At 43.6% G+C, this 72,089-nt stretch overlaps 1 protein-coding gene across 5 annotated transcripts; it reads left to right on the top strand.

Moving 5' to 3' along the window:
- The first annotated feature begins 49,181 nt into the window (after positions 1-49,181).
- Positions 49,182-71,385, top strand: Eno4 (enolase 4). Of its 5 annotated transcripts, none has more exons than XM_090345784.1 (14): positions 49,182-49,415; positions 52,808-52,936; positions 54,370-54,560; positions 56,137-56,282; positions 58,163-58,332; positions 58,418-58,510; positions 60,004-60,057; positions 61,528-61,584; positions 62,566-62,733; positions 65,312-65,437; positions 66,777-66,972; positions 68,484-68,551; positions 69,067-69,184; positions 71,119-71,385. In XM_090345784.1, exons 1-14 carry the CDS (start codon positions 49,251-49,253, stop codon positions 71,259-71,261), a joined length of 1,824 nt encoding a protein of 607 aa, XP_090201910.1. In that variant the 5' UTR covers positions 49,182-49,250; the 3' UTR covers positions 71,262-71,385. The 5 variants fall into 5 exon arrangements, with proteins under 5 accessions (XP_090201910.1, XP_090201907.1, XP_090201911.1 ...); XM_090345781.1 differs by having other exon boundaries at positions 58,418-58,549; XM_090345785.1 differs by lacking the exon at positions 60,004-60,057 and having other exon boundaries at positions 58,418-58,549.
- The last annotated feature ends 704 nt before the right edge of the window (positions 71,386-72,089 follow it).

Genomic DNA, 72,089 nt, shown 5'->3' with positions numbered 1-72,089 from the left:
CTACCCTAGAGTGTCCCTTGGGACCCGAGACCTGGTTCCCAGGTCCCTGTCCTCAGTGGCCACTCTGCCCTTCCCTGTCTTGGTATCTCTGTGCCCCTTTCCTGAGCCTCTGGTGGAACACAGGAAAGTGTAGTGGGTGGACAACTAGTAGGACTTTCTCCAGCTTATCTCCTCAGATGCCTTCCTCAGCCTGATGTCCCTCAGAGTGATTACAGTCTCGCTTCCTCAGCTCTTGGCCAAATCCCAGGCAGAGGTTTAGGATCCAGTCAGCCAGCATTGACTCTTCAAAGTTAGAGGGAAGCTGTAGAAGTTAGAATTATTGTCTATCTCATGACAAGGCCCAGCTTTCAATGCTATTTTTTTTTGCCAAGCAAAGCAACAGTAAAAGTCTAATTTGATTGTCAAAGCTAAGTAATACATTTCTTCTTATTCTAGTAGAAACCCACCAATTCCCTGAAGGACATAAGCCATTGATATAAAGGATGTCAGACAGCATTAAAATGTAAGGACAAATAAAACTACATTTAAAAAAAATGTTACCTTTGCATGTGATGTGGACAAATAAAACTACATTTAAAAATTTTGTTATCTTTGCATATGATGTTCAGACTCTACACACTGGTTTAGCCCAGGCTTCATGTAATCTGATTTACATAGAAGTATGGACATTATTTATAAGTGGATGGCTTCTGCACTGATATCTTTAAAAGACTGATGCAAATATGACAATTTAGGAATGCTTCATCATAGAAATTGCTTAATGCTGTACAAGGAACCTGGACCAGGTTCAAGAATGGAAGAGACTGACAACTTGGACTTGGTTCAAGTTTGCTTTTAATTTGATTTACTCCTGAAGCATCAAAGAAGGAGTGCAAAGATTAAATTGGAGCTAAGAAAGCCTCTGGGAGAGGCTGTGGCCCTAATGAATCCCACTGAGTTTGTTCCTTGACTCCGTATGTAGCTAGAAATTCACTCCTTTTGTCCTAAGCCTTATCATGACTCCATTTCTTCCTCTCATGACCTTTCTACAGTCAACCTAGGTATGGCCGGCCACACTAACAAGTAACAAAACATAATCTAATTAAGAAAAGGAGTCATTTAAACAAGTACCTAGAGGAATAATTGTGGTTGGCTTCTTTATAAAATCTGTAATTCCTCTTCCCTCCCCGTCTAATGTCTCCATCTCATACACATTTCCAAGGAGCCTAGTGTCTAGGTTTTGTCTGGCCCAGCATAGGAAGTTTCCACAGGGTGGGGCATGGATGAGTGCTGGGACGTGGCTAATAAATGGCTATCTTTCTTGGTTCATTTCCACATGCTATTTGCAGACATATTCGCATAGGAATACTATTCTCACCACGGCCGATTATAAGCCATGGTGATGTCACAGAACAGGAACTGGGAAGACATAGAATGCATGATTAATGCTATGTAATGCACCATTATAGTGTTATTTCAAACATTTACTATAATGGACATTAATAACCTCCGGTGCATAGATAAAATGTACAAAGTTAATTAGTGCGGAGTTTTTTTTGGTACCACATTTGTTTTTTAATGTGTTCAATTGTAATTCCCTACCACATAATTTTTTGTAATGGTAGTATTCAAGAACCAGATCACAAAATTCCTACAAATTTAACTATCAGCTTTTGGGAGCTGCTTTATGTGGCTTCAATACATGACAAAGAGTGTTGTCAAGTATTTTCAGAGGAGGTTAGGAGAGGAAGGAAAGCATAAACCTTGCTTCCAGACACAAGATGACATTTCCAAGCAATATAGTCTTTAAATGTACACATTTCACCAATTTCGTGGAGATTTTGTGTCTCTCAAATGCACAATGCTGCCCAGTGCAGTTCACACACAAGATGGGGAGCACTGACAACTGGTACTACAACCTCAAGATGGCACTGTAACAGCAGCCATGAGTAAAGGCTCAGAGAAGATGGGGGTTCTCCTTATCGAGCTCAGTGTCCTTCAGAAGCCAGTTTACAAGAGGCCATACTAAGGCTGGACATTTGTGTTGTCCTGACAACACGTCAACACGTCTCATAATACAAGCCTGACTTCCTCACAAAGGCTCTGCCAGAGTCTAGAAGGGTCCATTTGCTCTTGAGTGGCAACTATATTGAATTGTGATGCTGGTTGGTTCTTCAAGGGAGGCACCAACACATCCTTCTTACATTCTCATATCCCTCCCTCACAGGGCATGGCTCCAAAGCCCGCCAGGATTCCACAGCACATATTTCTGTTGCAGCATCACAGATCAGATTGTGGGGGCACTTGGGATGGAGATTGCTTAGAAACAGTTGCCATGGCAATCTGCCAACACTAAAGATCCAGCAAAAATGAGCCCTGAACCAAGTCTGGGTACCCAAGCCAAACACAGCAGTCTGAGGGAGTCAGACAAATCCCCACTGAGACACTGGGGCAGGTCAAGAGTCAGGTGAATCTCGAGGGACAGAGATAATTGCACTGACAGAAATGGGGTTGTGAAGGTGGGGTGCCTCAAGACACTCAGAATCTCATCCTCAGAATGACATCCCAGCTCAGCTAGCCTTTGGTGTGGCCATATGGCTCACTGTTTGCCTAATGAGCCATCAGGAGAAATGACAGGCAGTGTGTGGCTGCCATGTTCTTGCTCCCCTGCCAGGAGCTGGGCAAGGCTCTGGGCAGAGGCGGCCCCGTGAGCCTCCATCACCAACTGAAGATGACCCGAAGCTGATTTGCAGCCAGCTCCTGGTAAAATCTGGGGGTTGCCTCCCCTTGGCCTTCCCCAGACAGCACTGAGACAGATTAGTGAGTGTGAGCAATGTTTGACAGTGAAACAGCATGGTATGATGGGGACAGCATGCACAGAGCCCAACATGGAACCCAGAAAATGGGAAGAGGAGATAGCCAGGAAAGACAGAAAAATGGGGGTGATGACAGATTCTAAAAGACTTTTTACAGCTGGGAGCGTGGCCTAGTGCTTGCCTAGCACTCTAGCATGCATGAAGACCTGGGTTTGATTCCTTGGTACCACATACACAGAAAAGGCTAGGGCTGGAGCTCATGTGATAGAGCTCTAGCCTTGAGAAACCTCAAGGACAGTACCCAAGCCCTGAGTTCAAGCCCCAGGACTGACCAAAAAAAGGTGAGGGGGGGCTTTGTAGAGAATTCTGCATTCTCATAGCCTGACACATCCTCCATATAGACCATACTCTTGAGGGGGTGGGCTGCAATAGTCCATTCTTCCAGAACAGGAGAGGTATTACTCTGCCCCAGAGGACCTTAGATCTATTGAGACAAGGTAGACAAAAGGCTGAATGCCTATTAGAGACTACTAATCAGACCAGAGCAAACCATTTCAGCACCAACCCATTTTCATCCAGAGCTGTGCTATGGGTCATCCAGGTGCACTGTCCAGTATGGACAGCTAAGAAGAGCGGTACTTATCCACACATCTTCCAAACACAGTCATAACTAGTTTCCTCCGTCTTCCTCCAGACCCTGGGCTGCCTGAGTCCAGCGGCCTTCTAGATGGAGAAGCATGCTCGCCTGGGAGACTGTGGTCTGAGGACACCTAGGGAACTCTCCTCAGAACCAGGTTTTTATGCTAGCACTGGGGCTTCAACTCAGGGCCCCACACTCTTACTTGTCTTTTTCTGCTCAAGACAGGTGGCTCTCTCACTCGGGCCACTGTTCCATTTTCCAGAACAATGTTTTTATTGTTTTTTTTTAACTGTATTTTTTTTGTCTTTTCTTTTTTGGCACTGGGGATTGAACCCAGGACGTTGCACTTCCTAGGCAAGCTCTTTGCCACTGAGCTACATCCCAGCCCCAGAACAATGTTTTTAAATGATTGAAATGTGTCACAGAGTTGCCAAGTGTTCATTAATCAGCTACTTTTTATTAGATTGCAGTAAGTGACTCTTCGTTAACTCATCATATGCCTAAAATCTAGAAGTCTTCACCAGCCTAGATTTCGGAGCAGACACCTCACAGTATCCACATAAAAGCAATGTAGGTAAAAAGCCCCAAGGGGTTCTGGGGTCCTCACGAAACAGGTCTGGGGACACAAGGGCGGAGACAGCTTCAAGTGAGTCGGCTGCTTTGGAGCGGAGAGCATGGTAGAGTGCCTGCCTAGCATGCACTAAGGCCCGGGTTCGATTCCTCGGTACCTTACCACATACACAGAGAAAGTCAAGCAATGCTGTGGTTCAAGCAGTGGAGCGCTGTCCTTGAAAAAACCCAAGGACAGTGCCCAGGCCCTGAGCCCCAGAACTGGCAAAAAGAAAAACAACGCAGGGTTCACCACGAGAGGACTCCGGTTGGGAGAAAGGGCTCATTCCATTGCAGGTGACAAGGGATGAGTATCCCAGATGAGTAGAGATACCTACAGCAGTCTCAAGGAGGCACTGCATCCAGTACACTTTGGGAGAGCGCTACCCAGGGCCTGTTGCCCCGCTTCCCTGCCTGAGGCAGGCAGACAACCGTGCCCTAACCACGACCAGGAGAACCTGGAGCCATGGAGAGCCCTGCAGACGGGATTTAAGGGGGAATATTTCAGAGTTTGGGGGGTGTCCTGAAAACACTCACTGCGCCCCATCTCTGAGCCCGCTTTGAGCCCCTGCCTATCGTTTCCAACTCCTTTCCCCCCCCACCATTCCTCCCCTTCCCTCCTCATTGTCTCCATGGCTCTTCCCGAGCTTCCTCGGCCATGCAGGTGCTGGCAGGTACCCACTGCACACCCAGCTCTTTCCTGGCCCCAGGGAGGTGGCTTGGGCTCTGCTGCCTAACTGTACCCTGCTTGTTATATACTCTCTTTGTGTCTCCGTCTTATCTCACTGTCTCTGTTTCTGTCTTTTTCACACCACACACACACACACACACAGCTGCCCTCTGAGCATTATCACCACTTTCTACCCCCCCCCCACCGGCATGGTACCAACCATCCACTGGTCATTCTGGCCAGAACCCAGTGTCCACTTGACCCTCCACCACCCCTGCAATCCCACTGCCCCCACCCCCACCTCCTAAAGCCCCTTCTCCTGCCCCTCTCATCACTGTGAACTGCAATCTGGGACCAAGGTCTTGGCCAGGCCCTGCCTGAGGGGCAAATAGCTATCCCCTGCCTCTTTCCTTTTGTGGCCCACAGTCCCTATGGGCCCAGTTCCAAGCCTCTGCCTGCGTGAACATTCCAAGTCCAGGCAGCCCCGAGGTCTTCCTGCAGGACTGGCAGCAGAGAGGCCCTTGGCCATTCTGCTGTTGGTGGGGGCTCTGAGAAAAGACTTCTGCAGATGTCATCAGTGGGAGCTCCAGGTAAGGGCCAGGTCCCAGCTGGCTCCCGGTATAATGAGGGAAAGGGCCAGGGAGACACACTGGGGCATGGTCTTTAACCTGGGCTCAGGGCCCCAGGGGGGCAGTGACTGTGATCTTATAGGCTCCGGTCTGTGGTCCAAGCAAATCTCAAAGAAACAAGGTTCACCTTTATAATTAAAGAAATATAAATTGAAATCAAATCTTTCATTCATCTTGATGGCATTTATTTGTGCCATGCCATGAGGCTCTCCTGGGAAAACCTGTCAATGCTACAACTGCTTTCTCCTCCTCCTCCTCCTCCTCCTACTACTACACACACACACACACACACACACACACACACACACACACACACACCCCAGCTTGGCTTTGAGCTGTCTGAGAGACCAAGATGACACACAGGTTAGTGTTTTTAGAATGCTCCCACGTGTCCTCCACCACATTCCACTTGAGAACTAGTAGCCTGTCACAACTGGCAAAGGGTAAAAATTTTGATGGCATCCCATGCATTCCAGGCAGGAGTATGAACTGCTTTAAAAGTTCTGTGGAAGAACTGGGAGTCTGGCCTAGTGGTAGGGTGCTTGCCTAGCACGCCTGAAGACCAGGGTTCAATTCCACATACATAGAAAAAGCCAGAAGCGGCACTGTGGCTCAAGTGGTAGAGCTCTAGCTTTGAGAAAGCCCAGGGACAGTGTACGATGCTTCCTCACCACACACCCCTACCAGCATACACTGCCTCACCTCGGGCTCAAAGACCACAGAGCTAAGTGACCTTGAACCTGTGGATCCAGGAGCCAAAACAAACCTTTCCTTCTACCTAGATCCTCAGGTATTTTGTCACCATGATAGGAAACTGATGAGTACAAACAGCAAAGCTGAAAGGGTCACCAGCAATTTCACCCCTAAGAACTCTCTGCTTCTGTGTTTAAAGCTATGTCCATAAGACCTTCACTGCCCACCCACTGCTCCTAATGAGGAATTAGGAAGAGGCCCAAAGCTCCCAGCAGGATGTGGCTGAATCAAGCATGGTGCATCCCCATCATAGAATACTCTGCCACCAGTAAAAAAGCACCTACAGATAGCACGCATGTGGAAGAGCTCCAGTGTCCCCCATGAGCACAAATGAGGATCCACGACCTGTGTGCTCTGGGCATATCTGTGCATGCCAGAACCTGAATATACTTCTGGCAACTCTAAATAGCGATCCGCTTTGGGGAGAAAACCTGGGAAAAATGGGAGACTTGGTTTCTACAGGCTTCTCCCTTGTATATTGTTTGAATCTGTCATGAATATGGATTACTTAAAAAAGTGCAAAGGAGGAACTGGAGTGAGGGGAAGGCTAGGAAACTTGGCACTAAGATGGGGAGAGCCAGCTCTCAGAGGGGGTGTAGCCTGGAGTTTGGAGGGCTTTGGTGCTGAGGGCACCCCCCAGACCTAGTGCATTTTAAGACATACTTTAATGCTATGTTGAAAAAGCGGTCATAAGAAAAATACGTGTCAAAGTGAAAACTAAGGAAGTGGTGCTGTGGCTCAAGTGGTAGCATGCTAGCCTTGAGCTGAAGAGCTCAGGAACAATGCCCAGGCCCAGGGTTCAAGCCCCACGACTGACAAAAATAAAAGTGAAAACTAAGAGCTGGCAGACATCATTGTTATTTTGGCTCAACTGACCCAAGATCACCTTGCCACATTTTAGACCCAGAGGAACTGCTAGCAGGAAGTGAGGAATGCACAACGTCTTACACCGCCCTCTGGTGGAGGTACCTGTGAACTGCAAGTAGTCCACAATGAAACCACCGCCCGTATGTTCAGAACCAGGGAAGAAAAAAACAATCCAATTTAATTCTGAGGGGAAAAGAAGCACTCAGAAAGAGAAGGGAGAATGTGCATGTAAAGTCCTCATCTTAAATGTGGTTCATGAGCTTTCTCCCAACTAGATCTTTTGTCAAAATAAAACACCTTGGGCTCTTTTCCTTCAGAATACATATTTATGCAACACACACACACACACACACACACCTACAAAGTGTTGAAGAGATGTGCACTTACCCCACTGTGATGGCGTAGTATGCTGGTGACTGTCTCTATAAGTAAGTGTGCATAGAGGTCCATGTGAGCTTATTGCAGGGGAACTTGTATTATTTTTCAGTCTGTTTTTTTTTTCCTCTGCCTCCATACTCTGGAGATCTACAGAACTAAACCCGTACTAGCTCATGTTTTTGAATGTCGCGTTACAGATATGTTTTTGAAAACACACCCATGGAGGAGAGAACCGACTCAATAGTTGTGAGTGGGCTCTCGGAGGCCCGCTGGGATCCCAACCCCTAATGGAAATGGTCTGGAAGCCATGGTTGGGGGTTGTGCTGGCCCCACAACCGGCTCCTCAGGAACCAAAGGGAGCACTCAGCTCTCCTCAAAACTCACAGTGCTTATGCTCCAGACAGAACTCAGTCCTGCCTGGGCAAGAGATGTGGAGAATGGAAAAGAAAATGTGTGCAAAGAAAGGAAAAAGTCCACAGTGACGGCTGGTGACACACTGCACGTTTCTAGGTGAGGTGAGGGTCTCCCACTGGCCGTGGCACCTCTGGAGGTGCCATATCCCCAGAGAATGGGTCAGCTCTTCCACACCAGGGGGTCCCTTACTGTTTACTTCCGTTTCTGAGGACACCCCCATACCTGCTGCCATCCTTGCCCGCTCATCTCTCCCCATGGCAGCTGGGAATCTTGCCCAACAGGTGCTGTTCACCCTGTGGGGCTCTGCTGCACCCTGGAAACCAATCCTGAGTCCTGCCATGGCCTGTGGGCTGCATAGGCCGGCCTGCTTGCTGATCCCAGTCCTCCAAGTATACTCCTGCCCCAGGGCCTTTACACTTGCTCCTCCCGCTGCCTGAAACACTAGCCATCTAAATAGTCACAAGCTTCCTACTCTCTCTGTCCAGATTCTCACCTCCAAGAATTCCTCCCCCAATAAGGCTTTTCTACCACCTTGCTAGGAGGGTCCCCTCCACTCCCTGGCAGCGCTGATCTCTGTGGCCCAGAGACAGCATTCCATTTCTATGTGTGTGCCTTTCATGTCCCTCCCGCCCTAAGGTATGAAGTCCAGGAGGGGAGGAGGCTGTGTTGTTGTGTAGAGACCACAGGACTAGGACGGGGCCTGCATGTGGGGCATGTCTCTCAATTCCTGCAGGCTGATGAAAACATCTTTTCCATACATGCAGGTGAATCAAAAAAAAAAAAAAGATGTGACAGAGCTGAGTGAATGCAATAATCTGGGCAAAAATTGCAAATCAATTCTTATTCAGGGGGTTAAAAAAAAAAAGTACCTTTCTTCCAAACAGCAGTAGCACATCTCCCCGCCATACTTAACTTCTTCAGAGAAAAGCAGAAAGGTTAATACAGGCCCATCACCACCAAGGAGCCAATTAGCACAATGTGATTCTAAAGAAGAATAGAAGTTAATTGCTTAGAGTCCACATGTCTCAAACGCCTAGTGCTCTATCATTATTTTTTAGCTACATATTATCTCATTCCATACACTTAAGTATTCCACCTTATTACTAATTAGTAATTCCTTATCCTCAAAATTTCCCTGATTCAGGCTGTCACCAAAGGCCTTCCTCCACTCCCATTCCCCCAAGATGTAACAAAATTATTGCGAGCAGCTGGCACCCCATCTCTGCCCCTCCTGCTGGGACCAGCATCCCCGAGGTCCACGTCTCCTTTTCCTGGGCAAGGGATTCCCTGGCTCCTCTTCCCTCTCAGCCTCCTGCATCCTCCCCTTTGTCACAGCCACTGCTCTGAGCTCATCCATCAGTGGGGCAAACAGTTCAAATGCTTCCTGCACCTGCCTTGGTCTGGGGAAAGATCACACATTGGTGCGACGGGAATGGCAGCTGACCCAGCAGACAGCAGCATAATTATAACAGTAACCAGGACGAGAACCAGGGCTGCACATACTTTTGGAACATTTCCAGGTCCTGACATGGTGCCAATAATGAGCTCTCTGTGTGGGATTTTGTCCTTATGAAACTACGTGTGTGTGTGTATGTGTGTGTGTGTGTGTGTGTGTGTGTGTGCGCACACACGTCCTGAATACCAGGCACTCGGGGGCAACCCGGCACCTAGGCCTTGATCTGCAGCTACACAGCTCAGGATTCTCCTTCTCGTCCCTTAATGGAGGCCACCGACCTCGCAGGGTTTGCGTTAGAGGGTTTTTTTTTTTTACTCGAATATTGGATAGAGACAAGTGAGAAGGAATCAAATGCACAGAATTTAAATAAATATGGTAAGCAATTAACAATATCCTGTAGAGTCGCAGAAAAATAAACATTTAAACAACACTAAGGCAAATCAGGGGAAGGAGAGTAGAGTTAAAATGTTCTGAAGAGCCTAGTACTGGTGGTTCACGCCTGTAAGCCTAGATACTCAGGAGGCTGAGATCTGAGGATCATAGTTCAAAGCTAGCCTACGCAGGAAAGTCCATGAGACTCTTACCTCAAATTAAGCACCAGAAAAGTCTAAGTGGTATCATGGCTTAAAGTGGGAGAGCACTAGCGTTGAGTAATAGCCCAGGAATAGCAGCTACACCCTGAGTTCAAGCCCCACAACCAACAAAAAAAATAATGTTCTGAGGCCCTTGTACCCTATGGAAGGAAGTTAAAGGTACTGCTTCTCCTTACACTTTGATAAACCAAATTAATATTGTAATTTCCACTGAAATCATGGGAACAGAGAACTTCCAACCTACAAAAGGGAGGAAAATGAAATGAGAAGAAGTAATCCAAAAGATAATGAGAGAAAAACAGAAATGGCTGTTGGAATGGTCCAAGTGGTAGAAAGCTTGCTACCAAGCATTAGCCACTGAGTTGAAACTTCAGTATTTAGGAAAAAAAGCTACCGGATGAAATGAGTTACAAAAGAAATTAGTCTTAATTGCTTACACTTTTTTTTAAGAAGAAGAAAGTGGAAGGTTTAATGAGCTAAGTCTTCATTTTATGTGTCAGATAAAGAAAAGCAAATGAGGTAGAGTGCTAGCCTTGAGTTGAAGAGCTCAGGGATAGCACCCAGGCCCAGAGTTCAAGCCCCGTGACTGACCAAAAAAACAAAACAAAAAAAAAAAAACCAACAACAACTAGACAAAAAGGATTGGAGGCCTGCTTCAAGGAGTAGAGTACCTGCCTAGCAAGTATCGGCTCTGCAGTTCAAATTCCAGTAACTTGCACACACACAACTTCTCTCCTTCAGTATTTGTCACACTTATTTCAATTAAGTTTTCCCCTTAAAAAATAATAAAGAAAAGCAAACTAAATGTCAAGTTTCTTGGAAGTACACTTTTATGGAGCTCACTTTCCAATCCCTAAAAGCAACCCCCACTGCCAGCCCTGCGGGATCTAGGCCCCGCTGTAGACCACTTCACCAAACACAAAAAGCTGCCGGCTGCCTGAAGATGGCTCAGTGATACTCCAGCACGAAGCTACTTAATAACATCGTAACAATAGATTCCTCCTACTTAAGACAGGTAATGCTAGTTTCCTGTTTCGAGTAGTGAAATGAGATTTCCCTTTCACACATATTTAGTATGAGAATGAAATTTAAAAGAAAATAATTCCATCAACAGTGACCTGGTCATTGGTCTAGAATGGAAATGGTAATGTTTTGTCTCATAGCACAGTTACATAGTCCAGGTCCATTATACACAGCAGACAAGCAAACTTCATGAATTAGTATTTGGCTTCTAAAGCATCACAACCTTCCCTGATACTTAATAAGAACTCAATGGATACTCATTGTTATTGTTATAATGACTAACAGGACTTGAATAACTTAGCTTTGGGAACCACAATTCTAAAAATATACTTGAGAGCACTGACAATCTCAAGGCAATGGAGGAACAGGGCAGGGGATCGTCGTATCCCCCTCTTCCTCCCCATCCCGTTTCCCCAGACACTGCACCCACGCCTGCTGCTGTCTCTGTCCCCATCCTACCTAGCCCAACACAGATGAACTCATTTACACCTTGGGGCACAGTGCAGGGATGAGGGGGCAAAGACCTCAAACACTCAAATGCCCAGCCATGGCCTCTGGAGTTGCTTGCTGAGGGGCGGGCATGGCGGCTAGCCCTGACATGTCTTCTGGAGTGAGCCCCGAGGCCAGCCTGCCTTCTCGGAAAGAAAATGGGATCTCTAAGCTTCTAAGCACAGCTCCGTGCTGGAGCAACTGGCTTGACTATGATGGGGTGTTTGAGACCCTCTGACATCAGGGGAACGTCCATCTGTCACTTTCAAAAAGCCTTCAGCCTCAGTTATCCTCCTCCTTCAAGGGCAGTGAGCAGACAGAAGTTCCTGGAACTGTCCTTTTCTTTTCCCTGCTTGAGATAGCACTTCTTGAGGTCCTCTCAAGAAACTTAACAGGTGAAATCTATGGTGTGTGGAGGTGGGGCAGGGCTCATCCCCACCCAGCCGCTGGCCCAGGGTACCAACCTTCTGCAGCCACCAGGGGGAGCCACAGCTTTCTCTATGGAATACCAGAATGCTAGAATGCTGAGGCCTGAAATTCTGGTCCTTTGCTAAGGAGGGCAGCTCCTAGGACACTACCAGTTTCAGAAAGCCACAGTGTGTGTGTGTGTGTGTGTGTGTGTGTGTGTGTGTGTGTGTGTGTGTATCCTACTTCCTTGGTGAGTACACAGGCAGAAGGACAGACAGGTCCTGGCTGAAGGCCGCTTTCTCTTTTGGGACTCTCAGGTCATTGTAGGACAGCACTCAGGGACTGTGCTCCAGGTTGTTGTAGCTCAGGGACAATGCCCAGGGGATCCACTGCCTGGCTGCTGGGGACAAGAGGACCAAGAACCAGGAGTCAGACCTTTAGGTTTCTAGTGGTTATTTGCCAACTGTCTGCTGTGAACAAGGATGCCACTCACTCCCAGAGTTCCTCACAGGACAGACAGACAGACATGCAATGAAAACACAACAGAAACACACCACCCGATAGAGGCCTGTGGGGGGTAATCTGTCCCATGCCCTTTCAGGACAGGTGATTGAGGCTTCCACGGTACCAGGGGGGACAACTGGCTTTACCAGAAGTTCAAACGGGGCACTTGCGGCAAAGACACTGGTAGAAACATTCAGAGGAAGGAGTTTGGATTGGAAGAGAAGCCTGGAAAGGACTGAGGCTGGACTGTATGACAGAAGGATTAGGCTCTGTTGCTATGGTGACAAGGGTGCCCTTTGGCAGAGGAGACATTCACAGGCTACTGTCCCCAGCACCAGTGGTGGAGGGGATGACAAACACAGAGGCAAACAGAAACAGAAACAAAGCAGGAGGCGAGGCACTCACTGGTGTCTCGTGTCTATAATCCTAGCTATTTAAGAGGCTGAGATCTGAGGATCACGGCTTGAAGCCAGCCCAGGCAGAAACATCCATGAGACTTTATCTCCAATGAACCACCAGAAAACTAGAAGTAAAGCTGTGGCTCATAATGATAGAGTACTAGTGCAAAAAAACCCCAGGGACAGTGCCCAGGCCCTGAGTTCAAGCCCCACAACTGACCAAAACTCAAAAATAAATAAATAAATAAAAGGGTTAGGTGGCCACTGTGACCTTGTAGAGGCCCTCTAAGCTGATGTGAGCACCAAGGTGACCAACTCTGTGGTTTTCCTGAGATGGAAGACTCCTAGGCCACGAGGCTTTCAGCTCTATCAACCAGGGAAGTCTTAGGCCAGGTGAGCCAAGCTGGCCTGCTGACTTGGACACTGGTGTGACCGAGGTCCCTCCTTCAACCACTGATGACTTGACCTTTCTCATTCGATCCCAGTCTCTTCCAGCTGTTGTACTGTGAGCTTCAGAAGCACAGCAGCATCTTTACACAGAGTCCCACTCAGCATGGAGAGTAAAAGTGCAGCCACCCAGGCCAAAGCAGACCCTGCCCACCACTGCAGACCCACAGAGCATGTGCCAGCCGCTGACCACGGTGACCGAGAGGACACCCCCTCCCCCGCCAGCTAATCACTCCACTGTACTGAAAACCCAAACCACAGACTAAAGAGTACATTGAGGCTCACCCTGAAATCAGTCTACCTCTCTAAATCTGTAGTTTCTCCACTTACTGTCTTGGAATAAAATCAAATCCCCCTATGAACTAACCTTGAATCACACAGCCATGTCATTCTGCTTGAGCTCCTGACAGCACACAGTTCCCTGGCCTCAACTACTACCATGCTCTTCCACCTGGGACACCCTCAGGAAGGGGCAGACAGGGCCAGCTGCCAGATGCTTGTGAAGCTGCATAAACGGGGTCCCAGGAGACCTTTGGGGCCTGACTGCTGTTTTCTTCAGCCTGAGCAGGCCAGTTTCGCTGTGCCAGGGCCAAGGCATATCCCACCTGCCATGAATTTGATCTGCATCGCCCTGCCCCTCAGCCCCAGACAAGGGTCACTTCTGAGCCTTGATTGGTCTCCATAGCCTTTCTCCCACCTCCCCCATCCCCAAATCTCAGAGCTCTGGGCACAGACCTCAGCTCTCCCCCTGACCTGCTCAAGGTTGGAAGCCAGAGATCTGGCTTCTGTCATTCCTTCTACAAATACACCATCTTTGGGGATCAGATTATACACTAAAGAGTACATTTGGAGGCAAGAAGTGGGAGTTCAAGTTCTAACTTCCCACATCCCAATGTGTGTCCTCAGAAAATACACATGGGAGCAAACATGCATTAACACACACACACACACACACACACACACACACACACACAGAGGAACTAGCAGCTCCCATCAGAACATATAAACTTATTAGCTTTTAGAAACTTCAAAATGTGTTGTGTTCTGTCTCCAAAGAGGCCATGCCAAGCTCACTGTACTAAAATGATCATTCGCCTTCCCCCCCATTTCCCCAGGACTGTGGGCTCCATGAGGAGTGGCCAGGGCCATCATCAAGTCCTTGACAAATAGTAGGGACACTGCACCTGCCTGGAGAAAGATTGCCCCCGCTCTGTTAAGTATGGTTTCAGGAGAACTTGACAGGGTCAAGCCTCCTTTCAGGTGCCCAAAATACAGCAAGGAAAAGAGCAGAGACCACCCCTCCCTGCCACAAGGTGGCACTAGTGGGCGAAAGGACAAGTGCTGGGAGGGAAAGGATTTTTGGTGCTGTGGTTTTTGTGCTCCCTCTCTCCCCCGCCCCCCAGCCATCCATTTGAAAACCACTTCCTCCTACAGGATATGCCATCTCTCCCTCCTAATCCCCATGGTGGAAGAGGATGAAATAGAAATCCCCTTCTCCTAGAAATGAGAGATGACAAAAGAGCAAAGCCTGGGGGTGGAGGATGACTGGGCTCTTGCTCACAGAGGGCCCCCAGCCTGGCCACCCACTCACCCCAGCTCTGAGAGCTGACAACCCCCATCCCAGGCTTGCTGTACAATGGGACAGCTGATAGAGATGTGTGAGTCAACCATCCCAGGTCACCACTGCAAACAGATTAGACAGAGGGGGTCCTGCGATTCATCGTCCCAGGGACCCAGGCCTCAGCTCAGAAGGATGCCCTGGCACCTCCTTGTGGAAACTGAGCTGCCCAGATCTCTGGCCACCCTGCTGCACCCATGGGTGCTCGTTGCCTTTCACATTATCTCCTTTCCTTATTAGAATGTAAGGAAATTTGGTGGTACCTTATGCTCGGTCTCCCACTGGATTCTCTGTTGGAGGAAGTGGGGTACGTTACAGAATAGACCTTGCCTAAAGAAGGCGCTGATCTAGTTCTGAGAATTGTCACTTGACAGGTCTCTGGTCTGCACCAGATTTTTCTCCATTCAGAGGATGCCCTCCTTCTCTGAGTACTGCCATGCAAAGATGTAGCCTTGAGAAACTCTCCTTTTCCTCCCCAGGCACCGGTCTGCAGTGAGGTCAGGGGTTGGGGCTAGGGAGGCAGCACAGCCATGTGTAGCAAAAATCGTATTTCTTTATTCTGGGACACTATATGCCTATGATTTTCTTTGACTCTTTTTCTCTGTTACACAGTATACATACCACAGTTAAACTCTGCCAAATAAACAAGCTGTTTTAAAGTTCTGTTAAAATAAAAACCTACAATTTTAGAAAGGTTTGATGTGGTTGACATTAAATTGATTTGCACACATCCCATTTCCGGTCTAATGCTGGGTTCCTTTCATCATGAACAAACAATCTCACAATGGCTTCATTCTACGTGAATGGACTCAGGTAGAAACACAGAGGAGGTACAGGCACTCACATTAATTTTCTTCCTTTTTAAACAAAAAGAGATGATGTGTTTTATTTCTCAGAGATTAATTCCCCACACCAAGTTTTCTATGGCATGCCCAGGGGATTGTGCTGCAGACTGAAAGCTTGCTCTGGGGTTCCACTTTAACCTGATGCTTGCCTGCCTCGGAGGTGTCGGGGGATGGGGGGGCCTCGATTTGAGCCCAGAGAAAGCTGGAGAAACTAGATTCCTAGCATCTAGTCATCCACAGTGAAAACACAGACCCATGATATAAAACAAAGAAGTCTCTCGGAAAGATGGCATCACCACAACAATGAATTGCACACAGGAAGGATAAAGTGTTTATTCATTTAAAATATATCTAATATGTATTAAATTTAAACACTTTGTGGCAAGTTTATATATGTGGTTTTCTTAAATCTATATATCATAGAATTATTTGCCAGAGGATAGAAAATAGAGCATACATGAAACATGGTTAAAAATAATCATAAAAATTCCAAGCACAGGTGGCTCATGCCTGTAATCCTAGCTACTCAAGAGGTTGAGATCTGAGGATCACGGTTCAAAGCCAGTCCTGCGCAGTCCTGCATGAGACTCTCATCTCCAATTAACCATCAGAAAACTGGAAGTTGTGATGTAGCTCAAGTGACAGAGCTGAAGAGCTCAGGGACACAGCCCACACCCAGAGTTCAAACCCCACAACCAACCTAAAATAAATAAACAAATAAATACAGAAAGAACCAAATCAATTTTCTGGTGTTTTACCAGTGTACTATGGTTATTCCTGGGAGGTGCTGGGCAAAGGGTACAACTGACTGCATCAATTTTGTGGATGAAATGATGCAAGTGATTGGTTGTTCCATTATTCTTACAACCTCAAAATCAAAGAGAAAAAGAAATCACTTCTAGAGGGACTGAGTAGAGTGGAACCAGGTGCCAGGTGAGGGTAGGAACTGGCATTGCTATTCAGATGAATGATCTTTCATGATCCATCCAAAGGAAAAATATATCAACCCAGCCACCCTACCCTGAGCAATCCAGCTGTGTGAAGCTCCATCCATACACATGTGCACAAGGAATGTTCTTTGCACTGCTGCTGTCATAGGGGAAAAAATGGAAGCAAACTCATAAAGCAAACTCTAGGAGTCAGCAAAGAAGAAGGCTGCAGAATGTTATAGCAAGGGAGTACTACACACTCATGAAAAGAACAGGACAGCTCCAAACAGAGATGTCTCTGATGCACTGCTTTATAAAAAATATGTTCACAAAACTAGGTCACGTGTGCAGGGCATCCTCTGTACCCCTGACATCATATCTATGTGCTTTACATGTGCTGTGAGTGTGGGAAATATTTGCAATGACACTTGCACAACAGGCCATCACAATCACTTCTGGAATGGAAAGTCCTTTACAGTGGTGATGGTCATACTCACTCTGTCTCAAATACAGGACAATGGGAATGCCTTACTTTTATAGTCAGAACAATAGCAATAAAGAAAAAGGGAAGACAACAGAAGCATGATGGGAGGCCTTCAGAAGTGTGACAAGGCTTGACCCAGGAGTCCAGGAAAGGTTGCCCTCCTAGGCTTCAATAAGCCGGTGGCATAGCCCCGGTGACTGGATGGAGAGGCAGGCTGTCTCCATCTGAACGTGCACACTTGCTTCTTGGAGAGGCCACAATGGACAGATGCCCCCATCTGTGGCCAGACAAGCAGAGCCTTCGTGTAGGAGGGATCTCCCTCCGTGCTCTAGTCACATTCCATACTACTGCTCAGCCAGTGAAACAGGAGCCAACAAACGGGGCCAAGCCTGAGCATAAGATGGAAGAGCCTGTTGGAGTCTGAATGTGGAATGTACCCAGACTACCATGCTGAGCACGTGGTCACCAGCTGGTGGTGTGGTTTTTGGTAGTACTATTGCCAGAAATGAGGAGGTAAGGCCTGGGTAGAGGAAGCAGGTCACTGGGGAGGAGGGACAGGACGATACATCTTGTCCCAGGCTATTATTCTTATTCCTGTTTTTCTCTCCCTCTCCCTCCTCTCTCTCCCTCTTCTACTCTTCCCATTCCCCCCCTTTCCTCTCTCCTGCTCCCTGTTCACCATGACATGAATAGCCTCCTCTGACACACATTCCTGTTCCCATCACAGAATCATGAGCCACACTCTCTGAAACCACCAACCCAAATCAATCATCCTTCCTCTTTCTAGAGATTTATGGCAGATAGTTGATTGCCGTTACATTACAGTTACTAATTCAGAGCCACTGCATGAGTGCACCAGCACAGGGGTGCTGCCAGGGGTCCCTGCCAGTAATTATCTCTTCAAGGTGAGTGCCCGTCATGACAAGAGATGAGAAATAAAACACTGTTAGAGTAAGCCACTGAGGTGAGGGGATGTTTGTTACTGAATGCATATCAGACAAACATACGTACAAACCAGGTGGTACATTGGGCACAAAACATAAGCTTATGGTGAGGAGCAGAGTGTGTGAGTAGCAGGCTAACATGCACAGCAGTTCGCTCACACAAAGTTCCTGGTCCAGAGGAGACAAGGGGGAGCCAGATGTTGAGCCTGGAGGAAGAAGATCCAATGTCCCAGGCCCAAGTAGCCTTCAGTACCTGCATCTAATGTCCACGGCACTCCACAGGCTGGATTAGGCCATTCTAATACAGGTCAAAGTCCCTGGCTCACAGTTTAGTCACACTCCCCTTCAAATCAAAGCTTCTAGGAAAATGCATGCCACCAGGAGATTGTGTGGACCTTTTGTTCCAGGTACATGGACTCTCTGTACTGTGCAAGATCCCTTCTTGAGTGACATGTTGCGGGTCTTTGAAGATTTTGGAGTGTGACTGTGTTTCTGGAAATCAGCTTTTTCTTTTAGGACAGAGCACATCTTTGTGGAGAAGAAAGATATTCTCTTAAAGGACACAAAGGAGTGTGAGGTCTGTGGAGGGCATAAACATGGAGGCCCCTTCCCCAGTCTGCTTCCGATAGCCTGGCCTCTTTGAACATTCTCTTCCAAATCTTTTCTCATTTCTGTGAGGTTCTCCCTGACTCCTGTCCCTTTCCAAAAGGACACCAGTCAGCCACAACTCCATCTCTGTGGATGTCGTCTCCACCTGCTTCTGCTCTGGCATTTCACAAACCCCTGCATGGTCTCTGGGTGCAATACCTGAATCATGGCAAGAGCTGAGTACATTTACAGCCTTTATTTTCTTCCTTTACCCCTCCTTTCCCATCCTTCCTTCCCACAGAAAGGTGTGTCTGTGTGTGCTTCTTTCAAATCACTTCACATTCATATTGCCCCCTCCCACTCATTTCCAGAGCTGTCTTCCAGGAGCTCTAGATGTATCTGGGGGCTTTGGAGCTCTTCCTGAGATCCCAGTTGAAAGGAGAATCTGAGGCTGGGCTGGCTTCCAGATGATTAAAGTCACCTTGGGCGAGGGAGGGGGGCAGGCTCTCCAAGTGTCCTAATTATGAGTGGCTGAGCTCTGAAAACAAAACTTGGGGGGATGCATGTTCCCCCTACTTCCAGAAGGGGATACAGAGTCTTCACCCTGAACCAGATGGAGCCTCCCCTGGCTCTCTGGAATTTTCCTCCAAGTCTACCTTACTTGAACATCCCCTATGTCTCTCACCGCCAGGATGCTCAACCCCACCGGTGCGCAGGCCACAGCAAGTCCTTGAGCAAAGGCATCAGGCGAGGCAGTGGGAAGAAACGCCTCTGTGTTCCTATGCAACGTTGAGTGTATGTGTAGGTGTTCTGTGTTTTTACAAACTCTCCTCCTTGGTTGTTATAAGATTAAAACAATTTTCTCCCTCAGTAAATGCTTCCCTTCAAAACCACTGGAAGCACATAATTCACCAGCCCATTTACAGCTCCTATTTTCTTGGGGCTGGAGGAAACGGCAATTGTGGGGCCTGTTTGCTCAGAAGAGGCTCGGGTGGAACAAGTGAGGGACATGAAGAAGTCATGTTTCCATGACAGCTCTGATCAATGCTTCATTTACTTTGAAGTTCAAGAAAGATAGGTGAGCATCGCGGGTCCTCTGGGAAGGCGCAGGTGGTGGGTTTCGACTTAAATGACTCTTTCATCCTCAGTAAATTTAATGGATACTTGTATTAAAACTGCAGGGGATTTTAAGGTACTTCTTTGCCTATTTTAAAACTATATTTGAGGGGTGTTTTGTGGGGAAGAGAGGGTAAATTCCTGGAGCATTTCTGCTGCTGAGAAATCTAAACATTTGAACCATGTGGGTCATGTTAATGTTTCTGCACAATGAGGAAAAATTCATACATGCACACTTGAGGACACAGAAACACTATTTAAAATCACAACAGATTTCTAGGAAATCTGTCCACACAAAAGAGAAAATGGAAAAAAAATGCAGTCTGGCTGCATCACCCCTAGTGGGGTGGTGAGGGAGGAGAGAAACTAACTTACATTTGTCCTTGAAGAAAAAAAGAAATTTACCTGTCACCGATCAGCCCTGCCAGTTTGCCACCAGATTATTGAAAAAGCATTCCTGCTGACTACAAACGGCTCCATTTAGGTGACTGTTTACATAATTACACAGCAAAACATCACAGCCTTTCTGATTTAATACATGTCTTAACAAGCCCTTCAGTGACAGTATAGGCTTCTATAATCAAATCAAGTCTTTTCGATTAAGACACAATTAGAAAAGGTGTCATGGTGTCACCGTTACACTCTGCCACATGAAGGGATTTTAAGACTCACTTGGCTGGGAATCTGAGCTAACTCAGGGTGCCAGAGTGTGAACAATAGGTCAGACACCCCCCAGGAAGACAGTAGGCTTTGAGCCCTGGGTCCTATGTGACAGAGGGGGGATGGTCATCCTTTGCCATCTCTCTTTGATCCCCTGAAGACGGCAGATGATAACCCAGCATGGCCCAGAAAGCTTGAAGATGCCTATAGCTTTGATCTTGACTCATAAGACTCATGGGCTGGAAGTGGTGGGTACAAAGCTACCAGACAGGAAACCATCCAGTGCTGGCATGCATGAAAGCACAATAGGATTCTGGGTAGACATCCTTGAACTTAATGTTTCATTTTAAAGATGTAAAACAAGCCTGGTGGAAGACACACAATTTGCCACAGGCCATAATAATGTTAATCATTTTGTGAAGCAAAGGAAAACATCCATCCTCTGCTGTCCCTCTCCCTGAATGCAGGACTGCTGCTTAAAAACACACACCCAAAGGATCTCTAGCTCTCAGTCTTTGTTCAAAGGCACATGGTTTGCTTCCATTTCCATATCTCTGCAACAAAAGGCTGGATGTAGGGTTGGTGCAGTGGATACAGTGGTGGCCCCAGACAGATAGGTGAAAGTCAGACTCTAGAAACTGTGAAGTTTACCATACTCAGCACTCTTGCAGATATAACTCAATTAGAGATAGGAAGATTTGTCCTAGACACCATGATCATAAATCCAATGACAAGTGTCATTACAAGAGACATATAGAAAAGAGACACAGACACACCAAGAGAAGATGATGTTGAAGAGAGAGGTAGAGATTTGAATGAGGCAGACATAAGCCAACGACTGCCTGAAGCTACAAGAATTTCCAAGAATTCTTCTTGGAAGACTTTAGAGGGATTGTAGCCCTGCCGACACCTTGAATTTCTGGCTGCAAGATCTCTGACAGAATAAATTTATGCCATTTGTAGTCCTTTGTTAACAGCAAGATGTGATGGTCATGTGCCCCCTCTGCTCTTTCCAGGATGGTGGATCAGAAAAGCTACAACAGTGGGTGCCTTTGGCTTCAGACTGTGCAGGGCCTGGGTTGAGGGTGAACAAGAGACCACAAGCCACATCGTCTCTCATGGCAGCCCTCTCCAAGGGATGCTCAGCTCCTGGATCCCTGAATTAGTTCCTTCAACCCTGCTGCTGGTTCAGGTCCTACTGTATATTCTGCTCACATCTCTTGAAGTCCTTTTACCAAAACATCCAAAATTATTTGAGTTGAGTGTGCCATGACACTGGTTAAAGCCATTTATTCCAGTAGTAATATTTCTACTTTGTTGCACTTTATCCATTTTATGACGTATTTTATTTCATCTCCTTTATGGCACAGTTGGTGAATTTTATAGCACATATGTCTCCAGGTGTTGAATTCCCAGTGGATCACATCATTCCTATTTCTCTACAAAATAGAGCTGGGGGTGTGGCCTCCACTGGGCCAATGAGGGAAGTGAGGATCACAGAGTCTTTTGTGACTGTTCTACTGTGGGTATGGAGCAGAGTGAGGATCACAACATGCTCCTTCACCTCTGCTTCCAGGGAGAGTTGTAAGCTAGAAATGGCAAGTCTCTGGTCCTCTGGATGTCAGTATTTGCCTATCCAGGAAGGACAACAGTCATCAGCTTTGACAGTCCTGCAAACTGAGTGCAGACTCATCTTTCTAATGCAGCTCTCTGGTAATGGACCTCGGAGTTGCAGCACAAGTGTGTCCTCTCTGCTACAATCGATTAGGCATTTGGAATTAAAAGCCGGTCATCTCTTCCATCGATAGAACTCCAAAGGACATGAATCCTCTGGGTCCCAAGAGAATGTCACATCTTTCTTTGGAGAGAAAGTATGGGTTAGGGAATTATTTTAGGTTTATTGTGTGTTTACAATGAGCAAGATTACAATAACGGTTTAGCTGAGAAGTCTTCTGTCACTAATGAGGAAAGAGCTGACATAGGAAGGAGAGAAGGTTGGCTAGCAGCAGCTTCCAGAAGGAAGAAATCGGCCTTGGGAGGACTTTAGTTAGGGAGGATCTAGGGCACTTAAAAGAATGTTTTAGTTATAATTTGAATATGTAATGTTCCTGGTTTTTGAGAAGTAAGTAAATCTTGAGAGGTCTGACCTAATACATTTAATCCACTGATAGATTCAGAATTTGAATAAAATTCAAATTGGTAGATGGTGAAACTGCAAGATGGGCCCTGTTTGGAGAAAGTAGGTGTCTGCAAGCATGGCTTTGAGACCATAGATTGCCAGGCTCCTTCCTATTGCTTCCTGCTCTGCTTCTTATCTGCCACATGGTCCTATCATCAAATCCTGCCTCACCACAATCATGAAGCTGAGTATGGACAGAAACCAAGAGCCAACATACATCCTTCCTTATTTTAATTTTGTCATAATAATGAACAAAGTAAATAACACAGAAAATGGATCCTAAAGAAGATGTGGTTGTTGCAATGACTAACCTTGACTGTAAAGTTCAGAAGAGTTTGGAACCGGTTTGTGGGAGGAATTTGGAAAAGTTTGCAGAAACAGACTGGAAAAAGCCTAGAATGCTGTAAGGAGAGGTTAACAGGTGATTCTAGCTAGAACTCAAAAAATTAAAATGGAATATGAAGAGTAAAGGCATTCCCATAAATAAGGATTCCATCTGGAATTGGACTAGAAGCCATGCACGTTACATTCTGGCAAAGGCTGTGGCTACATTTTGTCTGTGCCCTGAGACTTCGTGTGAAGTTGAAAGGTGATGGACTAATCTAGTGGAGAAATTTTCAAGGAACTTTAACATTCATCCTGTGGCTTCTTTTAGCCAGAAATTTAACTGAAATTCTTTTAGCCAGTGAGAAATGGGCAGAAATGAGCAAAAAAGCAGAGCAGAAAGAGCTGAAAAATCTTGTCGTTCTTTTTAGAAAAGGTGGTGTAAAGGTGGAGTAAGGAAGACAGAGTTTCTGAAGAAATCATCAAGACAGTGAAGTGTCATCAAAAGAAGTTAAACACTTTACATCAGGAAAAAATGCACTGGTCTGCTACCGCGATAGCAGGTTCAGAGGTGAGAAATAGTGACGTATTAGAAAATCTTTCCTTAGAGAAAGAAGCACCCTGCTTTATACTGGGATGCTTAGAAATTTGTTTCTCTGGGACATATTTCACCATGTTCAATGGCCTGGGCACTCAGTAGCTAGTAAAGCCATGGCACAATAAGGCCTGCTCACCACTGAGCTCGTAGCACCTCCTGATATCATCCGTGTATGTGATACTGGTTTTATAAGCATAAGAATGGCCAGAGTTATGTGGTCTGAGAGAAGTCCATCCAGATATCAAAAAGAGGCCAGGCAATTTGTGACAGAGTCAGGATCCCTCCTTCTAGGCCCTGAGAGGCGGAAGTCAATAATACCATTGAGACCCTAGAAAGCTAGAGGTAGCAGAAACATAGAATGTCCCAAGAAAAAGTGCAGACAATGAGTAGAAACTGTCCATCACATCACAAGGCCCTCATACCAGCTCATCTCCAAAACCTGCTCTTATCACCATTCATTAAAAATGTGCACTGAGTAACCTGCTTTATAGACATTATGACAAGATCTGTAATTGTGCTACCATCTTGGTTTTTTATTTGTAGTTTCAATGTCTTTCCTTGGGAGGACAAATAGTCTTTCATACCCAGGAAGTCCTTGACTTTTGCAAACCTGAGTCTCAGCAGCTCACATTCTATAACCTTTAACCATGTCATGCCAGACAGAGGCTGCAGCGAAGCATCACTCCTCAGCTACCAAGGAGGGGAAGGCTGGTTGGGAAAGACTTCTCTCCAGAAGTTTCTCTTCTGCTGCCTCCACCTTTTATGATGCTACCCCTCACTCCACCACCCTTCCCATTCCAGCAGCAGCTAGGGGCTCCTGCTTCCTAGAATGCTGGGACAACAACAACAGAGTTGGATGAGGAGTAAGGAGAGCAGTTTTCCAGCAGCTGGCTCTATTACGGTGGCTTGCCTTGACATTATCCACATGGAAAAGATAACAGTGCAGATCATTGCTGGAGCTATTCATAATGGTATCTCTCTGGTGATGGGTTTCATTACCAACTCCATTTGCATACCCTGGGCCCTCAGGAAGATAACAGCTTGGGAGTCAGACATTCCTGGATTCAAAGCCTGTCTCCATCTTGCTTGAGTTTGGTCAATTTTCTTAAAGTCTTTAATTTCCTTGCTTCTGAAAATAGTGATGTAGTCATAGCATTTGTGCCCTCAATGTAAGACAAAGATGAAATCAAAGAGGCCAGTAAGATACAAAGCCCATTACTGGCACACAGTAAGTGCTTTATCAGTGTTAGCAGTGCTGCAGTTGTTCCTGGTGATAATAATGGTGATGGTGGCAGTGGTGGTGGAGGTTGTGATGGTGGGTCTGAACACTACCTCACTTCCTGGATTGGAGGGGCTGGTGGCTCAAGTGTTTGCTGTGCTCTTGCTCTCTGGTGCCTCTCCAGGCCTGCCCTTGATACTGCATCAGCTTGGAGGACATCCTCTCCTTAAAAGAGGGAGCTGAAACAAGAGTGCAAAGACCCTCACTCTAAAAACTGCTTCTTCTTGGCTTTAACAGAACTGGGAGACCAGTGGGAATGGTTGTAGCCACCTAAAATACTTCCTGCCAACCTTAGAGTCTAATTGGGGAGGGTACTGGAGAGGAGAGGTGCAGCGGGGTGGTTTGTGGAAGGAAGCCTGGGCCAGAAAAAGTGAGGAAAGTTAAGAGAGGCCAGTCAAGGGGAAATGCAGACGAATGTGAACTCTCAGGTGGGCTTAGAGCCACCCTCTCCTCACCGAAGGGAGGCAAAAGTCCAGGTCATGAGGAATTCTGGTGTTTATTCTTTTGTTTCCCCTGCTTTGGACTCCCAACATCTCTTCTTAGTTGTGGATCTCCAGGTTTCCCCTCTGAGGAGGAGATTAAATGCCTGGCTGCCGGGAAGTGCTCTCCAAAGTCCAGCCACAGCTACCTTCATTTTCTAGCATTGTTCCTAAGACCAGCTCAGCTCAGTGCCCTTGTCTCTGGCTTGCAGGCACGTCCACTTCACTGACCTTGGCCTTTATAAACACCATCCATAGGTATTAATCCCTTTGATTTAGACATGGCTTTTTCTTTCCTGTTCTTATATTCCTGACCCAACCCTTTTCTTTCTGAAAGTAAACATATGGTTTAAAACATCCCTGGCATTTACGTATTACAGTTTCAATAAACATGGTACTCTCACAGGTATTATGTCCATTATTAGGAAAAAAATCAGAGAGATGTGCCAGCGGGACCTGAACTCTGTAGTTCTCCAAGTGTTCCCCCTCTCAAATAGCAGCATCCAAATGATGGGGAGACATGTTATAAATGAAAAGATTTTTGCCTCCCTCTTGATCTCCAGACAAGGCCTCCTGTCACTACGAAACACGCTGCATAGGTTTTAGAACTCCCTCGTTAATCCAATTTCCCCTCTAGCTCTTCTCCATTTAATAGGAAATGGGAACCCATGGCCACTGATTTCTTCAATAAATATGCAGCTTTGGACTAGGGATAATAGATTACATTAATAAAAAAATGAAAGTTCGGTCCTGCCACCATGGAATTCACTTCTACAAGAAGAGAATTGTGGTATGGTTAATGCCACGGGGAAGCAAACAGGATGATCTAGAGCTGGTGGCTCACACCTATAATCCCAACTATTCAAGGTTGAAATCAGAGGATTGGTACTTAAAGCCAACCCAGGCAGACAAATTTGCAAAATTCTTCTCTCCAAGTAACCAGTAAAAAGCAAAAAGTAGAGGTGTCACTCACCTGGTAGAGTGTCAACAGTTGGTCAGCAGCAAAAGGCCAAGGAAGAGCACAACAACCCTGAGTTTAAGTTCTAATACTAGAAACAACAACAACCTCTTATAAAAGGCACTAAATACAACAGTAAAGACAAAAGATCAAAATAGATACTTTCCCAAAGAAGATGCAAAAATATCCAATATGTATGTGGTAAGATGCTAATATCATGTAATATTATGAAATACAAATCAGTAAAATCGCTTCATCATACCCACAAGAAGAATTATAATCAAAAAGACAACATAAAGCATTGTTGAGAATATGAGCACCAGATCCCTCAGACATCATGAAAGGGAATATAAAAAGGAACAGCCACTGCAAAGAAGGTTAGATGTAGAATTGCCATATGACCTAGCAATTCCACTTATACACGCTCACATACACACATACACACACACACACACACACACACACACACACACACATGCACACGCACTTAAGAGAAGTGAAAAGATGCCTTCATAAAAACTTGTCCGTTAGTATTTTCAATAGCATTATTCATCATAATTAAAAATGAAAACAACTCAAATTCTATCAACTAATAGATTGCTCTTTGCATTGCTGTGATAAATACCTAAAAGATGATTTAAAGGAAGAAAGATTTTGACTTATGGTTTCAAGTCCATGGTCAGCTGACGAATGGCTGAATGAAAGAGAATGCTAGGGAAAATAAAGCCGTCTTCAAAATTGAAGCACTAGCCACTGGTAGATACTAAGGTGGCTGAGATCTGAGGGTCACCATTCAAAGCCAAGCTGGTAGTGAAGTCTTGAGACATTTATCTCTAATTAACAACTAGAAAATCAGAAGTGACACTGTAGTTCAAAGTGGTAGAGCGCTAGCTTTGAGGAAAGGAGCTCAGTGACAGTACCCAGGCCCTGAGTTCAAGACCCATGACCAACAAAACAAAACAAAACAAAGAATTGAAGCACTGTCATCTGGAAGAGCAAATAGATCCATGTGCCCCCCTCACCCACTCCCAAGGTGGACTGTTCATCCTCAACCCCACTCCTCTTGGTGGTATACCATTCACATCTCCAGAAATCCATCCTGACTCCCTCCACCTTCATCTATGTTGGGTGTTTCACACATTCCTGGCCTTTGAAGCCGTTCCATTTGCAATAAGCTATTTATCCCATTACTAGACAATCTCACTCAATTACCAGTTCCATCGACGGACCCCAGTGGCCTTATCTCATCCACCATTTTCTCCCCAGAATTTATCGCCATGCCTGGCACGAAGGAGAGGCTTAAGTATTTGTTGCGTGTATGTGTGAAAGACACATGAAATTTGAAACCACGAGCTGGCAGCCTACAGGAAAACCAGCCCAGGGGTACAACAGCCTATCCTGAAGGCAGTCACCCCTCCCTGCTCCCTGGCTGGCCAATCCATGGACACAGGGCCACACAGGGCGCCTAATCAAACATCAAACAGATGATCACTTGGGAAGTTGGAATGCCATCGCTTTCTGTTTTAAAGTCTCACAGGTCGTTCAAGCACCCTGGGAAAAATCCCAAAAACCAGAGATGAAAAGTCATTAAAACACTTATAATTTCTCTATAGTCTTTCCTACTGCATTTTAGCTCTTTGTCACTTCATTAGACAAACCACAATTAATAAGTGCTTGACTCTGCACATCTCTCAACATGTAATCCTAGCTCACATGAATTGGATGCTTAATTTGTGCCAGGCACTATGCAAGTCGCTTCACATGTAGTTGAATCTCCCAAAACCAGAGGAGGGGGAGGGGGAGGACAAGGAGGGAGGGAGGGGGAAGGAGAGGGGGAGGGGGAGGAGGATACTTGGTATTCACATTTCATTTTACATATGGAGGAACTGGAAGCTGAAGAAATCAAGTGAGCAGGGAGCAGCAGGGCCAGTGATCTGCTGGCAGAGCTCATCAGGGGTCCTGTAGGTATCTATTGAATGAACGAATGAATGAATGAATGAATGAGTGGCCACTGAGGGAAACAAAGCTTCTTTTGGCTAGCTGGCATCTTATAAATATCCAGAATCCTATGTCACTCCTGTCTCCAGAGGCCACAGTATCTTAAGACTTAAATTGAGTCTTTTAATAATAGCATAATGGCTAATGGAAAAGTCTTCTCAAATAGGTGACTCAAACACCTCTTTGGACAAGACTCTCCATTGTCTCCTGCTGTCCAAGATGCTGTCACCCACAGAGCCATCAGCAAGACACTCATCCTCTTGGCACTCATACCTGGCACTTTGGGCTACCTGCCTCCCACCCTTGCTGTATCTGGTGTGCTGCTGTGCCTGCTTGGTGGCACTGGAGGAGCCGCCTCTCCTGCTGGCACAGGTGCTGCCAGTGCTATGGCCACAACCACCAGGCAAGTACCACCAACAGTGTAGTACAGGCTCACTGCTGCCCCCAAGCGATGTGGAAATATGTTGTTCGCTGGTGTCCCACTCAGTTGACATACAGATGGGGAACAGATGAGTGACAAGACACCAGGAAATACAATTGTCTCACCATGATAAACTGGTCCCAGGACCCCTACAGATACCCAAATCTGCAGATGATTCAGGCTCTTCCATGAAATGGCACAGTACTTGCACAGACTCTACACATGTCCTACAGACTTTAAATCATCACCTCTAGACTATTTTGAATGCCTTGTACATTGTAAATAGCACTACATAGTTCTTCTACCATCTTGTGCAAGGAAAATGGCAAGGATGGAAAGACTGGACCTGCTCAGTACAGATGCAGTGATTTTCCTCTAATATTTTCCATCTAGGCTTGGGTGAATCCCTGGATATAGATTTCAAGGATTCAAAGAAACAATTGTACTCAAACTTGTACTCAAACTTTACCCTTCTCCAAATCAGGCTCATTCTGAACTACCTTGGGATTTTCAGAAAAGAGATCACTTGGGACCTAAGGCAAACTGGTTTCTAAAAAGCAATTCTCACTCTCAAGTTACCTGTGCATCCTATAGGGTCGACAGTGAAGCTCTGAGAGGAACTGCGTTCTGCCACCTTCGTTCTCTTGCACACCTGAAGCTGATCATTTATATTTCTTTGTTCTGCTACTAGAAATCTCAGAGCCATGTTTGCTGCCCACCTTTGAAATATCAGCAAGACCTCATGGTATGCAGTTGTGAATTCATCTGACCCATGACTTGCCTGATTTTCTTTTCAGGGATATTTTCCAACAATATCTTTTTTGAAAAAAAAATCAATTTATAAGACATACATCTGAGAGTCCTTTATAGAAATAAGACAGAAAATTATATAAGTAAAAGGAAATAAAGAGCTAGATTATAAATGTTATGGATAGTTTGGTGCTGGTGGCTTACGCCAATAATCCTAGCTACTCAGGAGGCTAGGATCTAAGGCTAAATTCAAAGCCAGACTGAGCAGGATAGTCTGTGAGACTCTTGTCTATAATTGACCACTAGAAAATGGGAAGTAGCACTATAGCTCCAGTAGTGAAATGCTAGCCTTGAATAAAAGAGCTTGGAGTTTGGCCTAGTGGTAAAGTGCCTGCCTAGCATGCACAAAGACCCAGGTTCAATTCCTCGGTACCACATACATAGAAAAAGGCTGGAAGTGGTGCTGTGGCTCAAGTGGCAGAGTGCTAGCCTTGAGAAAAGCCCAAGAACAGTGCTTAGGCCCTGAGCTCAAGCCCAGGACTGGCCAAAAAAAAAAAAAAAAGAGCTTGGAGACAACACCCAGGCCCTAGTTCAAGTCCCATTACTGACACAAAAAGGGGAAAAAAAAGAAAAAGAAAAAGAATGTTCTATATAACAGTCTAACAGAAAATTCCATGTCCAAATGTGGTGAGTTTCATTAGGAGTGTGTGTGTGGGGGGGGGTGTACTGGTATAGAGGCATGAACTCAGGGCCCAAGTACTATCTCTTAGCTTTAGAGATTAGCTCAAAGCTAGTACTGTACTACCTGATTCACAGCTCTACTTTCAGCTTTGTGGTAGCTAATTAGAGATAAGAGTCTCATAGAGTCTCCTTCTTAGGCTGACTTTGAATCATGATCCTCAGATCTCAGTCTCCTGAGTAGCTGGAATTACAGGCGTGTGCTATCAGGCAGACATAACTTTCTTACAAAAGTACCAGTTGACTAGGCTCTGTAGTTTGTACTACTATGGGGAAAAAGTACAACACCATGGTAGTTTTCAGTGTGTTTTTCTTCTAAGCCCTCTATTGCAGTTCTACATATAAAAAGCAGGAAAGGGTGGGGAGGCTTTGTCTGAGGCTCTCTTCCACACAGGGTCCTTGCCAGACCAGCCCGTTGTATTCTGTATGTACCACCTACTGCTGGAGGGGATTGTGGGTGCTTGTGGCAAAGAATGGAGGCCCTGGTCAGACTTGTCATCTCTCTAGCTGAACTCATGTAGGGAGGGAAGTGACTAAGACTAATATTCTGCCTGGGCCTCCTCTTCCTCTTCTAATGAGCTTACTCCAACATGACTCGGCCCAGTAGAATTTTGAGAGTGCAGAATGCTGATCAGCATAACTATGGTAAAAATTCAAAGTCAAAGAGAGGCCAGAACCAGGTGTGGAAGGGCCGCTGAGGTTCCTTAACAATAGAATAATCCTATCAGCATCTCCTTGCATTAAGGAACTTTAAGCGAAATGAACAGGATGTTCAGTTATACCTTTGCAGGGTCACCAATCTAGTGATCACAAACAAAACTGCCCTATGACAGGGGACTTCAGCATCCATATATATTTCCTGGGCCCAATAATCTTTGAAAGAGTCTTGTTTTACAGTCAGTTAACTAATTGTCTTATTTATTTATTTAGCTATGTGATCTTGAGGCTGCAGAATCTCTTCCAGAATGGTTTTTTAAACCTCATCTTCCTAGCCACAAGGAGAATCTTAAGTGGTTACTTTCTAGCATTTAAAAGAACTACACAACAACCTTTTACTCTCAGAGTCCGCTGTCAGCTATTGTAGGTCTCAGAGACTGAGGTAGATGTGGATGGCAGAGTCAAGATAGGAGTTGGAACTGTTCTACTAGTGAAATAACTCCTGGGATAAAAGCAATCTGAGTAAACAACAGCCTAGAGGAGCAGTCATGACCCCCAAAGGGGCAAAATCTTTTAGAGCAACTTAGTGACAAGGAAGGTGAGAGAGGGTGGTGGGAGGAGGGATGTTTGGAGACAGTCAGTGAAACTTCTGGAATTCACGCAGATCAATTTATTCACACATCATTTATGAAGTCAGCCTATTAGTCAATCCTATCAAATCTCTTTGTTCAGTTATGTCCTGAATGCCTTGTATGGAGGGCTCTGAAGACTGAGAACTGAATGAATCTCTACTGTCTGTGCTCTGTATTCTCATGTTATAGAAGACAGAGCCCAGAACTGCAGGGAGGCAGGGGGAGCGGTCCATGGGTCATGCACGGAGATGTACTCATAAATGCTGTCTCACTGAATTGTCATAAATCTGCTTTGATTCAAGACAAAAATAGCAACCGACAGCATGACTAATCTATTTTTATGGTGTCAGTTCTCCTCATTCTGTATTAAAGGGAACCAGAAAAGGAAGCTGAACTCCTAGTCTTTCCAGCCCCTTCATATGCCCTTCGTCCCAGGATGGATTTGGATTTAGTCTTAGATTTCTGTAAAAGAAGCATTGCATTTTTCCAATTTGTGTCAGCCTCCCCTTCATGCAGCATTGCCTTTCAAACACTCAAGGATTAATTCTTCCCTTGTGGTCTCACAGTCCCTCTGGTATATCCTGTTTATGCACGTGTGTGTGTGTGTGTGTGTGTGTGCTCCTATGTTCTACTCAAGCCCAATGAGGGAGCACTATCATCCCATCTAATTCTGAACATGGGTGTCTTATCATCACCCTCATGGTGAGGTTACTGCAGCCAGGAATATCTTGCTTGTTTTATTACTACTTTTTTAAATGTCTGTAATCCTAGCTACACAAGGAGGCTGAGATCTGAGGATCCAGGTTTGAAGCCAGCTTGGGTAAACAAACCTAAGAGTCTCTTAACCTCCAGTTAATAGAGCTAAGGATAAGAATCATATGATAATTTCTCTGGACGCAGAGAAGGCATTTGACAAAATACAACATCCATTCATGTTGAAAGCACTAGAAAAAATAGGAATAAGAGGTACATTCCTCAAAATAGTGAAAGCCATATATGAAAACCCTACAGCCAGTATTATACTAAATGGTGAAAGACTGGAACCATTCACCTTAAAATCAGGAACTAGACAGGGATGCCCACTCTCTCCACTTCTCTTCAATATAGTGCTGGAACCCTTAGCCAGAGCAATAAGGCAAGAAAAGGACATCAAAGGGATCCACATAGGGAAAGAAGAAATTAAACTATCCCTATTCGCAGATGACATGATCCTCTACTTGAGTGACCCAACAAACTCCACTCCCAAACTTCTAGAATTAATAAACTACTTTAGCAAAGTGGCAGGATACAAAATTAACCTTCAGAAGTCAGTAGCCTTCTTGTACACCAACAATACACAAACAGAAGGCCAAATCAAGAAAATGATCCCATTCGCAATAGCCCCCAAGAGAATAAAATACTTAGGAATATACTTAACCAAAGATGTAAAGGAATTATTCAATGAAAACTATAAAAGCCTAACGCAAGAAATTAAAGAGGACACTAGGAAATGGAAAGACATCCCATGCTCATGGCTAGGGAGAACCAACATAGTGAAAATGGCTATACTGCCAAAACTGATATACAAATTCAATGCAATCCCCATCAAAATCCCAAAGACATTCTTTACGGAAATTGAAGATATAATCCAAAGATTCATATGAAACAAGAAAAGACCTAGAATAGCCAAAACAATTCTAGGCGAAAAGAGCAATGCTGGTGGTATTACAATACCAGACTTCAAACTCTACTATAGAGCCATAATAACAAAAACTGCTTGGTACTGGCACAAAAACAGACCAGAAGATCAGTGGAACAGAATAGAAGACCCAGAAATAGACTACATACCTATAGTCAACTTGTATTTGACAAAGGAGCCAAAGATATACAGTGGAACAAACACAGCCTATTCAATTATTGGTGCTGGCAAAACTGGGCAGCCACATGCAGAAAACTAAAAATTGACCCTAGCCTTTCGCCATGCACAAACATTAACTCAAAGTGGATCAAAGACCTCAACGTCAGACTGGAAACCGTGAAACTGCTACATGATAAAGTAGGAGAGACACTGGAACTCATAGGCATAGGCAAAGGATTCCTGAACAGAATCCCAGGGTCACAACAGATTGGAGAGAGACTCAATAAATGGGACTACCTAAAAATAAAAACTTTCTGTACAGATAAAAACATAGTTGCAAAAGTAGAGAGACAGCCAACCAACTGGGAAAAGATATTCACCAACAATACATCTGACAAATGCTTAATATCCAGTATCTACAGGGAACTCAAGAAACTAATCCCCCCAAACCCACTAAACCATTCACTAAATGGGCAAGGGAACTAAAGAGAGAGACTTATCAGAAGAAGAGATTAAAATGGCAGAAAAGCATATGAGAAAATGTTCATCATCTATGGTCATAAAGGAAATGCAAATAAAAACAACCCTAAGATACCACCTTACCCCAACAAGAATGGCCAAGATTTTGAACTCAGACAATGACAGTTGCTGGCGGGGTTGTGGAGAAAAAGGAACCCTACTACACTGCTGGTGGGAATGTAGACTAGTTCAGCCACTCTGGAAAGCAGTGTGGAGGTTTCTTAAAGAACTGAAAATAGACCTTCCCTACGATCCCGCCATACCACTTCTGGGCATCTATCCTAAACATCATGACCCAAGATATTGTAAGGACACCTGCTTAGCTATGTTCATCTCTGCACTATTCACAATAACCAGGCGATGGAAACAATCCAGATGCCCTACTGCAGATGAATGGATACAGAAAATGTGGTATATATACACAATGGAATTCTACATAGCCAACAGACAAGATAAAATAATGGCATTCACAGGGAAATGGATGAATCTAGAGCGAATCATATTGAGTGAGACAAGTCAAGACCTAAGGAACAAAAGGCGCATGGTATCCTTAATATGTGGCTATTAAATCCAAAGAATACAAGAGCGAGGACTCAATAACTGCATACCCAAAGCTATGGACATGGTAATGGAAATATAAACGTAACTATATAGACATAAAAACCTATGACTCTATAGTCATAATGTTTTATCTCTTAAATTAATATGTTTCTATGACATACAAACCCTTAGCCTAATTTTGATTAAGTTCTAAATACTAAGTCCCAGTGACTGTAAATAGAGATTCCCTCCTTGAACACTTGTTTGTTAAACTTGTCATTTAAAATATGATGTAAAAATCAACATTAATAAATTCTTTAAAAAAAAAAAGGAGGTATGGCTTAAATGACACAACTCCAGCCTTGAGCAAAAAAGCTAAGCAGGACTGTGAGTTTCTGAATTCATGCCCAAGTACCAGGAAAAAAAAAAAGCAAAAATTCCACAAAATACCGAAAGAATAAGATGTCATATCACATTAACTAGGATGTGGGACTCTGACTTTGCATGTCCTTTCTGATGAACAGACCTTCAAAGAGTACTTCAGTCACAAAACAAGCATCCACATTAAAAAAAAAAAAAAAAAAAAAAACTCTTTACAAATCACCCTTTGTCTCTCAATTCTGGAAAAATTTAACCAAACAGTAAGTTATTTGCTGAGCATCTACTATGTGGTAGGCATTCTACAATCCAAGGAGCCGGGTAGGGCATTGTTTCATTATTGTCTTTTTTTTGGAATATTTAGTTTTGGTTAAGATGCGCTCTTTCTTTAAGGAACTGTACTGTGAGCAAGAGTTTAACAACTCTGATGACTACTCAGAGCTTTCTGACAGGTTTTGTTGTTGTTGTTTTGTTTTCTTTCCACTATTGTTTGTAACCTAAAGCATTCCTTTTCTTTTCCTTCTTTCTCATTTTTTTTAGAAGGAGGAAAAAAAAAATCTTGCATCTGTGGGTCTGAGACCACTTGAAATGTCTGCACTGTAATTGCATGTGACCTCCCAGAGATAACCCAAAAGGCTGATTTAGCAAAGCCCATTCTTGACCTTGACACAAGACAACACAGGCAAAGGGGCAGGACTCGGGAGGGCCCGGTGAAAGAGAAAGGATCACAGCGGCGCTCAGATCTCGCCAGGCCCCTCCCCCATTCAGAAAACACCTGGCTGAGTTGGAAAACATGACCGGCCCAACCTTCCTATTGGTACCAATTGAAGCTGTCAGCTCCTGCTTGTCACCAGTTGCATTCGGAGGCCCCCGGGCAGTCACAAGAGTCCTAATTAGGCAGAAATGACACTTCTACAACTGACCTGCCAGGACCTTTGGCAAACCATTTAACATCATTAGTTAACATTTTTAAAAAGTGTGAATGTAAATGAACAGCCAGTGGCTTTCAATGCAGTTTGTCGGTGGCATCTCCCCCACCACACACACACACACACACCCTCGCCCAGCCCCCTCCTCTCCTCTCACTCTTTCTCTTTTTACATGAATAGTCTACTTGTTTTCTCCAGAATTGGGGGGAAGCACTGAGGAAAGAGGAGGAAGAGGACCACTCCTCTGAGCCCAGAGACATGTTAAAGCACAAACAAGCTCAGAACAGAGAGAGAGAGAGAGAGAGAGAGAGAGAGAGAGAGAGAGAATCATCTCTTCCTATCTTTATAGGAGACCAAACATAGAAAGTGCCAGGGCCGGGGCCGGGAGTTTGGCCTAGTGGTAGAGTGGCTTGCCTAGCATGCACGAAGACTGGGGTTCAATTCCTCCGTACCCCACATACATAGCAAAAAGCCGGAAGTGGTGCTGAGGCTCAAGTGGTAGAGCTCTAGCCTTGAGAAAGCCCAAGGCCAGTGCTCAAGCCCTGAGCCCAAGCCCAGGACTGGCAAAAAAAAAAAAAAAAAAAAAAAAAAGAAAGAAAGTGCCCAGGGCCACCTGAGCAGAGCTAGGACTGGGCGTGTGCCTGGCAAGTAGGGCTGGTGCTACAGCCCATTTCACATGCTATTCCAGGCCTACCATTGGCTCAAGATTTTCTGACTTGAGGGTACCTCCGGAACACCCTTTCTCTCCAGCTGCTGCCCATATGATGGCATTTTTCATACAGACTGTGCCATGCAGTGCAGCATACATGAATTTCATGTGCCTGGTTCTACCCAAGACGAATCAACGTTCTAGGGACAAAGACTTAGGAGCTGGGCTCAGTACTTACACAAGTGGGTTCGTTTCCTACCTGCAGCGTTTATTTCCCACCTTGAGTCACACTTCATTTTGTTCTTTGCTTTACACCCACAGAATCCGTACACGCCAACACTCTCCATCTGTAAGAGAGGGGAAAAAGAGATTTCACCATGAACACGCTGCCGCTTTGCCTGTTCCCCCCCTCCCCATGGCTCTTCAGACTGGGCACTTGTGCCAGCTGACAGTTTCTGAAGAGGTAACCCAGGTCGGAAGAGAAGCCCAAGTTGAGGGGGGCAGTAGAGGAGACTGGGTTCTTCGGGGGGAGGGATTGCACTTACTACCTATGTGTGAGGCCTGAGATGTACGTGTGTGTGTGTGTGTGTGTGTGTGTGTGTGTTTGTGTTTTCCATCTGAAAGATAGAGATAATACCCTACTGCATCAAGTATGAAAAAAAACAAAAGATGGAATACCATGAGTACTGGAAATGTTGTATACACAGGAGGAGTTTTACCTGGAGAAAACAGCCAAAATCATGTCAGGCTTGCCTCACTCATTTATCTTAAGGAGACAACACTGAGAATTTCTGTGTTTTTATATGTGTGTGACAGATACACACACACTGGTACTAGGGCTTGGATTCTGTCCCTTAGCTTTTTGGCTCAAGGCTGGTGCTCTACTACTCGAGCCATACCTTCATGGCTGGGGGTTTTTTTTTGGCAGTTAAATGGAGATAAGATTCTTAGGGACTTTGTTGCTCAGGTTGGCTTTGAACCAGCAATCCTCAGATCTCAGCCTCCAAAGTAGTTACAATTTCAGGTGAAGCCACCAATGCCCCACCAATGCTCCTGATTCCCAAGGTACACCAGACAAAGCCACCAGCATACCCCAGGTTCATTCTTGGCCTCTGCCTGCCCTACACTTACTCTCAAAAGGACTGTAAGTGTGCCAAAGTCATGTACATGAATGTGGAATCCACCTCATGATCCTTCAATTTTATTAGGTATTTTGCAGGCCCTGAAGCATTGTCTATCTCTGGATTTCTGGAAGCCTACTGCACAATGTTTTCTGGGCTAAAATGCACGAATGCAGCTTCCAAATGCACATGGAAAGCAGTGAGGATGTGTGCTTTACCACTGCAGATTCTAGATTTGGAGATCTTTACTTGTCTCAGAATTCAAAATAAGTAAAATCAATCAGGTGGTGTGCTATGGCAAACGCTGGTGATGAGCCATGAAAGAGAAGCGAAAACAAAAGAAAACAATCTTAGTTTGAGGCAGAAAGAGAAGAGAAAATGCTTGAAAATGCTCTACATGGGGGGGGGAGGGTAATGGGTACCAAGACATGTGAAAGGGTATCAATGTATGTGAATTAATGCACCTTCTATCTGGCAAATATTATGTAACCCTTTTATTAATTACAATAAAAAATTAAAAAAAAAAAAGAAAATGCACTACATAACAAACAGTAAAAGAAGGGGAAAAAAATCCTGCTCATCACGACCACAGCATTTAGTTGCTTTTAAGCTAAATACCTCCACATATTAAGCAAATAGAGAAAAGCCAGTTAGAAGATGTCATCGAATTGAACTGTACAGTGTTCAGAAAGCCTATAGGGGGTGTCTGGCTTGACCCCTTTTCCCATCACATGCCTGGGCCCAGCCAGGCTGTTTAGTATTGCATCTCCTCTCCAGCTGTGGAGCTTATTGAAAAGCTCTAGCTCCCCGCCTGGTTTTGGCACATTTTCTGCAGGTGCCTCCTACTGAGGCCACAATGGGCTGCTCCGGAGGTTTAGACCTGTCACCAGCTATTGGGGGGCGGGGGTGGCAGTAGTAGTGGGAGAGCAGTCATTGTCTTAAAGGGCCAGTGACTGTATGTCTTCACCACAGAGTCTGCGACACTGGCACCTGCTAATGAGATGAATCCTTTCTTGCTCCCCCTCTTTTCTCCCTTTAATGATTTAACTTGATCGTTTTGGTTCCTTTCTGGAAGGGGAATTGCTCCATTGATCATATAAAGTAATTGCCTGGAAAACATTGCTGTACAACAACTACCACTGCTTTCCCTGGCTGAAAATGTCACAGCAATTGAAAAGCTCTTAGTCCAGTTCAAGAACGAGGCGGCAGAAGAAAAGTCTTTGCATACAACCCCAATGACCCCTCTGGTCCCTGAGGTACGAGTTTAGGCTATGATTGGTGTGTATGTGTGTGTGTGTGTGTGCGTGTGTGTATGTGTGTGTGTGTGTGTGTGTGTAAGGCAGAATCTCTAATCTCTTGTGGCATGGTATGATTTTTGCATAAGACTTGGTAGGAAATGAACCAAATGCCTTTAAAAACAAAAGCAAAATTTCCTTAGCCCTAAAGCTAGATATATCTGTCCAGAGAAAGAAATGCTATATTTAGTCCTTAGGTACTCAGGGACAAAACACCCTCCTCTAAGAGGTAGCAGGGGCTTTGGTTTTAGAAGGCATGGATGTTCTTAATTGTTTCTCCCGACTAATGATGCTTCAGACCTGTCACTTGGCGGCAGCAGTGACACATTGTGGGGATGGAGACCACACACTTGAAGAGTTTCATAAATAACTTGATAAAATAGTTATTGCCATGCCGATGGGAGGGAACAATTCACCTGGGGACTGGGAGCATGGAGGGGGGGAGATCGCTGTCATCAGCATGGACGTGCCAGCCAAGCAGTCATGAACCTGGGCAGTGGTCTCCTCCTCTGACAGCTGAAAGCTTTAAGTTTGCATCTATAGAGGCATCCCAAGAAACAAAGTTGCTACACTTCTGTGCCCCTGGGTTATAAATCTAGGAAGTAAGTTTCAGGTGACTCACCTTTCACCAGGATAAGCCAGGGAATCTTTTTGGTTTGTTTGTTTTTGTCACTGCTAAGAGTAGATAGTCATATTACCGTAGGTATTTAAAAAGGCAATGGTGTTCTATCTGCTCCCTGACAAAGGTGCAGAGAACTGAGCCATGCAAAGACCCTTTCCAGGCAAACCCTGAGAAAGGTCAGAACATGAGTTCCATACCTGTTTGTCATTATGTCACTCCTCTCCCTCAACCCCCCGATCCCTGGCCTTGGAATTTAGGAACTCCAGATAGTAAAATTTTTAAATCTTTCTGTTTCTCAGAAGATACCAGATATTCAGGGAAGGACATTACACATACTACACCAAACTATATTGTGTATACTTAAAATTACTTTTTCTTTATATATCAAAGAGGATGTTAAAAAGGGGATTAATTCCTGAATACGAATAATTATACTGAATATTTTAACTTAAAATTTAAATCTAAATTCCCTTTTCTACCTATAAAATAACTTTTTACTTTTAAAAGTAAAATGAGATTGCTATGTATGACTAGAAAAGTAATATAAAACCAGATAAAATATGAAACTAAGTCCAGAGTTCTGGGTCTGAGTCCTTGCCCTTATAAAATAAACATGATTTTAAAAAATGGCTGGCTGGCATTTAGAACGTGTGCCTCCTTACATTTCTTCTTAATGGGGAATTAGCCAGAGATTACTTGTTTGAATTGCACCTTAAAGTAAACTCGAAAGAAATTTGAAAAAAAAAAAAGGATGGATTGGTGGCCAGTGCAACCATGGAGTAATTTCTAGCAGCTATGTTTATGAGGTAAGTGGTCAGACTGAAGAGGGAGTTGAGGTAAATCTCTCAGCCAAGGTGGCCAAGAACACAGCAGGAAACCGGAATGCAAGTGTGTAGGAAGGCGGGGAGGAGGCCCTCTGGCTGGAAGAAGCTAGAAGGGTGGTCAGTAAATCCAAACTTTCCTGTCCCATGAATCAACTCCCAGAGTGAGGTTGAGGGTAGAGAGAGGTTTTTTAACATCCTATTTTTATGGACTGGATAAAATGAACATCTAATGAGGAACAACAACAAAAAGGGCAAACAAGCCTGACTGGGAGAATGTCCAATCTGCCAATGGCCATAGATTGTCTTCATTTTTCATCTTCTTCCCCTTAATTTGTACACAATGTAAGAGAGACAACAGAACCAGACTTTTCAGCTTAATTCTCTGTGGAGTAAGCACATTTTAAATCACCCAATTGTATACAGTATAAATTAACCGTTAAGCTAAGTATGTTTGAACTTCATATGAAAATAGGGTTTTCATATAAATGTCAGGTATACATTTAAAAATACATTTTAAAACATTACATCATTCCTATACCCATGCACACCTAACTGATTACATGTACACAGTGATAAAAAATCATCCCCCAGGCTTATGCGTGGTTGGTCTATGTATTAACTGCTTTCTGTGCAGTCAGATCTGTAAATTTACTTAGGCAGTGAGAGCCACAGACATTTTAGCCTGAGTACTTTGTTTACTCAGTAAATCCATGTGCTTTCATTTGCAACTGACAGGAATCTCATTTGAGAAAAAAGCACACCCAAAAATGCAAGATCCTTTATACTTACATAAAAACCCTCCAGCACCTCTTGAAATGTTTGCATTCAGACTATATTGTGTATCTATCTATGCTCCTGTTAGACATGATGCTGATGTAAATTTCACTTCTGCTGTGGGAACAGAATAACAGAACCACCTTCACAGGAAGTCTTCCTTCGGGGGCTTGAACTCAGGGCCTGAGTGCTGTTCCTCAGCCTCTTTGTGCTCAAGGCTAGAACACTACCACTTGAGCCACAGCACCACTTCTAGTTTTTGAGAGATTAATTGGAGATAAGAATTTCATGGGGAAAATGGAAAGACTTAGAAAAAATCATATTAAGTGAAGTAAGCCAGACTCAAAGGAACTTAGGCTCAATGGTTTCCCTCATTCGTCATAATCAGTAGAAACCTTGGGCTCTACTAGCAGAGATTTGCAATAGAGCAAAATCTTAATACATAAGGACATATAATGTGAAGCTAATTGAAAGGACCTCCAGGATAGTGAAACAAAAGCCATACAATGAATGATTGTTGTCCTTAATGTACTATGTTGTCTCTCATCTCCTTTGCTGTCCCTTGGTTATCTCATATTGGTATAGTATCTCACCTTGTTATCTGATTTATTGAATTTATTTGTATTTGGATATTTGAAATTTGATAGGGAAGGGGGGAAAACCAAGACGGGTGGGGGGTGTGGGGGGGGAGGGAAACGGGTACCAAGACATGTGAAAGAGTATCAATGTATGTGAATTAATGCACCTTCTCTCTGGCAAATATCATGTAACCCTTTTACTAATTACAATAAAAAAAAAAAGAAAAGAAGAAAAAAAAAGACTGGAAGGTCAAAAAAAAAAGACTTTGAAAAATATAAGTACTATATTTGTTAGGAAAAACAGCAACTCTTTCCTCTTAATATACACGGCAACTAGTGATACTTAGGCTTTCTAGAGGAATGTAATTAGACCTGTAAGTGCCATGTGATGCCCATTGCTATTAACAAGTAAAATTTATAGTTTTCATACCAACACAAAAAAAAAAAAAAAAAAAAGAATTTCATGGGGACTTTCTGCCCTGGCTAGCTTCAAACCACAATCCTCAGATTTCAGCCTTCTGAGTAGCTAGGATTACAGGTGTGAGCCACAGGCCCCTAGCCACAGGTTAGTCTTCTAATCTAAACACTCTTCCTTCTAAGCTGAGTGCAATGGTGCCAGAGCCTGGGCACTTTCTCATTGTTCTTCTCTGTATCTGAAATGTGGCAGTTACAATGTAGTTATGCTTACTCTAACCCCAACCCAGACTGCATCATTTGTGACACCACAAAAGCATTTCTACTTTCATCCACACCACACTCTTCAAGTATTAATGGAAACTCTCTGAGAAACTGATCTAGTCTCACTTCCGTTTCTAAGCACTACTATTTCTAGAAGGTTCACAAGATAGAGGTAAACACATCCACCTAATATAACCATTTTATCATTGAGCAATGTATCACCTAGGTCAATCACATAATCCTTTGCCATCATAAAACATAATTCAATAATTTTAAAAAATATTTTGGCTCAGAAATTTAATCTATTCACATGCTAGAGAGTCATTACAAATAGCATCTTAATGTTGGAGGTACACAGGACTCCAATGATAATAATATATGTGATTGTCTCGTATGAAACTGATGCCACTAAACCAATATCAAGGGATGTACCAAAAATGATTTTATCTATGAAAAGATCTGGGAATTTACTCTCCTAAATTATTTATAATTTATAATATATAAACATATAATATGTATAAATATAATATATATATTATGTGTAATATATATTATTCCATATATATTATATAATATATATCACATAAGTAACATATAATATGATTGCATAATATTTAGAATTTACTCTCCTAAATTATATATATATGGATTCATACACAAATTATATATGAATACACATATGTGTGTATACATATATCTATAAATTGAATGAACTAGAATTCTTAAATTTCCTAATCAGAACAAGATAGGTAATGCAGAGCAAGTCCAGACAGAAAACATAAAAATAAATAACAAACAAAACAACAGCCATATCATACTCAGCCAATAATTAAGGTAAAGAATTAGGTAAATTAAGGTAAAGAGTTTGGCCTAGTAGTAGAGTGCTTGCCTAGCATGCACGAAGACCCAGGTTCGATTCCTCGATATCACACATATAGAAAAAAGCCAGAAGAGGTGCTGAGGCTCAAGTGGTCGTGCTCTAGCCTTGAGAAAGTCCAAAGACAATGCTCAGGTCCTGAGTTTAAGGCCCAGGTCTGGCAAAATAAATAAATAAATAAATAAGAATTAAATCTTGAATCTTTGACAATTGAATTCCTTTAAATAAGGAAATAAGTTTTGAAGCTTTTATGTTATCATAAGAACAATAGCAAGGCTTGTAGAAATTACCAGTGATAAAGACTAGAAATGGCCTTTTGATTCTGCTAATAAGTAGGCAATTCTTAAGACAGATTAACCTGATGTATGTTTTCAGGAACATTAAAATTCCCTTCAATGAGGTTGCCAAGTTTAATTACAAGAATCAAATGATTTCTTAATTCTCATGCAAGCACAACATCATTAGTAGACACCGAACTCCTAGATTCAAACCTTACCAGTTAATTTTAACAATACCAGAGAGAATATTTTTAGTTATAACTCAATAAAACACCTAACTCATCTTGGGAGGGGGTGGGGGAAGGAAATGGGGACAAAAACATGAGCAGGGGTATCAATGTATGATTAGTAATGCAGCTACTATCTGGCAAATGTAACCCCTCTATACATTACCCCAACAAAAATAAATAATTTAAAAAACCACCTAACTCATCTCAACTGGGATTCTTTCTTTCATCTTGGCTTTCCTTTAGATGGGAACTATATTTACTATTTTCTTCTATCACAATACATAGTATTTTTTTCCTAGTCGTGGGGCTTGAATTCAGGGCCTGAGCACTGTCCTTGGGTTTTTCTCAAGGCTAGCACTCTGCCACTTGAGCCACACAGCACCTCTTCCAGCTTTTTCTATGTATGTGGTACCAAGGAATTGAACCCAGTCTTGATGCTTGCTAGGTAAGCACTCTTACCACTAGGCCAAACTCTTGGCCCCTCAATCATAGTTTTACTTTGCTATTTTTTTTTAATTTTGAAAAGTACAATTTAGAAAACCTGGTGTGTATTCCTACTAATCATGTACTACGCCACCAAAAAAAAAAAATCCACCGGGTGCTGGTGGCACACGCCACCTAGCTACTTGGGAGGCTGAGATCTGAGGATACAGTTCAAAGCCAGCCTGGGCAGGAAGTCTGTGAGACTTCCAGTTAACCACTAGAAAACCAGAAGTAACGCTATTGCTCAAGGGGTAGGGCAATAGCCTTGAGCTGAAGAGCTCAGCAGTATCTTTTCAGTGCCAAGGGGCTTTGAACACATGACCAGAGGGTTAATAATCTAAGACAATCTTTGATGGGATACCAGCTCTGAATACTTGCTTTAAAGCTGCATATCCAGTTTTCTGATTTATTGGAAAGCACAGACATTATAATTCTGCACCAATGCAAAAGGTTAACATATAATAGTTTCCCAGGAGACTAATCACCTCAAAAGGTCACTAATAGTGTTTTTTTAAAAAAATGGATCCCCCCAATTATTCAATTCACTCTGGATTCTTGTACAGAGGAATATGGCAAAACAACTATACATGCTACGTATTTCCAACTGAATTGATTTGATAATCACACTGATCACTAAGTGTTAGGGATAGTGGGAAAAAGTTTACATGGGCTTTTATTTAATCTCATAGCAACAGTATGAAATTGAAAAATATTAAATCAGTGAGGAAATGGGCTAAGTGAAGTAATTTGAAAATGGTCAGAGGGAAATTGGAAGAATCAGAATTTGAACTCATTTAGTTGATTTCAAGACTCAACTCCTAGGTCATCTTCACCACATCCACTACCAAAGTGTCCACTTCTCTGCAAGTAGAGATAATAACCACAGTTTCTTTATGGGAAGCCTTTTGAGGCATATATGTGCTGGTCCAGGGGTTTGAACTCAGCAACTTGGCACTGTCCCTTAGCCTTTCACTCAAGACTAAAGCTTTATACCACTTAAACAGAGCCACAGCTCCACTTCTGGATTTTTCTGGTGGTTAACTGATAAGTCTCATGGACTTTCCTACCTGAGCTACATTCAAACCATAATCCTCAGATCTCAGCCTCATGAGTAGTTAGGAGTTTAGGCATGAGCCACTGGTGCCCAGCTTCAAAGGAGAAGTCTTTCAAAGCAGTGGCTCTCAATCATGGTTGCACATTAAAGTAGCTCTGCCTGGGCCTGGTTCTCTAGAGATCTGATTCACAGGGCTGGAGACAGGTCCAGGCTTGGCTGTTTTTCAGTGTTGTAGCAGGGAATGGAAAAGATAGCATGTATATTCCTTGTGCTTAAATTCTACTAGTGCTTAGACTGAAGTAAAATATTACAGAACAAAATCCCACCATGCAGCTCAGACTGGGAACCAATGACCAAGAGACCAATATGACTTACCCTGAGACCTCAACGTGAACAACTCAGCTGGCTCTTCTATGGAGAGTCTGGTGACTGCTGACCTGAGGGAGTAGACTCATGTATGGAATCCTAGCATTGAAGGGCAGAGATGCATGATGGGAAATGCATGGGTGTTAGAGTCAGCTAGGCATGGGTTCAGATTCTACCACTGCTGTTTCTGGACAGTGGTGATGTTAGATCATCACTTACCTCTTGCAGTTGGCTTTGCAGACTCAGCTGGCTGACATAACCAAAGCTGCAAGCACATGCAAGTATTCAACCAAAGGTCGCTGCAGTGGTGGGTTTTGTGGCTTTTGTTTTTTTACTATTATTGTGCCAGGAGACATGAGTAAAACACAATCACATTTATGAAAGCTTTTTATTAGTCAAATCATTCCTGCTTTTGTTACTTAGTATTTAATTTGCAGCTATTTATTTTTGCAATTAGCTTGGCAATCCTATTTCTCACTCCTGATAACTGGGGGAAGGAGGTTAGCATTATTACCCCTACTTTCTAGACAAGGAAAAGGCATCCTTTCCCATCTATTCCATCGCTATGATTCTACGATTAAAGGTACTTGCAATCATGTTCATTAGTTCCCTATGGAAATGATATTCAACACAGATGTCAATTTACAGGAAGGGAGAATTAGCAAGCACTTGCTAGCAACCCCAAAATAGCATCTAAATAATCACTTCAGAACATTAAAGTTCCAATTTAAATACAAGTGCTAGATAGGATGAAGTAAAAATGAACAATATTTTTCTTTATATTTGCTCATTGAGGAAATGTCTGATATAGCTTAGAAATTGTTTGAAATGCAAAAGAAAGCATGGTTAATTTCCTGTGTGACGGCTCTTCAATTTAGCCGTTGAAATAGATTGATGTACTATTTTGGGTTGACTCAGAACCACAAAGTAAAAGAGATCTAAGATGGAAAAAGACCTTAGTGGCTCTCAGCCAAAGATCATCAGAAAGCTCATGGTCTCGGCAATGGACCAAGTGCACATCAAACATTCCCCCCAAGATTGGACAAGGACTTCTCCACATATATGCTACTTTGCATAAATCTATAGCTATCTATATTTTTTCCATGAATGAAATATAAAGACCTCTAACAGTATTACTGAGTTTATCATCAGCAAAAAGTTAGGAACCACCACCCATCAACACGGACCTCTCTCTCAAGAGGTAAAGCTCTTAGAGTCATTTGTGATTCCCATGTATGTTTTGTCATCCCTAATTGTCCCTACCTCACACCATATAGGCTCATTCATTGGACATCAACAGTGTGGCTGTTTGTTCCCCACAACTGTCGCTCACTTCTTTTATTAGGTCTGAAACCTGGACTTAAACTCAGTACTTGCTGCTTTTGCTCATTGGCTTGCGCTCTACCAACTAAATCAGACCTCCAACCTCTTACTTTCTCTTTGTAAAGGGAGAGCACAGTTCTACCCTCTCTTTAAGGGTATATGCCTGAGTCTTAGCTTTTCATTTCCTCCCATTCCCAATTCTCCAGGTACTTTTAGCGTTAGGTCCACACCAACCTCTTTCATGCACCAAAAAGCAAACAACTCATTTAACTTTAAAGTAGCAACAGAGCCAGGCACCGTGGCTCATGCCTATAATCCTAGCTACTCAGGAGGCTGAGATCTGAGGATCATGGTTCAAAGCCAGCAGGGGCACTAAAGAATGTGAATCTGTTGTCTCCAATTAACTACTACAAAATGGGAAGTGGGGCTGTGATTCAAGGGGAAAGGAGGTAGCCTTGAGCTGAAGAGCTCAGGGACAGTGCCCAGGCCCATGACCCACAAAAAAACAAAAAAACAGAAACCTACATTAGTCTAAACAAGCTATTGTGATTCACTAGCCCTTACCCAATGACCCAACATTTTTCTATTCTTCCTTCTTCTTATCTCTCATCCATCTCTTCTCATAGCTCCTATTGTGATTTAGGCCTTTATATGTACATTTCTGCCTAGTTCTGTCTATACAGCCAAATACATCAATCTTACCAGCTGCCACTGAACCATTTGTGGTTGTTTCCCACAGTCCATTCACAATCTCATCTCAGCTATTTTTTTTCCCCATCATGATTTCTCATTCTTCAAAATAAACCCTTCACTCCAGCCAGACTGGCATACTCATTACAAACCTAACTCTAAAACACTGGATTGTGAGTCCATCACTTTTGACTATTTAGTGTCCAACCAATTCATTCACCCAGTAAGTAGTTACTGGGCATCTATTATTCTGTTAGGCAGTATTCTGATGCTGTGGATACAGGGGTAAACAAGACAGAGACCCACAAGAATTATGGGGTATAGGGCCAGGAGCATAGCCCAGTGGTAGAGTGCTAGCCTAGCAGGCACAAAGCCTGGGTTTGATCCCTTGGTACCACATACACAGGAAAAAGCCAGAAATAGTGCTGTGGTTCAAGTGGCAGAGTGCTAAACTTGAGAAAAAAGTGTAAGGACAGTGCCCAGGCCTTGAGTTCAAGCCCCAGGACTGAAAAAAAAAAATTATGGGCTAGCAAGCCCTAGGCCCTTAGTTCAATTTCCATTACAAACTAACAAAAGACAAATGGGTTGAGACATCCTTGAAGGATAGGCTTTGTGGTCTGAGGCTGCAAGTGGGCCAAGAGTTGAGAAGAAAGGACAGACTGACTGAAACAAGGGCTGGAATGAAATCATGGGACTCCGGCTCTGGGAACACAGATGCCATCTATACAAGTATACAAGGCAAGGCAAAAAACTGGGTGTGGAAATATGATTTTGTTTTGCTAAAAAAAAAAAAAAAGTTCTCTCCATATCCAATCCCCAGGACACAAGCTCTTCGCTTAGCAGAGCTCCAGGCTCTGCAGAGAACTGGAAGATGACTCAGCCTCAGCTCCAACCATCCAGGGATTTCCCTCCAGCTAGAAGGCAGGTCGGTGAGGATGTTATCCCAGCCCCAGCTAAGAGATGTGGAGACAACACGGAGGGCATTCCAGGGAGGAGCACATGCCTTGGTTTACAGACTCATATATCTGAATGGTACGTAGACAGAACACATTTTGTTTCGAAGTGCTTTCTTCCTGGCTTTCTTGATTCTAAGCCTGGTGGCGCAGGCTGAGTGGGGTCAGGTTATGTTTTCCAGGTAAGCAAGAACAAGGACATGTCCACGTGGGCCCACTCCCGTGTCAGGACGAGACTAGAGCTTCACAAGACCCACGGCAGGAGGTGGTGCCGCCGCAAGTGACACCTGGCAGGCGTAATGAAGCCACGCAGCCTTCTGGCGAGGGGACAGACATCACCTCGGGCTTGTCGCCATGGCCCCCCGCTCCCCAATTCCGGCCCCATCCCCGACTCCTGTCCATCCACAGCCCCCGCCCCCGCCCCGGTTAGTTTGGCCCCGGCTGGCCGGTCCTGGCATTGGTTGTCCGGCTGACTGATGTCCCCGGGAAGGGCGCGTGCGTCTCCCCTGGACGCACGGTGAGTCCGGCCAGCTCGCAGCGTGTCTCAGGGCATCACCCACCGGACGAACGAACCGGGGGACCCTCCCGAGCTCAGGCCCCGTGGTGGTGGCGCCTCTCCCGGCAGAGCGGACCCGCTCGGGCCGGCGCGGGGCGGGGAAGGTCACCCGGGGCAGCCCCGCAAAACGAACTTGGCGACATCGGGACTGCGTCTGGGGGGTAGTCATGGGGAGTGGGGGGTCCGAGAGGAAAACCCAGGCCCCGAGGAGCTCGAGACTCGGGAGTGCGGAGCCCACCTCGCGGGACAGAGGAGGGAGCAGAGCGCCCGCGCCGGGCTCGGCGCCGGGGAGCGAGAGGTCCCGGCGAGCAGGGGGCTGAAAGCCTCGCGAGATCTGGGAGTGGGATCTCGTGGTGTTGCCTAGTGACGGGAGGACGCTGGCGGGTCCCGCAAACTAAAGTCGGCGGTAGACTGAAATCTCCTACCATGGGGGAAGAAGGCGGCGGCCGCAGCTGTGGGATCACTAGGGAGCTGCAGAAGCTGAAGCAGCAGGCGATGGAGTACTACCAGGAGAACGACGTTCCGCGCAGGCTGGAAGAGCTGCTCAACTCGACCTTCTACCTCCAGCCTGCCGACGTCTACGGGCACCTGGTAGGGACCTGGGGACGAGCGCCCTCCCGCTCCGCTCCCCCCACCCCCGCCGCGCGGGGCTGCGGCAGCTCACTGCGCCTGCGCCTCAGGGTCGCGCGTGCGCGCTGCCCTCCCCCCACCCCCCGGGTCTGCGCGCACCCTGGGACCAGGGGCGAAGGCGTCCGCCTTTGGTAAAGACTTGTGGAGAAGCCTGCCAGGGGGAGGTGTGTGGCCCTCTGCGACCCAGACCTGCCGCCCAGCTCAGCTTAACCTCTTTCCACGGCGGGGTGAATGCTTGCTCTGGCGTTTACTGCGCATCTCTAGGGCTGGGGACCCTTTGAAAGTAAAAATGAGTCCTCTTCCAGATAAAGAATCTGTGGCCCCGATGTTTAAATGGTTTTCCTCAAGGGCCACAATGAGTGACAGACTGAAAGGTCAGACAGGTTTGTGTACCTGGCTGGAGGATGTGGTACTCACAAACTACTTGTAGCGTGAACGGGTGACTGACTGCTCGATTTGTGTCCCACTGACTCTGGCTAGAAGGATTGAAGCCACCTCGTCCTTCCGAGTCTGCTGAGACAGCCCTGCCTCACAGTTGCGTAGTACAGAAGCTAAGATTATAAATTTGCTTTTCCTAGTCTGTGAGGGAGCTGGGACCCTGGTATGTGCCGCTCTGTACTATGGAGCTTGTACCATGGTTAGGGACAAAACCTCACCCTTACGTGATCATTGGAGTAAAAGTTAAGGTGATACATGCTTGTGTGCTCAATGGCCGGAGTGGTCACAGTGTCACTGCTTACCTATCCAAGGACTTCAGGGATGAAGAAGATCCCTGTAGATGGGAATAGTCAGGAAAGCTCGGACTAAGGGATGTTCAGGCATCACACCGACAAAAAGGGGCAACTGCCTTTTCGTTTCCTAAGCACTGTTTTAGTTTATCCAAGTTTCACCTTGTTTCTTCCTCATCTATGCAGCCCACCCTGAAGTGCTGCTTGAGCAATGTTCATAATATGCCAAGCCTGGTCATAACTTCCTTAGAAACCTATGCCTTCCCCTTGCAGTGTAAGATCACACACTTTCATTTATGTGGCAAGGTGCTCCTCTCCCACCTCCAGTAGCATTCCTCTGTTAATCTGCCTACTGCCCTCTGAAGTCCTTACTGTTTGTTCATTTCATTCCCTCTATCTGAAGTATCTACCCTCTACTTCTCATTGTCTTCCTGTCGAAATAGTACATATCCCCTAGTCTTCAGCCCAGTTATTTTTTCTGTATTTCTCAAACATCAGATGAATGTAGAGATAGAGAAAAATCTCTATAGGCAACAGTAAGACAGTGGAGTCCTTCATCATAGAAGTCATAGCTGAAAGGAGTTTGGACTGAGAAGAATGTTACATTGACATACATTTACAGTGAAAGCTTTTATGGAGATCCTGCCCACATGGACTCTGGACCTTGTATTGCCGTGCTTTGATCATAATATTTAAGATAGAAGCCAAAAAGGCTTGATATGTGTTAGCATACAGAAGCTAGGCCTCATGCTGTGAGGAAGTTCAATTACCTTGATGGAAAGAGGACCTATAAAAAGACATGCCATGGCAGAAGTTCAGCAGCTAGCATAGCCAGTGAGAAAAACATTGGTCAAGCACCGGATATGTGAATGATACCATTGGATATTCTGGCTCATCAAGTCTTCTGTCAGATGATACATAAACTACATCTACATATGAGTCCCCAGACACAACTAGAAAAAAAATGTCCCAGTTAAGTCTCATTCAGATTGCCAAACCATAAACAAATAATCTCTTCATGATTCTGAGTTCTAGACTGTACTGGTATAAAAGCAGTAGATCATTAAAACATTGGTGGTGTGATCCAGGGCCATTTCTTTTTCTGCAGCTCATTTTGCTCCTTTGAGAAAAGGAAATGACATCGTCTGCCTCAACTACATTGAGATTCTGATGACAGGCATACAGAACGCAAAGATATTGACATTCATTGGGTTACATAAGTCTTCTGTATATGCCAAACACGGTGGTATGTGACTCAATGAAAGCACTTGAAAAATGTTAGTTCCCTGCTCTTAACATAATATGTGGCCCATTGCTGCTTCTTTGTTGGACTGAGCTCATTGCAAATATATAAATAGCATTTTCCCTTCCTAATTTTCTAAATTCTTGTAAACATCTATTCTATCACATACAAACCATCCATCTTTTTTTGTTTTGTTTTGTTTTGTCTTTTTGCTAGTCCTGGGCTTGAGCTCAGGGCCTGAGCACTGTCCTTGGACTTTGTCAAGGCTAGAGCTCTACCACTTGAGCCTCAGCACCACTTCTGTCTTTTTTTTTTTCTACATATGTGGTACTGAGGAATTGAGCCCCGATCTTCGTGCAAGCACTCTACCACTAGGCCAAACTCCCAGTCCCTCCATCTTTAAACTGAAAGGTGTCCTGAAAATTGGCTTTTGAGCTGGGTGCTGGTGGTGCACGCCTGTAATCCAAGCTAATCAGGAGGCTGAGACCTGAGGATCATGGCTCAAAACCAGCCCAGACACAAAAGTCCATGAGACTCTTATCTCCAATTAACCACCGTGGCTCAAGGTGTAGGGCAGTAGCCCTGAGCTAAAGAGCTCAGGGTCAGCATCCAGGACCAGAGCTTAAGTCCCACATCAACAAAAAAGGGAAAAGAAAATTGGCTTTTGCTTTTATCCTGCTGGCTCCACCCCTGAGCTGGTTTATTGCTCTGGTTGTGAGACAACCGTGTTGTCTTGGTTAAAGTTACTGATCTTAACTGAACCAGAGACCTGTTCTACTGAGTAGAAATGGAGCCCAATCCTCTGGTGACAAAGAGGATGAGGAGATTGTGCCCTCGCTTTTTCTCCTCCTTTCATTTGGTTTGTGCTCCTCTACTCATTTTCCTTCTGCTCTTGGAGTGAGCTTCCCATCTCAGGAATCTGTTACTGAGATTTCAACAAGTCTCTTTAACTATAGAAGTCTATGTAGAAGTGTATGATAAATGAGGCTCAGTCACTAAAGTTATATGGCTAAAAACCCATATGACTTGCTGGGAGAATAACAATGGTTCCCTTTTTGGATTCTTACACTTGAATGCACCACAATGTTCTAGAGGCCAATGCCTTTACCTTCGGCTCCATTAGAAGGCTGAGTTACTCTAGACAGTTCAGAGTGACTGGGGGCCATATATTAAGAAAGGCATTGGCGTTTCTGCTAAGAAACACATTGCTCCAGTATGCCAGAGACTCAACCTGCCAAAAGGGCAGACAGGATTGCACTCAGAGCTGTTCTGCTAGCACCAAACTAGGAAAAAGCTCAGGAAACTATAGGAAACAGGAATCATCTTTTGAAGATGGACTCAATGTGACGTTCTGATTTTTGTTTTTCTTGTGTGTGTTGAAGGCAAACTACTTTTCCAAACTTGCAAAGCCCCCCACTATATGCAGAGTCGTGGGGAAAAGCATACTGGATGGACTGGGGCTTCCTGCACTGCAAGTGGAAATATTCTGCATCATTCAAAATTTTTCTAAGGTATGAGGTAGTTTAAGTAAGTCTTCCTCTTCTTCCTACCCTCCCTACATTTACTAACAACTCTTGTCTAAACTATAGAAATTTATGTTTTGAAGGTCATTGTGGAAAAAAGTGTTATGTGCATATATATACATACATACATACATAAACACATAAATGTACTGATTATTCATAGTCACATAAGCATGAATCATATAGTCAACTCTTATGTTTTTATTATCAGTATAATTTTGATACAGATATGACATGCTAATCTAAAGAGGATCCAAGCCAGGTGTGGTGGCTACTCAGGAGGCTGAGATCTGAGGATCAAGGTTCAAAGCCAGCCCGGGCACAAAAGGACTTGAGACTCTTATCTCCAATTAAACTCTAGTAAATGGGAAGTGGGGCTTGGCTCAAGGGCAGAGCAGTAGCCTTGAGCTGAAGAGCTCAGGACAGTACCCACAAAAAAAAAAAGAGGGTCCCAAGATGGAGAGGAAAAATCAGGCATAAATAGTTTTTGTTTTTTGTTTTTTGCTAGTCCTGGGGATTGAACTCAGGGCCTGCACACTGTCCTTGGGCTTTTTCAAGGCTAGAGCTCTCTAACTTGAGCCACAGCACTACTTCCAGAGGTAGCGAGGGTACTGAGGAATCGAACCCAGGTCTTCATACATGCTAGAGGAGTCTACCACTAGGCCAAACTCCTGGCCCAGGTATAAATAGTTTTAGGATTCTGACTGTACAATGTGATGAATCCTATAAATCCACATAGATTTACACTTTTATAGTGCTGCATGTTTATATATATATGTAAGCTTATTTGAATAAAAATAGTTCATTTAAGGAATTTTAACACTTCACCTTGTTACATATTTGATAGAAACAATTTGCTACAGCAGCTGGGTAGAGAATAATCACAGTTAAATCTGTCCATTACTTTGTCACTATTTACCCAAGAGGTAATGAGAGAAATGAAGTTCAATGTAAGGCTTTCATGTGACTATTTAATAAGGTAATAATGTTAAAAGTTTCCTGAAGGCAGATTTCACAGTGTTTGAATAGTTATAAAAATATCCCAATTGGGAAAAAAGCAGTCAATAAACACATATATATTTAAATATATATGTATATATATGTGTATGTGTATATATATATATATATGTATAGCCTACAAAATTAAAAAGTAAGAGAAGGGGTGAGTTGAGAGGGATGGATGAAATGTTGAAAGGAGTGACACTATGATATGTTCATAAACTTCTTTGTTAAACAGCAATTCCTTTGAACAACTACTTAAAGATAATCTTTTTAAAAATCTCTCAAAAGAGTGATCTATTCTTGGTTTCCCCCCACTGAAATTTGTGAGAAGATACCATTCATGGTATGACCTGGATCAAGTCTGTTCCCTGTTCCTGTGAGACAAGGGAAGATGTGGGGCACGTCTGTCTTGTTTTCAGCACATCTGTTCCGTGGAGATCGCCGCTGACTTTGAAGTTCTGGAGAATGCTCTGCCAGAGCTGGTAGAAGCAGAAGATGCAGAGAGGGACATGGCTGTGAACATGGCAGTGCAGTGGATCAACGAGGCCATCACGGAGGAGCTACAGGGAATGATACCCACCAAGCAAGCTGAAGTAGACCAGGTGCTCAGGTACTTCACTTTGAAAGAGAGGCCTTTCGGTTGCACCTATCACTTCTATGCCATCTATAGACCAGGGAAGCCCATTTGGGAAGTACATGGTAATGCAGCAATTTTTATACCAAGTGTCATTTTTCTTCCCCAAATCTCATTACTAAACTCCTATCATGTGAGGTCCCATAGAACCTGCTGATCTTTTCCATGCATGAAGCTTCCCTACTATGCAGCAAAACGAACTTGGTCAGGAAAGGCCTCGAGGCACAAAGCCAGATGTCCTGCCTTCCCCCTGGGCCGCCTTTGAGTTCCACATGACCTTCTGAGTAGTGACCCAGTGTTGCTTACTTTCTGTCACATCCAAGTCTTCCAGGCTTTACATTAGAGAGTTTTGACTCTAACATTCAAAACCCTTTTAAAAAAATTTGCCTGGAATTTTATGTAGTTGGACCTAAGTAAGATTTCTCAAAACTTAACAAAACTACCTTAAGTTGGGTTATTGGTGGCTTATGCAATCCCATCTACTCAGGAGCCTGAGGTCTGAAGATCACAGTTCAAAACCAGCCTGGGCAGGAAAGTCTGTGAGACCAATTATCCAACTGACCAGTGAAAACCTAGATGTGCAGCCTTGGCACAAGTGATAGAGTGCTAAGCCTTGAACAAGAAAGCTCGGGGAACGTTCCCCTGAGTGAAACCTCCAAGACTGGCACACACATCCACAAAAAATACTTAAGATTCTCCCAACATAAAAACAAAAAGGCATTTTCCACAAAATGCTATATTTCTTCATTCTTATTTTTTGATCAATGTCTTTTGAATGTCATATAAAAGAAAATCCAGTAATCAAATTATATCTTCAAATTAACTTTGAAAGCACAGAAAGAATTAAAATTAAAATAAAATTTAAAAAATTCTTAAATATTTACTGCCAAAGGGGCCGGGAATTTGGCCTAGTGGTAGACTGTTTGCCTAGCATGCACAAAGATCTGGGTTCAATTGGTACCACATACATAGAAGAAAGCTTAAAGTGGTGCTGTGGCTCAAGTGGTAGAGCTCTAACTTTGAGAAAGCCCAAGGACAGTGCTCAGTCCCTGAGTTCAAGCCGCAGGACTGGCAAGCAAAAAAAAAAAAAAAAAGCATTTAATATTTACTGCCAAGCTACAATGAATTTCAGTCCTTCAAGATAGATTTAATAATATCATATTAAGTTTGGCCCTGGAAATTAAAGCAAATTGTTTTTCTTTCTTTTTTTTTGTGGGTCTTGGGGCTTGAACTCAGCCTGGGCACTGTCCCTGAGCTCTTCAGCTCCAGGCTACCACCCTACCCTTGAGCCAAGTCTCATTTCCCATTTTTTAGAGTTTAATTGCAGATAGGAATCTCAGGTCCTTTTGTTTCCTGGATTGACTTTGAACCTTGATCCTCAGATCTCAGCCTCCTGAATAGCTAGGATTGCAGACATGAGCCACTGTACCCAGCTTAGCAAATTTGTTTTAATGTAGCTAAAAAGCATATTGTGAAAACATTTTGGGATCTGCTCTAAGACAGAGGTATTTATAAATATCCTATTATAAAGCCATGTTTTCTTTCTATTAAGGACATTCTTTGCAAATAAAGTGCAAGAAGATAAGGAGCAGAAGGAGTTGGAGAAAACCATAGAAGAGTCTACAGCACCTCCTCCTCCACCTGTAACTCCACCCCTGGCTCCCCCACCTCCTCCCAAAAAGAAAGGGCCCAAGTCAGGTCCGTGGCTTACCATCCTGCAGCACCATGTGAGGAAGGGGGACTAGAGGTTGGACTGGTTGGCTCCCAGCCAGGGGCCATCCAATGGCCATGCTAGATCCTTGCTTGCAGCTGCTGTGCATGGTGGGCAGGGTGTTTCCCACCTCCCTTTTTATTTGCAGAACAAAATAATTGGTTTCTTACTCAGAGGAGAGCATTTAATAAGTAGAGTGCATTGAACAGTGACAAAGTAGGGGGTTGGAGATGGCCTGAAGGACCCCTCACCCTTCTCCCCTGGAAATTTCCATCAGGTGATCAAAAGGGGTATTCCAAGCTAGTCACTGGTGGCTTATACCTGTAACACTAGCTGCTTAGGAGGCTGAGATCTAAAATATCAAGGTTTGAAGCCAGTCTAGACAAAAATAACTAGCAGGAGGACAAAAAGCTTCACAGGAGGCATGGCTCAAATGGCTGAGCACCAGCTGAGCAAGCCAGCATGAGGCCTTGGCTCCAAACCCCAGTACTGACAAAACAACAATAACAACAACAACAGAATTACTTTATTTATTTATTTATTTATTTATTTATTTATTTATTAGTTTATTGTCATTTGTGGGGCTTAAACTCTGAGCCTGGGCACAATACCTGAGCTCTTAGCTCAAGGCTAGCGCTCTACCACTTGAACCACAGCGCCACTTCTTAACAATTCATTTTTTAAACAGTAGTAAAACCTGTTCATGGACATCTGGCCTTTTCTCAGACATAGATCAAATACGAATTAATATTTGCTTGAGAAATCTATACTATTTTAAATGAGTAATTGAAGTTATCACTTTAACTTGTCCTTTCCCCAGGCCTTTCAAAAGATCGCTAACCTTAGCCCTATGGCATGCTACTCCTAATAATGTGTTCATGTCTGTCAAACTCGAGTATCTTCTCTCTCAGTCTGTTATCATTATAGTAGCTAGCATGATGTTAGGCACTCAGGAACACCCAGCCAGTGTGCATTCCCTTTCATAAGAAAGCACCAGATCAAAAGCTAAGCCTAACGTGAAAATAAGATCTCTTATTGTATTGATTCTGGTTGCTGAGATCCAGAGAAGGGAAGAGATTCAAACGAGACAAAAGAATATGCTAGTCTTCTCTTTGGGAGATTGAGTTATTGGATAGAGGCTGCAAGTGGATGCTCACTTGGCAGTTATTTTTGACTGCTAGAAGGAAAGATACAGAATGGAATGATAATTTGCTAAGGCTTTCATATGTGCTTGATGCTAACCCATCTTACCTCCTTAGAGTATCTAAGCCAGGTCAGCAGCTGTGGAGACTGGACAAAGCAACTAAACATTTATGACACAATATAATCTGATCAGACAGGATGGTTGAGAACATATTACAGTGAAAAGTGGATCTGTGGCATTTCTAAAGATGATAAATGACACCAAAGCAGTCATTCAGGTTTAACGAGGATAGGTATGCACATGAAAAGATGCTCAACAAAAAGTTAAGTATACAAATAGCAATGATGAAACATAGAAGAAAAAGGATATGGAATGACAAGATGGTCTAAATCCTCTCTTTATCCACTTCACATATCATGAAAGTTTCCTAACCACCATGATCCCTAGTTTACTATATGTGACGTGGATAACATCTACCTCCTACAATTGTTGAGTTAATATTGAATGGCTGGGATTTCTTAGGCAAAATTATTGCTCAGGATGATTTGAGCACCAGTAAATGAAACCAACAGAAAACCTGGTGAAGAAGAGCTGAAGAATCATTTCTTCTCAGTCACCTTCCTTTTTCCCTGGCCTTCCTATCTGTTTGACATGTATAAATTCAGTCTTACTATAGTCAGACTTCCTATGGAGAAATCTTTTTCTGTGTTTTCCCCCCTCCAGGACGAAAGGATTCTCTTGTAGAGAAACCTATCCCACCTGCAGAACCTCCTGAAGCTATACTCTGTGGCAGTATGGCCATTGGGGCTGTGTCACTAGCTATTGCCAAAACCAATGCCACGCTAGACAATATTCCTCTGTATTTAAACATGGCATTACTGAAGCACAATCAGGTTAGTAATGGTTAACACTCTATTGCAAGGAGTATCTCCGTGCACATGAATTGTACTTCTCATCCCCTTGCTTTCCCGATTTCAGGAACAGCCATCGATGATGACTCTGCCTTTGCTGATGGGATCTCTGATCAGCTGTGGGAAGTCATCACCCGGGAAGCTGAATTTAATGAAAGAAGTGATTTGCATACCCCATCCTGGGTTATCAACCAAACAAGTACCTTACATTACCTCTTATTACTTCTTTTTTTTTTTGTCAGTTGTGGAGCTTGAACTCTGGGCACTGTCCCTGAGCTCTTCAGCTCAGTGCTAGCACTCTACCACTTGAGCCACAGCACCATTTCTGGTTTTCTGGTGGTTAACTGGAGATAAGAGTCTCATGGACTTTCGTGTCTGGGCTGGCTTTGAACTATGATCCTCAAATCTCAGCCTTCTGAGTCGCTAAGATTACAGGTGTGAGCTAGTGGTGCCAGCCTTATTTTTCTTTAAAAGAAACAAACAAAACTTCCATCACTGATGATTTTTTTAAATAAGACTCCTCTATAAAAGCAAAGGAGAGGGAATCAAATTTAAAACGAGAAAACATTAGGAAATTGGAGATCATGGAAGATAGCCAAGACCTGCTTCTGGTGCCTCAGAGGCCAGAAAGCTAACAACTCTGGAGGCCTTGGTAGTATGGGAAGGTTGCTACCAAGGGCAGTCAAGATGTCTTTTTTTATTCATCTGTGAACTTTATTTCCTGGCAGCAGCAAGTAGGAGCTGGCATTCTGCAGACCACTCTGTTAAGTGAGAACTCCAGGCCTAGCAGATTGCCTGGCAAGTAGGAGACCTTAGTTTAGTGTGTATTTGTAGTCTGAGTGAATCCTTCACTCATACACCTTCTTAGGGGTGTATTGGTATTGTCTCCATTGCTTTTCAGAGAATCGATACAGACCTACAGTGGTAGGTCTTCATGAAATGTTGTACCCATTCAGTGTGAGGAAGAACTAATTGTTTATTTTCTATAATAACTACTTTTAGAAAAAGTACAGGATGCTCCCTCTGACCTCCAGAAATAATGAATGCTATTTTTCTAAGTTAGTGGAAATTACTTTAAAAAAAACCCAACCAATCCCTGGAAGTTTTCTCTATGATAATTTCTTTTATAAATAAAAGCATTACTTCACATTTTCTTAATGACAGAAGACCAGAATTTCTATCTGACTCACCATCTGTCAAATGATATTCAGATCCTGTTGCCTGAATCCTTCCTTTCCTGAATATCTGCTCTGATATTTAGTGCCAGATTACTTGGCATGTCATTCTTTATCTGTCTTCATATGTAGATCTTATATGCATCAGAGCATAGGTTCTGCTTTTTAAGTTTTCGAGGATTTGTACAAATTTGGCCACTTGAATCCAGGCTATCTTGACCTCTAGCATGTATTTGAGAAAGCTTGTCCAGGCTGGTAAAGAGGCCATGAAAGAAATGAAGTTACCTGGGCCAACCAAAAGAACCAGGAGGGACATTGAGGAAACTGAGGCAGACCCTCTCACACTCAGATATTGACCACAACATCTACTCATTGAGGGTCCTTATATGGGAATGGGAGTATTCTGTATTAGAAATAACCATATGGAGTATATTTTTACATATGCAACTGTGGAAGATCATGGTTATTATATTTACAGGGTGTGGAGATGCTTTTGGAAATTCAGAAACAAATTAGCAAAGCAATGGAACCGGTATGTGAAAGTCCATGATATCTAGTTACTGACCCTTTCTGGGACCCAACTTGTAGCTCATTTCAGAATTACATCATCATTGTTGTTTCCGCTATGGAAAAATGACTTTATTTGCTTTGGATTTCCCATCTGAACTTAAGTGTATATACATCCCTGCCTGGCCACAAATCTGCTTTCTAAGCAATCTCAGCATGGTTTCTGTGGCTACCAGCTCTACGGTAAGATCATCCTTTAGGGCTGATAAAGGATTTAGTGACCAAAACTCAAAACCCACCTACTTGTCGCCTAAGAATATTGGAAACACTATGCTGGGCATATAGAAGCAAACCCCATGGTGGTAGGGAGTAATCTGTGAGGCCTATCCTCTGCAAAGAGAGGATCTGCATCAAGGCAAGAGTTCCAAAATGGCTTGTGCATACTTGGTGTTTATGAACAGAGATACATGAACTGTTAGGTGTATGTATATATGTATGTATGTATGCCCCATGTATGTAACAGGGGGTAGAAACAGGATAAACTAAAAGGAATCTGTTCCTTCAAGAGGTATGGCTGGGGGCTGGGACTTTGGCCTAGTGGTAGAGTGCTTGCCTAGCATGCATGAAGACCCTGGTTCAATTCCTCAATACCACATACATAGGAAAAAAAAAGCCAGAAGTGGTGCTGAGGCTCAAGTGGTAGACCTCTAGCCTTGAGAAAGTCCAAGGACAGTGCTCAGGCCCTGAGCTCAAGCCCAAGACTGGCAAAAAAAAAAAAAAGAGGTATGGCTGGTGGCATCTTCCCTATGCGTGTGTGGATGTGTCTGGAGGTGTGCATATGTGTGTGCATGTGTGTGTGTGATGTGCATGTGGGGGGGGCAGAGTGTGTGAGTGGGGTATCTGTGTATGTATGTCAGTGTTCATAAAGAATGTGCATGTTTGTCAGTGTGGCAGTGTTTGTATGCATGTGAGTCTGGGGATATCTGTGTATTAACATAGATATGGTTGTGTGGGGCATGTGTGTGAGTTGGTACATATGTGAGTGCATGTGCATTAATGTGAGGCTGTGAGTGTATGTGTCTATGTGCATGTAGGAGAGCACAGCTGATGTTCGTGTGAGTGTGGGGTATTGGTGGATGTGTGTGTGTATATGACTTTGTGCATATGTATTGGACTAACTTATGTGAATGCGTGAACTTAAGTGTGTGCATGTTATGTGTATGGTGACTTTGAGTATATTGTATGTCAGTGTACATTTGTACATTTGACCATATGGGGCGGGCACATTTATGTTTGCGAGGTATACATTTATGAGTGTAGGGGTGACTGCATGTGAGAGTATTTCTGTGCTTGGGAGTGTGAAGTGTGTATGTGTGTGTAGATTGACAGTGTGACTAACCAGGTTCTATAAAAGTGGACAGCTAGGGGACCCGATGCTGTGCATGCTGCCACACATATGAAATCCCACTGACATGTCTTATCTTTTATTCCACAGTTGCCACCTCCAAAAGCAGAGGCAAAGAAAGGGCATGATTCAACCAAAAGAGGTCAAGTAAGTCCATGTGTTTATTTGCCACATCTGCTCTTCAGTTTAATAAGGATACACACACACCTTAAACCAGCCATGTATGGTTTGGGCACATCACAACAGACCTTGAAGTAGAGACATAGAGCTGCCTTTCCCTGGGATCATTTAGGCCCCAAATCTATTAAAAATCATCCCTAGTAATGCATACTTTTAGCTGAAGTTTCAAGTCCTTTTTTTTTTTTTAATCACCTTCCTGGGGGGAATTTTTAACTTTTAACAATTGTTCATCTAGAGGCAAACAAGAAAGAGCAGATTTGGGAGCTAGGAGTTTGGCCTAGTGGTAGAGTGCTTGCCTAGCACACACCAAGACCCGGGTTTGATTCCTTGGTACCACATACGTAGAAAAAAGCTGGAAGTGGTGCTGAGGCTCAAGTGATGGAGTTCTAGCCTTGAGAAAAGTCCAAGGACAGTGCTCAGGCCCTGAGTTTAAGCCCCACGACTGGCAAAAAAAAAAAAAAAGGACAGGTTTGAAATTTAAAACATTCCTTTAATTTTGTAGTTCTTCACTGTGGAATAGCTCAGGATGCCAGTTCTAAGTAACAGAATTGATAACTGTGCAAGGAAATGTAATTTGAATTATAAAATTCTTGCTTTAATAAAATTCCTTAAACAGTGGGGGAAAAAAGAGAAAGTGCATGTTTGGAGGAGGAGGACTGGCTAAGTTAGAGACCAATGGACCAGATTCAGAGACAGCCTCAATATTCACCAACTTGATGGCTGTGACTCAGTATAGCTCCATAGAGTGGCAGAGCTGATAAAACAGAACAGCAATAGAGGCACATTGTAGTCGTGTGGATGGATCCTAGAAGTAGGCTCAGAAGAGCTGAAGCACTGGATCTTCAGAGAGCTGTATCAAGTTATAATCCATGACCACCACGGGAAGCTCCAAGAATGTTAATGGACTGGGATGACATGCATCTTCTTTTTTATATTTTTTATCCTTAGCCATTAATCACTGGCAAGATGTCCCACCTTGGCTGTTTAACCATTAACTATGACACAATAGAACAACCACTGCTTCTAATCCAGGGAGCCTGTGCGAACCTGGGGCTAGAACTGGGCGTGAATCTACATCTGGCCATCAACTGTGCTGGGCACGAGCTCATGGACTATGTAAGTTTCCACTTGAAAGTGGGTCACCTCTGGCTCAGATACACCAGTTTAAAATTAGATCTCAAAGGAAGAGCTTATCTGAATATTTCCTCCAGGGGTACATCCTTTCAGTTATTCATATTCTGTTAAGGGACCTAGATAGAAATTAGTTGAGAAAGCCAAATTAGGTAGTATGAGTATAAAAAATTTTAAGTTAATAACACAGTGTCCTAATTACATGTAGAAATTCTATAGAGAGAAACTTCATAAAAATAAAAAAGTGTTTTTGGAAGTGGGAAAAGTATAGATTTCTTTGGAACTTGCTTAATTGCTTAATTCATATTGCCATCATAAAAGCTACTGGAAATGGATGGTCGCTGAGTATACTCCTTTGAATGGTAAATATTGAATTTGTCAAGCATGTAAAATGGGTCAGTCATAATGGCTTTACAGAGCTTTTTAGATAGAACCTCTCTGTGGGTCTTAAGAGTTTAGGCTCAAATGTATATTTATTTATTAGGTGTTTATTATTTTTGTAGTGCTAGGGATCCTAGCCTTAAACAAATGCTAGGCAAGCACTCTATGACGGAGCCACATCCTCAAGTCTTCTTCTTATTTATAAAAGGATTTCAAAGTTGTTAAAAGTTTTATGAATATGTTTTCATTCAACTAAATACATGAGAGTTTTTTATGCCTAGCCTGGATGAGGACAGACTTATCTCAATGATGAAATATCCTGTGCTGATTATACTACTTACAAATAAAAAATTTTTAAGAGTTAGACAACAGGTTCATTGATACCTGGTCAGGCTGTTTCTCCCCCAGGCTATTAATAATTTATTTGGGATATATGTGTGTTAAAAATATATTAAAAGCAGGGTAGCAGTGGCTCACACCTATAATCCTAGCTACTCAGGAGGCTAAGATCTGAGGATCGTGGTTCAAAGCCAGCCCAGGCACCAAAGTCTGTGAGACTCTTATGTCCAATTTAACAGAAAACCAGAAGTGGCACTGTGGCTCAAGTGGTAGGGTGGTAGCCTTGAATTAATGAGCTCAGGGACAGCACCCAGGCCCAGAGTTCAAGCACCACAACTGACAAAGAAAGTAAAGAAAGTTTTATGTGTGTGTGTGTGTGTATGTGTGTGTGTGTGTGTATGTATGCATATGTATGTATATATAAAGTTTTTGGTCTTATACACACACATGTACTCTACCACTAGGCCAAACTCCCAGCCCTAGTTCTTTTACTTTTCTCAAGAAACAAATCATGTATGATTGGTTATAGACAAACTATTAAGAAATTAATTACATGTTTTTGGGGGTTTTTTTGGTGCTGGTACTTGGGTTTCAACTCTGGGCCTTGTGCTCATTTAGCTTTTTTACTCATGGCTGGCTCTCTACTACTTGAACCACAGCTCCACTTCTGGCGTTTGGGTGGTTAATTGGAGCTAAAGGTCTCATGGACTTTTTTTTTTTTTTAAACCTGAGCTGGCTTCCAACCTGGATCCTCAGATCTCAGTCTGCATAGCTAGGATTACAGACATAAACAGCTGGCACCGAGTTAACTGCATGTTTTCATCAGCACAGTATACCAAGAACAATGAATATGCAAACTACTTATGATAAGGAACATGGGTATTAATTGCTTATATTCAGTTTAATGTATTGTCTTGATATCCCATAATTCTCACAATGTTAGTTCAAAGTCATTAGCATTTCCTTACTGACAAGATAGCTTTGCCTCAGAAAAGCTAAAAGTTCTTTCAGCATGAAACCACTACAAAATCCTTCCAGTTGTGGGCTTCTTAGAAACCTAGTTAACTCCACTGGAATCTACTCTATTAGCTGGAACAGCAGGAAGGTATTAAAAAAGAAAACAGCCACTCTTACCTGCTCCACCTCCCTCATAGAACCTGAATATCCTAGGTGCCACCCCTGAATACAGACTTGAAAGGAAGCTGCTGAAGGGCTACAGTACATCTCTTTTATTATACACAATAATGAGGGCTCTGCAGACTTCAAATGAGTCCTCCATTCAGGACAGTATGGTTCCTGGAAATATGGTTCCTATGCACACTACCTAAAAGATGCCTTCCCCTAAACACATCTCATACTGGTTGTTGGGCCTCAAAAGGCAAGCTCTGCTCTTGGATTTTACAATATTTACAGTAAGGGAGATAATTATCTGTCCACTGTGCATTCCAGAGTGGGCAGATATACAATGCTACTTTGTTGTTGTTTCATGAATTTATATTATCGTCCACCTACCTAAGCAGCCAGGGACCTGGCACCAGGTCATAAACCTAAATAAAAATCCATTCCCCTCCCACTCTGTACTTACTGGCTTTTTGTGCAGAAGGCTCCATCTGAAGTCTGTGGGAAGAAGAACAGGGACTTGATTTCTCCAGGTTCATATTTTATAGATATTTAGAGGGCAAGGCATTGGTTTCTCAGGGGGAAGGTGGCTTAAAACGTCTGTTTTCAATCATTTATATGAAATGAACAAGAAAGGAACTTCAGTCACCAATTTACCATTGAAATGGTAAAAAATAATTTACTCTTTGTCCCTTTATTGTCCTGTTTTCCTCACACACGTCAGAGTAGGGGGAAGTACGAAGTGATAGTAGGCACCTACAAAACCACCACTGAGATGGTTGACCTGTACGTGGATCTGATCAACAAGTACCCCTTCATTATTGCCTTAATTGATCCTTTCAGGAAGGAGGTAAGCAGGGCCCACCTTTTCTATTTTATAACCTATATTTTATATGCTGTAAAGTAAGCAGGCTCGACTTGTTCATTCTCTAACAAAACACAGAATAAAATCTCATTCTTTTGGTTCTCTGTCATTGGGAATATGTGGTAATTTGGGCTGGGAACTGAGTTGCTTTATTTTGGCATTTATGAAAAAGGCACTTACTAAGCAAATGAATAGCAGAAACACAATTACCTAGGAGTGTGCCTATCTATGGAATGAACGAGCCATTCTGCAAGCCCTTCAGGAGTACCTGTGTATTTACAGCCACCTGACTGATGGAAGCTGCCCCCGCTGTGCCAGCTGGTGCTTCAATAGGTTAATCACATATCATTTTCATGTGCTCATGGAAACAGGACTTCTAGGAGGCCAAATACTTTTTTCAACCTAAATCCAGTTACTACATATGCACAAAAGGAACAAAGCCATATAGATAAATATATACTTAAAACATGTATCTCCTCATAACCCACTTAAACTCCTCCTAACCTACTTAAACTTGTTTTTGTGAACTTGAGAACCATACATATACTGAAGGGGCATGCTGAGTGGGCATCTTCTCTGAGATAACTGTATAGATTTGAGGACAGTGTGAACACTGGATTCTATTTGCAGTCCCAAAGCCTTTCAGCTCCATATTCCCTTTCCTAGCATAGGCTACATCTAGCACTCTCAGAGGATACTTGCTGAGCTCAGAGCCAGACTGTCCTCATAATGAGTCCTCTGGCTCTGGCCGCAGCTGAAATTGTAGATGCACCTGCACAGTCAGCTGTAATGGGATAGGTTGAAATTTGGTCCAGTGGCTGAGATGACTTCATATGTAAATATAAGTACATGCAAATGTACATGCATATGTATGCATATATACATAGACACATAACTTATTCAATAAGCACTGCCCTGTATACAGTGGTCTCCCTAATAAAAAATGAGCTGTTGAGAAAAAGCCCTTGTAAGCTCGTTGTGTTTTCAGTTTTATGTTTATCAGAAATAACAGAAACATCTTGTAACTAGTCAGTCTTCAATAGCATTATGGGATGAGAATAGTCTGGGTCAGTGGGAGAACATCATTTAGTGCATTAATATTTTATTCACAGAATCTCTAAGTTCAAATTAAATCACTTGCTGATCCTTTTCTATGAACCTTCCTAATGTCTGTGGCTATGATACAGGGAGCATGCAGGCACAGGTGTAAAAGGGTCTCAAGGTATAACTACGGGAAAATGTGTGTTAGAGTCTGTGCTATTGGATTTCTGTTGTTTTATGATCATGTTCAATACATTAAGGTCAGCCTTTCAATATTTACCAGGACACTGAACTGTGGGAGAATCTCTACACTGCTCTTGGTTCCAAGTGCTATATAATTACAGGATCCGCATCCAAAAGCATTTCAAAACTTCTAGAGAACCAAATCACCAGCATCCCCAAATGCCATGGACTGATCCTGAGACATACCAATCAAACGACCATGTCTGACATGGTGGAAATAACCAATCTTACTGACAGTGAGTACAGATAGCCAAAAGACTCAGGATGAGTTGGTTATACATAAATCTCCCAAATAAGCAGTATATCAAAGCTCAGAGAAAGCAAGGAATCTCAAAAAGAAAAATCTCAAGAGCTATTTGTCCATTTTTTTTTCCTGGCAGAGCAATTGGAGGTAGGTGGTTCATCTTACCAAGTTCTGACATCATCCCCTCACTGTGTCACCACAAAGGCCATCACCCTGTCACCTTCATAATGGGAAAATGCTTTTCTACTTTGAACAAGACCTGCTTCCTTCTAAAAGGACACAGTCACCAGCACATTATTCCTTTGCTTAGGCTGGGCCACAAAAATGTCAGAAAAACCCAGAGGGATGTTATAGCCCCTCCTACTAAAGAACAGGATCCAAACTTTGAATTGTGGACTACACACTGTGGGCTGTTTTAGCCATGTTTCCTGACACAGGGCAGTGTTCTAGCTCAGAAAGAAGGCTCGGTACTCACGAAGGCCAGGTGCTGAGCAGTACCAGGGATTAGCAAGGCCAGATGTGTTAAGCTTGCAGCATAGGCACTGAAAAATCCCTCCTCATGCTGTCACTTCTCCTCTGTGAATCAAGGAGCTTCTATGTGGACAAGTGAGATGAGGTCACTCCTACACACAGACTCAACTCAAGCACTTGGTTGAAATACACTTAGCCACTAGTAATATACTTGGACACTAGGGGGCCCTTTTGATTTGTACTGACTTGGGAAAATCTAGGGGGAGGGTCTGAATTTGGAACTTGATGGGATCATCAGGTAGGAAAAAAGACAGCAAATCTGTTCCTTTGGCTTTGAATAATTTTTCCTGTACTTGCTTCTTAGCTATCAATTCCTCCTCATCTACCTCTAGGCTAAAAGGAGATGGCTGTAGATATGTATGCCACCTCTGAGCTCCCCTACCCTTTCCTTGTGGCATCTTTTACTATCCCTCTATAGGAAGACCATAATGAGTTATGTGATTATTTAATAGCTGGCAACCCTTACTACACTGTAGATTCAATAAGTTCATGTGTACATGTATGCACAGCCTCTGACTCACTAACTTTATAAAGGTTTGAAACCCTCAAATGATTGAATACCACCAACACTATTCTTACATTCAGAAAGACAGCTCCTTTAAGCAGCCTATCAACTCTACATCCGCTGCCCTTGAACTTAACTGTATTTCACTGACTCAAGGATGCACATGTCTACATTGAACAGCAACAAAACAAAACCGTATCTTACCACCATGTTTTAGAAATGTGTCCATCCTTTTCAGTGACAATACTGCATCTTACTAATGATGTATCTTAAATCATATGAAACATAGTATTTAGTATTTATGGCCTCTAAGCTATTGGAAAGACTATACAGATAACCCAGGCAATAATAATGTAAATGTTCAGAGTTGCCAGCTCTGGCAAGCTTCTAATTTTAATCTCAAAGGCTCTGGTATTTATCAGAATTGTTTCTACGCCACATGAAACTGACAGGAAACATTTCTCCAGGTAAGAGGCTAATCGTCATTCTTGGTACTACAGAAGGAGAGTCGTCTGATGACAGCCTTGTCGATTTGGTAAGTGCTGAACGCTGGTCAATTGCAGAATTGCCAAAACACTGCTTTTATCGCGAATTGGTATTTCAGAGAAATGCAGTCTTGGTGAAGAAAGTCATGTAACCTTTTATGAAATAGACTTGCTTCCTTGTAGACAGCTGCCTTTTGCAAAGAGCTAATCTTTGAACTTTTAAAAAGAAGCAAAATTGAAGTCCAGGGAAAATGACGAGTACACTTAAATGACTAGGGTATGCACTAGCAATCTTCCCTCCTAAAAAGAAGGGTGAAAGGCCAAGCTGTTCTTACATGAAATCAGCATGTTCACAGGACCAAGGGAAGTGCCGATGGACGGCCAGTCACGCCACCTGTCTGCCCTTCATGTGCAGGCCACTTTACTTACATAAAGATAGAAAACCAAGTTGTGAGAAAAACTCCTCAACAGCACATTGTGACATTTCTCTCTCTTTCTAAAGAATTGTTCGTGCCTTAGCAAAACACCACTCCCCCATAGAAAAGAAGTTGTTTTCTTTCTTCAGGCTGTTGGACTTGGCGTCCGGTTTGTCAAGTTGGGGGGTCCTTCTCGAGGAGAACGAGTGACTAAGTACAATCGCCTTCTGAATATAGAGGAGGAACTGGTCCAGAATGGGACCTGGGGTATGCACTGCTTTCTTGCTTTGTTTTCACTTAACCATGCATAAAGGAACAAAGATTGGAGGAGGGGGAACTGAAGTCCCTCAGCAGGAGGGCACGGGAATCCTCAGACCATAAATCGGGGCTGACAGAGCCAGGATGGCACTGCCACAATGTACATTGTTGTCTTAATGGATTATCTGTTTACCTGAATGTTTAACACTCTCCCCATTCTTGCTGAATGGGCCGTGTGATGCTTTTCAGTGGAATTAATTGATTGGAATCCCTAAGCCTACCTTTTGTTATGGTCCAAATTATACTTAAAGGTTCTCTGCACTGTCCCTGAAAGTGAAAGCAGATGTCTTACTGATGGTTCTTGGAAACAATTCGTTTTACTTCAGCCGAGAAGGCAGCATGTTAATTTTCCTGTGTACCCTGGAAAAGCCAAGGTCACTAGAGAAATGAACTGATCACTTACTATATAAAAGTCTAGTGGATGGTAACATTTTATGTGTAGGCTGGTAAGAAATACTCTATACATTCTTATTTTCTCTATTACTGATTTTGATAATCCAAAGGTGGCCCATAACATGTAGAGATATCTAAAGAGACTAATAGAAATCTTGACTTTAAATTGGCCATCTTTAACACACACTCTAAGATTCATAGAAAATAAAAAGCTAACTGGGGCTGGGAGTTTGGCCTAGTAGTAGAATGCTTGCCTAGCATGCACAAAGACTTAGGTTTTATTCCTTGGTACAAGATACATAGAAAAAAAGCCAGAAATGGTGCTGTGGTTCAAGTGGTAGAGCTCTAGCCTTGAGAAGGCCCAAGGACAGTGCCCAGGCCCTGAGTTCAAAGCCCAGGACTGGAAAAAAAAAAATCTAACTGGGCAACCATTTCTGTGGCATGCAAAGGCAATCAAGTCTGGGCCAGCATGGCCCTATAATCCTAGCCACTCAGTAGGGGAAGATTTGAGGACTGCAGGTCAAAGCCAGACCAGGCCAGAAAGTCCATGAGATTCTATTCTCCAACAACCACCTGAGTCCAAGTCACACAACAAACAAAAAAGCTGGATACTGGTGGCTCATGCCTCAGAGCCTGAGATCTGAGGATTACAGTTCAAAGTTAGCCCGGGCAGGAAAGTCTGTGAGACTTTTAATTCCAGTTAACTAGCAACTAGGAAGTAGAGGTGTGACTCAAGTGGTTCAGCTCTACATTCTGAGTTCATGTCTTAGAACTGGTACAAAAATAAATAGTAAGACTATGCTGTTTACTGATGACACATTGGCTTTTTTTTTATTAAATAGGTCAGACTCTATGGTTGTACATACCATTTGTTTATGGTACCACAAGTTGTACCAACTTGTGGAGGCCTTAGGAAGTTCTAGTGCACTATCCATTTGTATGCAGGTTTCTCAAATGATCACAGCTACTCAGCGCATCAAGACAACCCTGTGACTGGGAGTCCAAGGTGCTAGTGCAACCCTGGGACTGGATGAAAGACTTAGTAATAGGGGCCGGGAGCGTGGCCTAGCAAGCACAAAGATCCAGGTTCCTCTGTACCACATATATAGAAAAAGCTAGAAGTGGTGCTGTGGCTCAAGTGGTAGAACACTAGCCTGCACACTCCAAGAACAGGCCAAAAAAAAAAAAAAAAGACTTAGTAATAATTTCATTGGCACTGGTCAATAAATATTGAGTGTCTTCTTTGCCTTTTCTGCTGAGTCTTTACCACTGTGCCTCAGACTTCCCCAAGCAACACATTAGATGTCCTCTACGCTAAACACAACAGGGTTGCACAAATAAGGCCTAACTGATGACTGGCCATCTTAGGAGCTCTCAGTTCTTTCTAATGGCAGTGTGACTGGCTCCCCTGGCTATTTCTGGTGATCTTCTTCAAATGATGGGTACCACTGGATCAGACGGTAAACTTTACTCTTGCTGTTTTGAAATAGGTGCCAATGAAGAACACATTTTTTGCCCCTTTATCGAGGATGCTGAAATGTCACTGGATCCAGCTACTGTATCCAGCAAGCTGCTGCTTCCCCAGGAGTCCATCTTCCCCACGGAGGTTGTACAGGACTCAACCAACACATGAGCATCTTTGGGACGGGGCTGGACCCCCAGGCCAGTCCATTCCATGGTGTCAGGCTCACAGATCTGAAGTGTGTCTCCATGTTGCCTTTTGTTGTTAAAACTTCATACAATTGATTTTTCATTCATTTAATCTCATTGTTTGGTGTGTGTGTGTGTGTGTGTGTGTATGTATAATTTTTGCCCCAAATTTTATCAATGAGCTTTTACCACCATCATCTTTTCATGGAGATACTAGTTCCACTCCCCATATTTCAGGATCACTATCTAGTTTTCCTAGATGTACTTTTGTTGCCAAATTCCACTTTACCGTGTCATCCATTATAACCCCGACACCCCTAAAAACAAAATCTGAATTCTTCAAGAAGCTTGAGTTCTTCCAGACGAGTGGGTGTCAACCTGCGGTGCTCATTCTCCATCTCAGTGCTGACAGGCAGCCAGCCTCTGGCAGAACTAAGACAGAGATGGCTACAGCTCAACAGGGTCAGCCCCCTTTCCTACACTTCTTTTTCATGACTTCCTCCTCTTCATAAATTATATGTTCTCGTATTATTATAGTTTACCCATGTAAGTCTCTTCAGATCTCTTTTTAGGAGAACAACTAGAAATAAGTACATTGGCCAGCAAATATTCTTAAGGTTATTAGATATCAGTTACACAACAGCATTTTAAAAGTGTAGGAAGAGGTTAAAAATGATGTAATACGCATATTGACTGACTCACCTCTTTTGTAAGCCTCTAATGGGGTTTTAGGGCAGGAATACTAGAAATAAATTCAGCCAGCCTATCTATGCAATAATGTCCCCAGCTTTTGAGTACTGAGTCCCTATTC

Source organism: Megascapheus bottae, chromosome 15 (assembly GCF_031878675.1).
Source record: "Megascapheus bottae isolate mThoBot1 chromosome 15, mThoBot2.hap1, whole genome shotgun sequence".
Classification (NCBI taxonomy): domain Eukaryota; kingdom Metazoa; phylum Chordata; class Mammalia; order Rodentia; family Geomyidae; genus Megascapheus; species Megascapheus bottae.
The sequence above is the reverse complement of the archived record's forward strand: the minus strand, read 5'-3'. Positions and strand labels throughout refer to the sequence as shown.

What these genes read in the sequence shown, in the direction of transcription:
- Eno4 (XM_090345781.1), top strand. Translation starts at nt 49,251, where the DNA reads ATGGGGGAAGAAGGCGGCGGCCGCAGCTGTGGGATCACTAGGGAGCTG. An exon ending in GGCACGAGCTCATGGACTAT is followed by an intron (nt 62,734 to 65,311) that starts GTAAGTTTCCAC and finishes CACACACGTCAG; the next exon opens with AGTAGGGGGAAGTACGAAGT. An exon ending in ATGACAGCCTTGTCGATTTG is followed by an intron (nt 68,552 to 69,066) that starts GTAAGTGCTGAA and finishes TTCTTTCTTCAG; the next exon opens with GCTGTTGGACTTGGCGTCCG.